Source organism: Scardinius erythrophthalmus (genome assembly GCF_964197995.2).
Source record: "Scardinius erythrophthalmus genome assembly, chromosome: 9".
Lineage (NCBI taxonomy): Eukaryota > Metazoa > Chordata > Actinopteri > Cypriniformes > Leuciscidae > Scardinius > Scardinius erythrophthalmus.
The window spans coordinates 41,826,721-41,898,809 of record NC_138229.1 but is presented as its reverse complement, the minus strand read 5'-3'; the positions used below and the strand labels follow the sequence as shown (position 1 = coordinate 41,898,809).

Sequence of the window (72,089 nt, the reverse complement as noted above, 5' to 3'; positions counted from 1 at the left end):
TTAGATGATCAGTTTATACAAGTTAATATTCTATTATAAAAATAATAGATTGATTTACCTGTATTATTAGTCTATCTTTTGTGGTACTACTTAAACCTTTTTTGCACTATAACACTATAACTATAACCTTGCTACATGCTGCCTCTTTGGCTAGGCTATATGATCAAACTATATGATCAAATCAAAACACATGGTAATTATTCTTGTATCAAAAATGAATGCTCACCCCTCGTGCGTCTCCTCCAGGAAGGATTTCCTGATCCGGGCAGAAGAAAACTGTCCTCAAATGATCCAAGGTCCAGTCAGATGATTATAGTAAATGTTTAACAAACTTTACTAAAATAATCAAATGAAAAGAATACTTGTTACAGATTATAAATGAGTACTAACTGACAGATGTAAAAATAGCTAAAGCTAGTCGGCTTCTTGCGTCTAGTAAAGCTGACGTACTAGATCGTTGGTAGCTTGGAAGAGCAATAAATCTTCCTTTGTTTGCTTCTTATATAGTCTTGAATTGGGCTGAATTCAGGTCCTGCCTTAAAATTGTTTTCCACTCACACTTTTACAGCATAAAAGTATCAGTATTACTACTATCAGTGATCCTGGCCTTCATTCTTAAAAATACATCATTAAACAAGTATTTAATATATACTGTCTTTGTTATTTCTACATTTATTTAGAGATTATTGCATAATAAAATATATTAAAGTATACAACCTTAAATGTTCTTAATTGCAATCAATCAGAAAAAATGTGATTAATCTAGTTATTTTTTTTAAATGTTAAAATTCAGCTTTGATCACAGGAATAAATTAAATTTTAAATAGTCAAATAGAAAAGTTATTTAAATTGTAGTGTAATTTCTCAATATTACTGTTTTTACTGTATTTTTGATCAAATAAATGCAGGCTTGGTGAGCTGAAGAAACTTCTTTCAAAAACAGAAAAAACCCTTCATATTAGCCTAACTATAGGAGGTTTGTGCAAAGGCACAATATGTAACTTTTTTGCTTTAAAAATAGCAAAAATCACAATATCTATGTTATATATATTTTTTTAATTGTGTACTTAGATTATCCCGACTGTTTCCAACAACTTTCAAACCAGGAGAAATTTTAATTTAATTCGAAGACATGTCCCGTTTCTTTATTTACGTTTTATCGCCATCAATGGCGTCATATCCGCGTTCTCCCTGGTTTCCTCTCGTACTGCCATAGCAACCAGAGCCCTCTGATAGTAACCAAGGTGACAGACGTGGACAATGTAGTTCGCAATGTCTATTTTCACGCTGTTGTTATTTCATTCAAACATTATGGACCATGGCAAGCAGACTTTGGATAAAAAATAACTAAAACGAGAGTCAATATCAGCGCGGTGTTTTCGAGATGCCTAGAGCTCCCATAGACAGTATATAAACGAGAGCTCCACGTCCGAGACTTCGACCGCTCCTACATGTACTTTATTAAACAGGTGAGCACATTTACATAAAACTAATCAATGTTTTATAGTTCAACAATGATAAAATATCAGAATATGATCTATGTTATTCTAATGTTGATCTAGCTTACTGCTAGTCTCATACAGACAAACTAACACATACATTTCAACACATTATAATGCAGTTTAGTGTGCTAGTGTAATGTTAGACCAAGTGAAACAGCGCTGCGTTACCTCACAAGTTTAATTTGTCTAATAAACTGACCTGTGAGTAGTAATTCTGCACTCATGTAGTTCGGTAGAATGAAATGTCCATATTCCTTTTATATCCGCGGGACTCGCGTCGCGTGTGGAGCTGATAGCTGTCTCTTAGCAGTCCCGAACTGCTTCATATCACAGTCATGATAAAAGCATCGATGTATTCAGTCATCCATAAACATTATTAGATCGGTCGGCTTGACGTTGACGACAAGATCCATAATTCTTAGCAAATGTTGCATCATCAAACTACGCCTTTGTTATTGTAAGAGGTTAGTTACCCCTAGCGGCGAAAAAAATGACATACTGTACGTTTAATGTATCTTATTATGATGTATCTTGAGATCTTGAAATGCAGCTCATCCATTCAGAATTATGACCATTCAGGAGCTGATTTCTTGTTCTCTGTTTTTTCAGATCCGGAGCCTGAGATTTCTGCCACCGCTGATGCGTCACTTGAGGACACAAGTTTAACTCCTCCCGAATTCCCAGATTTCGACGTGTTTGCAGCAGAAGGTGATGCTATCGATCTGGCAGCCCTGGAGTTAGAGGCTACAGAGTTCCCCGACTCCTCGCCTCCTCCGGCAGAGGAACACACCGGCCCGGATACACAGGCTCTCCCGGTCACATGTTCTCCAGGGGATGCTGGCCCACAGGACACGCCGTCAGGAGACGCTCTCGCTCAGTCCTCAGAGCAAGCCACAAGCGCAGGCATCTTGGCGACCTCTGACCTCAAAATGAACGGATCACACACTGAACACCAGCTTCCATCACAACCAGTGTAAAGGTTTCATTTGTCTCATTATGTGGGATCTTCCTGAAATACGAATTAAAAATGTTAAGTTGCATCATTCCCTCGCGGGTCAAAATGACCCAAAGCCCTTTGGTCCAGAAAGCTTATTTTATTTTATCTTTATATTTTTTTTTAATGCATTTTAGATTTATTTTTTATTTTATTTACCTTTAAATTACTAGATTTGATCAATAAATAATAAATAAATAGTAATTTTAGCACATTTTCAACCTAAATTCAAAATGACTCACAATTTCATGCATAAGCCTTTTGCTTTTTTTTTATAGCATTTTGAGGTTTTTCTATGTGTACTGAAACATTCCTTGCATTCATTTCATTCCTAAGGGGGTCAAGGTGACCCGAGAGGGAAGGATTTGTTACTTACAGAACTCCTCGAATCCATAATTATTATGTTTTTTTTTTGTGTATTCGTGGTTCAAGTGTGACAAAAGTCCTGGGGTCTTGGACTCCTCTGATGAACACTGTTAAAAAATTAAAAAGACTCCGGGTCAGAATGGGAAGGATGAGAGCTGAGGTTTAAACTTGTTTCTTTAATATTGCCGAACAGACTTCATCTCATCAATATGTTCTTTTCCCCTCAGTTTTCCTAAGGAAAGGCATTTGCATGGGACATTTGACAATGTTTATGAGGATGTGGAGACTGTTCACAAATTTTCTTTTGCTCAAAACTCGTTCAAGAGTAAAGGAGCTCCTAAAAGTGAGTATTATGTTAGCAGTGCAGCTCTAGTCAATGAGTGGTGGATAATGACTGATGCGCTTCTCCTTCAGATCCATACGCTGATAACGGCCATGTGGTGAGGGATTCACTCTAATAATTGCCATTTATTAAAGAATTGTTCATTTACATGAAATATTATGTTTGATTATATCATGATAGCACGTGTCTTTGCCTTCTTTGTCAGAAAGAAGAGATTTGGAAGAATATATGGCATGTCTCTCAGTGGTTTGTCAGCACTTATTTCACTCTGCTGCTGTCAGGAAACTGATGATAAATGTGGTTTTCAAATGCTGCAGTTTAAGAAAAGAGCACACTGCAAAAAATGCTTTTCTTACGTAGTATTTTTGTCTTGTTTCCAGTCCAATTATACAAAAAAATATACCAGTCCAAATGTACCACTCATCGAGTAACTGCACCCCATCTAGGTACTTTTACTAGATGAGTGAAATGCCATAAGACATTATTTTCTGGAGAAATAAATCAAAATTAAGTGAGTTGTTGCTTAAAAAAAAAAGCAAAATGATCTGCCAATGGGGTCAGAAAAATAATCTTAATTCAAACAGAAACAAGATAATGTTTCTTGTTTTAAGCAAAAACTCACTTGATTTTGGTTTATTTTCCCAGAAAATAAGGTATAATATCTTATGGCGTTTTACTACTTTAGTAAATGCCTCTTGATTTAAGAAAGTTTTGTAATATTTGGACTGGAAATGAGACAAAAGCATTTTTTGCAGTGCAAACTTTTTGTCTTTTGTTGTTTTTCCCCTCGCGATGTGAAGGTCTAATACAGCTGAAGACCACAATGGCCACAGTCATCACGAAAGGTATTATGAGATTTGTTTTGTTTTGTGACTGAAGATACATGTACTCTACTGTAATCTGTGAAAACTAAATCTCATTACTATAATGTGGGTAAAAAAATGTAATTTAAAGAATCTAATGATAAACTCAAACACATCCCATGTCCTCACCAGATTATTTGAGGGAGGACAAGATTTTGAAGAATTGGAGGTTTAAATTTGAGAACAACGCATTGATGTAAATTATGAGAGAAAACGTTCTTAATGGGTTCAAGTAAAAACTAGTATTCATTTTCTCCACACAGAAATAGATTTTCACAGAAACCTTATAAACCTTTATATTCAGCCCTGCTGTGAGCTACGAGATGTTAATCGATGGTATTTGCTTCTGTTGAGGCCGTCAGCTCACATTATTTCATCTTATTTTTAAGATTAACAGCAGAATTCCTGGTGAAAACATTACCCATGATGCTGTGCAGAAAATTACACCAATCAGAGTCTCGAAACAAGCAAAACGCACCAAAAGATCCGGCCAATCCCATGAAGCATTTTGAGTCCGTCTCCCTACGCTATTAAGATATATGTATATACTATATGTGCATTTTGCAATAAACGTAAACTATATGGTGTGTGAATATTTCTTTCACAATATGTGAAATTAGTTTTAGATTAATTTATTATTAATTCAGTTATGCTGTCTGCAGTGCTTCATGGGATTGTAGTTCTTTCTCTCTAAAGCCATTAAGTTCTCAGTCTCTTACTTTTGTCTTTTTGTCCAATTTTCAAAGGTTTTTTATGTTGTGATTCTCGAAGCTGGTTGGTTTGGTTCGTGGCTTATAATGCTTTAGCGAAGACTTTCTAAAAAACCCCTATGGGAGAAAATACATGGAGAAAATACTTCCATAACCAACGCCGCTAATAAAGCGGGTGCTAATGCACACACTAGCTATGTTTCCATCCACACGTTTTTATCCAAATTAAGTGATATCGAATGAAAAATGCCTTATGGAAACAGTGATTTCTTAATTTTGGGAGTTTTTTCACTTGGACATGAGATTACGCTTATATACGTAACTTGTAACACATGTAAATGTTTCATTGCTAAAAACACAGCCAATCTGGTGATTTACCAACTGAGACTCTGAGCGAAGCTTGTTCCTCATAGACGCTGACCTGCTAAAACATGTGTGACTCTTCCAGAAAGAAGCAGCTGAGCCCTGAACACCAGGAGGATAAAGAGCTGAAGAAGAAAGAGAAGCAGCGTCTGGAGAAGGAGAAGAAAGAGCAGAAAGAGAAGGACAAGAAGAGGAACATGTTGCACAAGAAGTTTAAAGTGAATTCAGACACATAAATTAAAGCCACACTTAATGTAGCGCAGATATAGATTCAAACGCACTGGTGTTCACTGTAAAGATGGATAGCTCAAGCACACTTTTCTAGATGCCGTTTGCTCTGATCTTTAATGGTGACTGACATTAGTGTAACTCCTCCAGGCGTCCTGCAGGTCCTGATATATTTCCCATGTTTCCCCATAGATCACCGGACTGGAAGAGCCCATGTATCGGGCCCGAGTGCTGGCGGCCAGCAAACTCCGCAAATACGACCTGTCCGTCAAAAGTGGGGATCTCATCAGCATCATCCGAACGGTCAACTGCCCCAAGGGCAAATGGCTGGCCAGAGACGCCAACCACAAATGTGAGACGTTCTTACAGATCTTCTAGTCATGGCTTATACTGTAGCAGAAACTACTCCTTACAGGGGTCCTATAATGCCCTTTTCACAAGATGTAAAATAAGTCTGATGGCCCCTGAGTGTGTACGTGAAGTTTTAGCTCAAAATATATATTTTTTTATAGCATGTTAAAATGGTCACTTTTTGAGGGTGAGCGAAAACGTGCCATTTTTTTGTCTGTCCTTTTAAATGCAAATGAGCTGCTGCTCCCGGCACAGAAGGCGGAGCTTCAAGAGCTTGTGTGTGTGCGTGTGTGTGTTAGCAGCTCCGATTACCTCACACAGACACACACTGAAAATTTCAAAAACTTTTAGCCTTTTATGTTTAAACCGCAGTCGGACAAAGATTGAGAGGCTCAAGAAGGACATTTCTGAATGGTTAGTTGCTGATTTGGAGTTAACCATCTTCTAGACATTAATTAGCATATTCTGTCATGATAATCTATAATTTGTGTTCCCGGGGGTGGGGATTGTGTAAACAATAAGGTACGAGAGGCTAGTGCTGTATGGTGAATGAGTCACTGAAGGGTGTTGTTTGGCACAATGAAGTCAGCCGTGACTATTATTGACGATACAGCACTTGCCTCGAGTGCCTTATTGCTTTTATAAAACGGTTGCCACACAATACAAATATTAAAGCCGAAAAATATGCATCTATGTAACTTTCATGAAGTAAAATCATTAAAAGCCTTCCTTCCGCTGGAAAAAAATAGTCCCTGACCGTGAACAGCAACAGAAGTTAAATACATTATTTCGCCATTAGATGGAGACAAAGACTGTGTTTATGAGTGAATCAGTCAGTAGAGAAGACTTTTACATTGAACGGACTCGAACTCGTGAACACGGAGAAGAAAGACACAACTGACAAATGACTATACGTGTCATAGCACGGCAAAACCCCTTAACTGTTAAAAGGACAAGATATCGCAGCGGACATTCAAACAGATTTTTTATTATGAATATAGGACTGAGCTGTAAATGCAGGTACACTCGCTTAACTCAATCTCTCACAATACTCTATAAGCTTCAATGAACAATATTACTGAGAATGTTGACGTTGCTAAGAGTGGTTGCTAGGGGTGTTGTGTAGTGATGCATAGAACCGTTGGGTGAAGCGGTTATAGTCGTGTTTTATCATGAATGAAACACAGCTATTGACCAATCAGAATCAAGGACTGGAACTAACCGTTTTATAGACAAGTTTCCTGAGTGAAATAGGCGGGCCGCCATTAGCCTTTCACTCTGCCAACGACTTCCGGTTGTGTCTGCCAAGCACTTCCGGTTAGCGAGTTGGCGTCTTTTACTGTCTTTGGTTAGCGTGCAGAAAAAGTAAACTATGGATGGTGTTACACGCCGACACGGCTCCGGGACATATTGTGCTGTTCGCGGTTGCAACAACTCGTGGCGATTGCTGAATGTTTGGTCAGAAGGAGAATGTTTCGACCATCAACCATCTACAAGGCGCCAATATGGATGTGCTCCCCCGTATGCGTTGTATGAGAAACCAAAAACAGATGTTGAATCTCGGAAGTGGCTAGCGGCTTTGAAGTTGAAGAATCCGCCCAAAAGACTGTTTGTTTGTTCTTATCACTTCATTGATAAAAAGCCCACAGAGGAAAACCCTTTCCCGGAACTTTGGTTGGGATACGAGCGACCTCCCCAGCAAAAGAGACGTAAACTCGACAGAAACACAAGTGACACGCAATCAGATGGTAAGTGTATCTTGATATTTTTCTGGTTAGCTAAAGTTTGCAGCATAAGTTCGACTGTTGATATATGTGTCTCTGTCCTGTGTTAGTAGGGTATATACATTTATAGTTGATGCTGTTTGTCTTTTAGAAGTGTGCATCGAGCCGAAGTTTAAAGATGCTGCAACACAATGGGAGGACCTAACAAAAACTGACCACAGCTACGCGGCAAAGTTGGACCACGTGAACAAATCGACGCAGACTGGGGGTCAGACTGTGGCTGATGATATGCTCCTGGATGATGATACCTCGCTGCTGTACACAGGACTGCGTCTGGTATATTTTTTTACTTTGGTGAAAACGATGTTGCCATTTAGTAAACCATCATGTAGTATTCCTGTTGTTGACCAAATACTGATGACCCTCATGAAACTGAAACTGAACCTTGTGTTAGGGGATGTGGCAAAGCGCCTTTAAAGTGTCTAAAGGTGAAGTAAGTAAGGTGATTGCTCACTGGATTGATACATTGGGTGAGCAGCTTGAACCCATGGTTGCCTGGCTGCCAAGAAGTGTTATTCGTGCTAACATGCCACCATCCTTTAAAAAGAACCACCCCCAGACCACTTGCATCATCGATTGTGCTGAAACGGCTATTCAGAGAGCTACAAACCTTAACTGTAGGAGTGCCACTTTCAGTCATTACAAGGGAACCAGTACTGCCAAATATCTTGTTACTGTGTCACCTCATGGGCTGATAATGTTTATATCAGAGGCCTATGCTGGTAAAAGCAGTGATAAGTTCATCACTATAAACAGTGGGTTTCTGGAGGCCCTAAGGCCTGGTGATGAGGTAATGGCTGACAGGGTTTCACGATTCGAGATGTACTACATGAAAGGAAGGTGAAATTGAATATTCCTGCCTTTACCCACAAGCGTGGTCAATTGACCAATGAGGAGGTAACTCGCACTAGACGAGTGGCCAATGTCCGTATACATGTGGAGAGGGCAATCCGAAGACTTAAAGTCTTCAAAATTCTGTCCCAAACTGTCCCCATCTCCATGACCCCGAGGTTGGACAAGATTCTTATCATATGCACTGCTTTAGCAAACATGAGGTCCAGACTCATCCGACTGCCACATGAGGTGTAAGTCCCTATGAAAAGTAAAACCTGGGTTACCTGCAGTTGTTTTTGTTTTTTTAAAATTGTACATATTCCTTTTTTTTTCTTTTTTTTATATATATATATATATATATAAATAAAAATTTCAGCTAGAAAAACCTGTGTACATTTATTGTTATTGTTCCCTTTCTGGTGTTGTGATTATTGTTAAGACAAACAGAGTTAAAACTCTAAGAAAAACTTGTGTGAGTGCTATTCTTTTTCTTGTATTGTAAATATTGACACATGACAATAAACAATTTGATTTTTGAGAAGAAATGAATTAATTTTTATTGATCCAATTCCATAACAAATGGACAATTTCATTAACTCCTTAATGGCTGATTTTTTTTATAATGAAATAAAAACAAAGTGAATACAGGAAAAAATCTCAAAATATTACAAAAAGAAAAAGACTGGAATAAAATAAAATATTAAATAAATAAAATTAATAAATAAAGATAAATGATAAGTGACTGACATAAAAATAAATAAGAGTAAGTAAAATAAAATAAATCAGTTTGATAAAAATAAATAAAAGCTAGAAAGGATCTGTCACAAATTTGTGACAACAGGGGACAAGGGGTTAAAAAAGGAATGACTAATCACCCCAGTACACATAAGCAGGTCATGCTGATTTTACAACATTCATGTATCTGGAGCACAACTCCAGCCTTCCATCATCGAAGTCATCGACAACTTTTGGCAACATGTGAGTGAAATAGGAGTGTAGCCTTGAGATATGTCCCTCAACAAAGGTTTGGTCGTAGGACACGTTGAGCTGCAGACATTCAGTGTTACTCCAAATCACCAACAAGGCTTGCCGTAGCCCTGTGCAGTGCATGCCCAGTTGCACCTGCATGTAATATCCCTTTGGCCCATTGAAGGACAGATGGAAGTCCCCTGTGGGCATGCGTTTGATCTCACTGCTTTTAGCAGCAAGTGCTTCAGTAAGGGACTGTTTTTTGACTAAGACAGGGCACTTGATCTCCAGTAGTGTGTCTCTGTTCATGACACCATCCGGACTCGCAGCAAGCCATGCCAAGTTGTGTGTTGTGATCACCATGATGTAGGGGCAGTGGAGCTTCTGATGTCTCGGCAGACTGAGCAGGGAGGCTGGTGTTAAAAGCGAGCTGCATTAGTCCACTGCCAGGTGCAGTAAAAAGTGCTGCTGTTGGTGTGGAGAGACAGTAATTTTGCCATTCTTCCAGTGTCTCATGGACTTTTACCTTGCGACTAGGTGTAGAGACTATGCTGGAGGAGGATGCCTGTGATGCTGGTTGGTATAGATTATTTCTGCTGTGTCTTTGGAAAGACACATCTCTGATTTTTTGCTGCCCAGTATTGCTTTTTGTCCTGGCATTCCTGCAATTCTGCACATCAGTGCAGGCAAGCCCTGTCTTCCCTTGCCTCACAGCATTTTCTACCTGCAGACAGATAGAAACAAAATCAATTCTACCTGCAGACAGATAGAAACAAACTAAATCAAAATAACAAGGGTATGATGAAGGTAGAGCGTTTTTGTTACTTTTCAAAACAATTAATGAGCTGGGCCTGCAGCCATCAACATCAATGTTTAACCCCTTAATGCCTGAATTTATTTAGACTTATATAAAAAAATCTGGAAAAATATGAAAAGAATAATAAAAGAATAAAAGAAAATATAATTAAATATTAAATAAATAAATAACATTTAATAAAGTGATAAATTATACGATATGGTTACACGTTTGCACAATAAACTGCATCCAAGTTTGTATTTTGTCGCTAAATGAACCAGGGTTTTCATCATCCTGCGACTGATCACTTGTACAGCAATCTGGTTTATCAGCCATCCTCCTTGATACCATTAACATTGCTATCAATACTCTTTTGTCACACCAAATTAATTAACCCTTGTGTGGTGTTCATATTTTTGTTACTCAGCCAGTGTTCGTGGGTCTGGTGGACCCGCTGCATTTCTGGGTTTTTAATTCAACATAATCAAACAATTTATGTTAAAATACTCAACAGATGTTTACTTCATCCCAAGTACAAGCAATATAAACAGTTTTTATGGTTAATATTTTCCCTTTACCTTTGTTAGATCACATTTAAGAATTGCAACCTTGTGCGGGAACGGCAGGGGTAGTTCACACTCTCACACTCTCTCACACTTAGACACAATCTCTCTCTCACATGCACACACACACACACACACACACACACACACACACACACACACACACACACACACACACACACACACACTCACTCACACTCATGCACACACACACACACACACACACTTGGATATGTGGTTTGCGGGGACTCTCCATAGGCGTAATGGTTTTTCTAATGTACAAACTGTATAATCTACCCCCCCACACTAACCCTACCCCTAAACCTACCAATCACAGAAAACTTTTGGCCTTTTTTGAATTTCAAAAAACACCATTTAGTATGTTTTTTAGCCGTTTGGTTTATGAGAACACAGATGTCCTCATAAACCATGTTTACGTTGTAATACCCATGTCATAATACACATTTGTGTCCTCATAAACCACACACACACATACCAGGGTTAAAGCACTGTCAAACACCCCCGCATTCTGCGCTCACTGTAAACACCTTGCTGTTGTCTTAAAAGTAACTCTAAAAGTAAAAGTAACTCGCAATGTATGCAAAGTGTCTCTCTTCCTATCGTGTCTCTCTACGCCGATCAACGAGCATTTAAAATGCTAGGCAGGCTAGAGGGGATTACTTTTTATTTTTATTACTCTTCGTGTTCTGTTATAGATTAACACACGGATACATACAAACATCTTAATACAAGCATAAGATGGGCTAACGTACCTTCCAAAGCACGGCGGCTGCATGGCTACAGGAACGTCCGGGTCCGGCGATACAGGTACAGCCTGCAGTCTCCACATCTCCCGTCTTGGTAACCAAAACCCAGGCGTTATGCACTGAATTGTTAACGGATTGGCTTGGTTGAACATCGGCCTTTAGGTAAATTAAACTGCCCATATCGTGTAAAAGTACACAGCCCACTTTGTCGGAATGGAGGTACTGAAACGCCTCTGAGCTTTTCAGGTTATTAATTGCATTCCCATCCACCGCCATGGAATCAATAAAATAAGAAAAGATCTTGGATGTTGTGATGCTGGGCCATATCGACATGTTGTCCGCCCATGATGTTACCTTACTTGGATGCGGAATGGTCAAAACACCATTTTTAACTAGATTTTCGGTCGAATGTTGCCATTCCAAAGCCATTTTTACACCACTACTCAGCTTGCGCCGGAAGTTCTTGGCAGAAACAGGAAATAAACCGGAAGTGCAAGAAAATCCTATTTTTTACTCACATCTTATATGACACATCGGAGTGTGTCACACATGCAAACGCACAAGATCCGATTTTTCCGCATTCATTCTGAGCCACTTCTAAATTTGGTTTTAAATGTGGTTTCCCACAAAGATCGTATCTTTTTAATGTCGTATCATGAAACAGACTCACTTATTTTTTTACTAAGGTGGAAACTTTATAGTAAAGAAATGCAACTTTATAGTTAAGAAGAACAGAAACATTGAGCATAGAAATTGGTGTTTAACCCGTGAATGTTTAAAAATAAAGCTGCTTTGCTACTGAAAGCTTCATTATGGGCTGTTTCTCAGCACTGAGGTGATAACCGCTGTGTTTGTAAATAAATGAGCAACTTCACTATTACACACAGCTGTAATTCACACTTGTTATCTCAGGCCTTGTCCACACTAATACGCCTTCTCCATTTTGGCCTTCCGTCCGCACTGAGACGCCGTTTTTAGCAACAAAAACTAACCTTTCTGAAAACACTCTCCAAAGTGGATTGTATACAGTTTTCAGACCCAGGACCAGATATGATGAAAGAAGACCAGGAGTCGTGAAGTTCAATCAAATAAGTAAAAATTTACTGAAGAATAGTTTGCAGTTAAATTGGTAGAGTCAGCGTCAAAGTCTCACGAGGAGTTCGCCAGCTAACTCTACCTTACACAAAATCTTACACCAATTATACCTTTTCCAAGGACATTCATTACATATTTGCTACTTCTGATTGGCTAAGAGAACATAAAGTCTAAACAATTCTACACTTATAGATAGACAGTAGGGTACGTTGACATTAGTCAAGATAATTGTCTCCCGAGTCCCTGAAGGTTCGACGTTGACCTTGGAGGTCGTTGAGAAGGGTCACGAGACCTGCACAGAACATGCAACGCACACACAAAAGCAGAAGAGAATCACAGCTCTACCATTTTTAGAGCACTTCATGCTTCCTTCATTTTCCAGCAGGATTTGCACTGGCCCACACTGCCAAAATAACCAAAACCTGGTTCAGTGACCATGGGATTACTGTGTAATTACTGTGTGATTTCATGTAATATTCTAATTTTCTGAGATTTTGATTTTGTGGTTTTCACAAGCTGTAAGCCATAATCATCAAAATTATAACAAATAAAGGCTTGAAATATCTCACTTTGCATGTAATGCGTCTATATAATATACAAGTTTCACTTTTTTAATGGAATTACTGAAATAAATCAACTTTTTGATGATATTCTAATTTTATGACCAGCACCTGTATATATATATATATATATATATATATATATATATATATATATATATATATATATATATATATATATATATATATATATGTATATATGTATGTATGCATGTTTTAATTCTTGGCAATAATGTATAATCATTATAGCTACTAAAAAAGTCAACATTCAAAAGTGATTGTGTGTCCATAGATGTTGCGGTCTGAGCGTTCAGCTTCACGTTCATCACTGAACTGAAGGACTATTCTACATCTCATGATAGAAGTATAAAGCTCCAGTGCTGTCCTCTTCATCTGCTGTTCACTCCCATCAGACTCTGCACTGCATTACACATTATAAACACTCTATCTACAGCATATCATAGTCAGACTGTTAACCGCCACAGTGCCATGAGTGCGCCTCATCTGAAACTGTTTGATGTTTGCAGGTCCTCTCATCAGAATCCTGTGTTCACCAGTAGCTGTAAGTGTTCTGCTTTTCTTTTCTTTATTCTTTATATGCAACTGTTTTATGGTCTTTTGGGAAGTGTTGTATTTCTATTCCACTGTAATACCTAGATCCTTCTAAAACATGTTCATAATCCACTGTAATCAAATATCGCCCTTACCTTTAGATTAAAGATGCAAGACATCAATCCAGGGTCGTCAGCGGAGCATCTAACCACTTCAGTTCTAGGTTCGGTTGCTAGGGGCGTTTGCTAATATTACTATTTTATTAATAAAATTCATTTAGTATTAATAGGGAAAAATTACTCATAGTCTTGTTTAAAAAGGTTTATGAATCATCACAACATGATTTTGTTTTCTTTAAAAATATTTAGAATAATACAAAGACAAAAATTTCCAAAGGCAAAAATAACAAACAAGTAAAAGTCTTTATCTGAATTGCGGCTCTTTTTGTCCCTCTGGAGGTGTTCAACTATAAGATCGTCCATAACAATATCAACTTTGTCTGTGACAACAAATTTCTTGTACTATTTTCATCTGAGATGAAGCCAAAATTACAGGGGTGAAAATGACTTTAGTGAAAGTGAAGGCCAAGTACTCAGAATTTGGCCTCTGCACTTAACCCGTAAGTTAGTTTACACATTAGGAGTAGTGAACACACACAGCAAACCTTGGACAGTGGCAGCGCCAGGGCAGAGATCAGGGGTGAAGAGCAATGTGTAGATCTATTAGTAAAATCTTTTGACTTTAGCCATTTTTGTTGCATTGTATTCCAAGAAATATTAAAGACATCTTAATATCCTTTTTAAATTCTGGTTCTTTAACTAAATGTTATTTTGGTATCATCATTTTGAAGGCCCTATACTGTTTAATTCTAAGAATGAATTGTTCAATTTTAATGAATGGTCTGAAAAATACATATCATATATGCTAAATTGGGTTTTTTCATTACACACAGGCAGGCTTGGTTTGGAAACTGCTCTACCATGTCCAATGGGAGGCTCAAGAAGGGAGACATTTGGATGTCCTCAGTCTCCTGACGTCTGGTCACTTCAGCACAATGTGTCATTGGTGCGTACAGTTAGGGCTGGACCCGAATATCCGAATATTCATTCGGTATATTGGTATTCGATGTGAAAATTTGACATTTGAATATTTGACACAAATTATTGTTTTAAAAAGGAGTTTATTGATTTATAAACGATTGTATTGCTTCTGCTAAAACGGGCTGCCCTGCCCCTGCGTTCTCAGATCGGCTTGGACTGGCTCTTCTTGCGGACACTCGTTTAAGCGCTGTTTAGGGAACTATAGGGAACTTCAGCACATTGAAATTAGTGTAACGAGTCCCAGGTTGACGGGAATCCACTCTGCGTTGTGTTGATGGACTGAATAAAGAAACTTCAACCCTCTTGCTGTTCAGCTGTTTTTATTTTCTGCATAAATATGAAATATAAGTTGTAAACATGTATTTTGTGACTCTCTGCATAGAGCACCATTCAAAGGCTTGTTGAGCCACGAGACGACCTCCTCTTTGCTCGGTATGAGGTGAACTGAGGGAGCTATTTTATATATGAATGCATATCGAGTTAACCTGCTCTCTATAAATCTAACACAACACAGAATGGAACAAACATAACATGAAGGACTGTACACAAAATGACAACATCTGCATCAATGAAATATGAATTGTGGCTTTCTCTGCATATACAGTGTGCACAGCACAGCCAAGTGTACATGCCATCAGAATGACGACTTACTGTGGTTGCAATTAGCTAATATTCTGATCTGTTGATTGTTATTTTAAGATAATAATATGAAAAATATATAATAACTGAATGATATATAACCAACACTACGAGTCAGAGGTTTGGACACACTTCATTATCTTTCCTACATTCATGAAGCATTAAACACAGACATGTTTTAGTAAAATTTAACTGATGTCATTTGTGTTCTTTGTATGTTTGAATTTGATCATTATCGAAACTCTGAAATGCAAGATAAAAAAAAAGTAAATTTTAGTGCCTTTTAATGAGAACTGGGGCTGTTAAGTCCCAAAAAGGACATAAAAAACACCATAAATGTACCACAAGTAGTCCATATCATTTCTGTGCTCTTCTCCTAGCTTAGAGTAACATACAGTATAGCTTCAGGAAGTTCAGCTGATATTTTTGGAGAAAACATAATATATCTTGATTTCAAATCTCATAAACACTTCTCACTAACCTTATTACAACTGATCACATAACATTTATTTCATTGGTGATTTGTTTCACCAACAAATTAAACAATTAAAAAACAAATGTGTTCTGCCTTATGTTGATAGGACAGTACAGATAGTGATAAACAATAGAAGAGGAGTAAGAGGAACATGATGAGCCACAAGCCGGCACTCAAAATCATTCATCTGACAAAAAAAAACAAAAAAAAAACATTTTAACTAAATTACAACATTAGCTAGTCAATAGTCATTTAAATTGGTGCTTGTCTTGCAACCAACATGAGCATCAATGGCAGACTCAATATTTTAGCAGACAGAAGTGGTGTTGTTTGTAAAACTGTCAACATGAGAATATGAGATTTTTAACAACTTCTCTTCTGATTACTGCTTCCTTGACAAGGCAGACCTCCGTCTTTTGGCGGGGGATTGTTGCATTCCCGTGTTCGTGTCTTTGCTCCAGACACACATGGGGACCAGGAGCTCCAGCAGCTCCAGCAGCTCCAGACTCCGTGTGTAGGACCTGTCAGAGGGAATATGAGCTCTGTGAACGCCTCGCTTAACATTCATCACCTCGTCTGATCAGGCGGGACAGAGCATATACACCAATAAAACACTTCATAGTAAAATGTGAAAAGCATATAGACATTTGAAGTGTGTAGTGCAGTGGGCCTGTCCCAATACCAACACTTGTGTCGAGAGTGTGTGCAAATGACAGAAAGTGCACAAGACTTTCCCAGGTCGGATAAATTCCCAGAAATCCCATTATGTTGAGGAAAACCTTACAGTGCAAGTCAAATTAATTAGATTACATATAATTGGTTTGTAAAACATAAAGTGTTACAGATTTTATTGGTGCAGAGATGAGTATGTGTATTTTCTAAAACGTTTTCAACTGCTTTTTACCACTTAATTAGGGCACCACAATTAAATTGTGTTGTGTTGCAAAGGAACTACTGAACACACAATCTGTTTTTTTTTTAAGTGCAAAGTCATGAATGTCAAGCTAGTAGACATGTAAGTAGACAAGCAGTCAAGGGCAAAGACCACAAGCGTGGCTATTGGGACAGGCCTCATTTATAAAATGTGGCAAAAGAAACTTGATGGATGCTGGCATATGACGTAGGACGTAGCGTAGGAAGCGTCGTGACGTAGAACAAACGTAGAGTTTTGTTTTGCTCTGCTCTCTGGCTGCGCTGTCACGTTCGTTCTACGTCACGACGCTTCCTACGCTACGTCCTACGTCAGACAAAAGTGACAGCATCACAGAGAATGTAGGTAGCAGATGCGATCGTGGTCCGCTGGCTCCCATTGTTTTCCGCTGGGTTCTAGATGCCTAATTGCAGAAATCCAAAGCTTTCTTCTTGATTCAGGCTGTTCAGGTACGCGGTAGAAGCTCTTGGGGTTACTCTTATCGAACCTGTTAACACAGCTGATCACACAGCACGATACAACCATTTTTCTTCTGTGTTTGCGCTGCGCAGCGAGCGGCCATTACTTTTCTTCTGCCAACCAGAGCGCACGTAACCGCGTCGTGACGTCACGGGCGAAGATCGCTATATCAATGAGATCGCACATGTGTTTATGTTGCTAAGAGTGGTTGCTAGGGGTGTTGTAGTGATACATAGAACCATTGGGTGAAGCGGTTATAGCCGTGTTTTATCGTGAATAAAGCACAGCTATTGACCAATCAGAATCAAGGATGGGAACTAACCGTTTTATAAAAATGCACATGTCACTTTGCACACATAACAAATCTGTAGAAAAACAAATAATGGCAGAAAATTACCATTTTATTTAACCCTAAGGATTACGGACGCTTCATATTAAATCATGCATGATTTAACCAGCGCATATTTGTTGAATGAATTCATTTATTTATTTATTTCAAGCAATATAATGACACATAACAAAAGGCAATCAAGAAGCATTCTGACTAAATCAATACGAAAAGATAAATTCATCAACTTTACAACATAAATCGATCTATTGCTTGAAACGGTGAAGTCAAACTTATTTAAACCCACCCCGGGCTTTCAACATGTTGTTACTGTTAAAAAAAAACCCACACATATATTAAATTGATCTCTATTACTGTACATCAGAACATTTTAGAAATCAACTAGTGCCATAATGTTAGCATTATTACAGTCTCTGAGAGAGAGAGGGAGAGAGAGAGAGAGAGAGAGAGAGAGAGAGAGAGAGAGAGAGAGAGAGAGAGAGAGAGAGAGAGAGAGAGATATGAGACGCGCCTTTCGTGATGACGACCAGAGCCCGTCTATGGAGAGCCTTGGCACTTCCTATTAGCCCCATTGTATCGATCTTGGTTGCAGTTCCATTAGAGTTCCACTGGAGGTGATCGCGGGCGAGTGCAGACTGAATGGGAGTCTATGGGGCTTGACGGCTAAATTTGTCTCTTTCACCCGATTGCCATTGAGAAATCTCAGATTTTATTGTAGGTTTTGCAAGTTCAACATGGGTTATAGGTCGAAAGTTGAATGAACGAGTACTTAAGTCCTTTTGATTTCTTACAGGTTGAGTTGTTGTTGCCCATAAAACGCTAGCATTCTGCTAATGAACGCCGATTGGTCAGTGAAGGACTGCTTACGACCAGAGATACCGCTTGATGGCATCGTGGCATTAGGGTGACCACCTGCTAATAAGCCCAAGGGGGGACAATGGGTATGTTTCTGAGGGACAATGTGGGACACTGCCTGGCGTGGCGGTGCCCCACTGGCAGACTCACTGATAGTGGTTTACCCATTTCTAGCACATACCACCTTGCATAGTATTAATAATGCCCTATTCTCCTAAACGTGTAATTTTTGATGTATGCTCATGAATAGGCCAACCAATGTGTGTTTTTTTTCTAAATAAAGACTCATAATATTTTGAACATTCAATGAATTGACAGATGTACTTCCACTTAAGATTTACTATTTAATTTTATTTATTTTTCATTACAATTTATTTACTTTAAATAAATTAATAAATTATAATATAAATGTATAGGATTAACAGGAATTGTAGTTACTCAACACCACAGGAACAATTAAAAAAAAGTATTTTTTTAAAAAATACGATTGACCTCGTATTCCCCTCCCTCCATGTCCGATTGAGAAGGACGTTTTGCAAAGGTCACAAAAAGCCCTCTCGGTATCCCCCTCAACACCTTTCAGCCACAAATATTAATTTCCCCATTCTTGTTTCTTGTACTCACACCTTCTCTTTTTAATTGATGATGGCGTTGCCTCTCAGACAGTCTCTTTCTCGAATTTTTCGAATTGGAAAGCGCGCATCTAAAAGTTCCTTCCTTCCCAGTGTGTCTGGCATGCGCGTGCGTGCGCTGTCATGACAACAACGAAAAAGTTGACAACAACCTAGTCAGCAGTTCAACTGAGGGGTTTGTGTGGCAACAATAGCGTGCTGAAATGTCAAGTAATGTTCGTTTGTCAGCTTGGGGCTCGAGTATATAGAGCGACCAACTTTTTTTTGAGCAAGCATAGATTATGCGTGACACGGTCTCAATTTGCGTGACGCGTGAATTGGGCTTCAAACGCTGTGCGCGCACGCGCAACGCGGGACGGGTGGTCACCCTACGTGGCATCCGAAGCGGGACCAGAAACAAACAAAACAAAAACTCTTCTAGCACGTGTGTTTACCTGTGTCAGCTGTGTTGTGTATTTCCCTGTGTCAGCTGTGTTGTGTATTTCCCTGTGTCAGCTGTGTTGTGTGTTTACCTGTGTCAGCTGTGTTGTGTATTTCCCTGTGTCAGCTGTGTTGTGTATTTCCCTGTGTCAGCTGTGTTGTGTGTTTCCCTGTGTCAGCTGTGTTGTGTGTTTACCTGTGTCAGCTGTGTTGTGTGTTTACCTGTGTCAGCTGTGTTGTGTGTTTACCTGTGTCAGCTGTGTTGTCGATGCCTCGAGAGAAAAGAAAGTGCAGAGTGCGAAACAGTGGGTAAGGGTTTCATATTACTTTGAAGGTACCCCCGGGAGCCGCCATTGGCTAACAAGCCTTCACCTGCTGTTAGCATCCCATTGACTCCCATTCATTTTGGCGTCACTTTGACAGCGAATAACTTTACATCTGAGGCGTTTAAAGACTCCATTTGTCCATGGTTTATTTCTAAAGAAACACGACAATGTATAAAAGGCTCCATTACCTTGTATCTTACGTTATGCCCCCGTAGAAGCAGTTTTTGTAAAAGTAGGCTAACGATTGCGTCATAACCACGCGACTCTCTGGAAATTACCGTAGAGACAGGAAGAGAAGCTCGCATGCAATCGGGGGGACGTGGAGGCATAAAGTCCGATAAAGTAAAGGGAGAAGCCCATAGAGAGTCATGACGTTGCTCCTGCTCCTAGCTCATGGACAGATCCTACTCACGCTTTCCATCTCTGCAAGATTCGGAAGGGAATGGTTCAGATTTCGTTTGGCACAGCTACTAGAAAACTTACAACTGTCAGGCAGGCTGCTCACGTCACAACCACGTCGTCAAGCTCAGTTTGAGTCTGCGCAGTACGCTTGGCAATCAGGAAATGAGGGCTTCTAATGTGCTTCACTTTCTCTCCGTTGAAACCTATGGGGTCGCTGTGTCCAGTTTATATACTGTCTATGGCGCGAAAGCACCAAAGCGACTGAAGGATTGCCGTAAAGCAGTATCTCTGGTCGTACGATGTGTATGACGTCATTGACATTTTAAAAGACTTTTTAAAGCAAATAAGTGACTCTACCAGTCAATCTACGTTCCTACTCTCACCTATGGTCATGAGCTGTGGTTCATGACTGAAAGGACCCCGGATACAGGCGGCCGAAATGAGCTTTCTCCGCAGGGTGGCTGGGCGATCCCTTAGAGATAGGGTGAGAAGCTCGGTCACTCGTGAGGAGCTCAGAGTAGAGCCGCTGCTCCTCCACATCGAGAGGGGTCAGCTGAGGTGGCTCGGGCATCTGTTTCGGATGCCTCCTGGGCGCCTTCCCGGGAGAGACTATGTCTCCCAGCTGGCCTGGGAACGCCTCGGTGTCTCCCCGGAAGAGCTGGAGGAAGTGTCTAGGGAGAGGGAAGTCTGGGCATCTCTGCTTAGACTGCTGCCCCCGCGACCCGGCCCCGGATGAGCGGAGGAAGATGAATGGATGGATGGATGGATTTGAAAGTGCCCAAGGCAATGGACCAAGTCAGTGATCTCAAACTCAATTCCTGGAGGGCCACAGCTCTGCACAGTTTTGCTCCAACCCTAATCAAACACACCTGATCCAGCTAATCAAGGTATTCAGGATTACTAGAAACTTCCTTGCAGGTGTGAGTTGGAGTTGGTTGGAGCTAAACTGTGCAGAGCTGTGGCCCTCCAGGAATTGAGTTTGAGATCACTGGACCAAGTGGATGAGCCAGGACATCTTTAATGTGAAGTTCTCTACTTTGCGAAGCAATGATCATATGCCCAAAGAGATTTCTGTCAGCTTTCAAGACCACCTCTTTCTTCTGTGCTTGTTTTATTCTTTGTCATGGAACCTGGTTGCAGGTGACTCTTTCTCTAAACGTTCTCTTCTGAACGTCTGATATGCCTGCTCTCCAGTCTGGTGAGCTTGCAGCAGATCACTGGGTATGTCTGGTGACACAGCCATTCCTGTAGATAGACTAATGATATCAGACTGATCTGGACCTAGAGGGTTTACCCAGCTTCTCTCCATAAGTTCTACAAAGACATTTACATCTGCCATATCCTTCTCTATCTTGGGTTTCTGTAAATCTAGATGACTGAAACATTCTGTAGACTCATTAGATTCATCTGTAGACTGTAGACCCTGTCATGTTCCTGAGTTGTCTCAGATACTGACTTCTGTTTTCTGAAATGAGATAGAATCTGGTGACTGCTCCAGTTTTTAGGCTAAAACCCTTGGTTCCAACGGCAGTCTGGGTGTCCTTGTTTACAGTCTCCTCAATTGTCTGGTCTACCGGAATCTTTCCAAAGCGATTGTTCCTGCCCAGCTGGACAGAAAAACCACCCTCTATAAAGTGTGCATGAACACCAGGATGATCCACCTCCAGGCGAGACATTTGAGCATAGTAGTATGTCAGATATCTGGCATAGCTTAGCTTATCATAAGCAAAACACCATGGAATGGTTGCTCTAATTGCTGCAAGATGCATCATCCAATTTCCCTCTCTTGATGCTCGAATAAGACTAAGCAAAATCTCAACCATGTCCACATAAGACATCCAGAAGGCAGACAGGGGACCATTGTTATCCCTAAGGTAGCTGAGGAACTCATTGAATCGTGTCAGAATGCGTTGACATGAATCCTGCTCGAGGGTTCCCTCAAATCTTATTTGAGATATTTCTTGACACAGGTTATTGACTGCTTGCAGAGTTGCTTCCAAAGATCTTCCTGATGATTCTGTTCTAACCATGGATGAAAACCTTTCCATGCTAATCTCAGGAAAGCCTCATAGAGCAGCTTGTGGAGCCTTACTCCTCGATTATACCTGTGACCCTCAATAACCCCTGAGATTGAGCCATCAGCTATCACTACTGCCTCTACACAAAGGTCTCTTAGACCAGCATCTGCAAAACATTTTCCTATTGTTGCCATGAACGTACAGGTGGTATGGAAGACCCCCATTCTAAGGATGATGTTCGTGAATACCTCCTGGTGTTTCCAGGTAATTTTTGCAGCTTTGGCATATAATGCTTGGTCAAAAACAACAACAATGTTGTTGAGCTGCAGAGACTTCATGATGCTTATCGACTGGTTAAGTACCTTTTCAGATGAACATAGTGGCTTATCTGTACAACGAGGTATGGAGGAGTAGTCTGAAACTTTTGAAACTAGCACCAGTCGTTGATGTTGCATAATATTATTTCATATACAGTTCATACATTTTTTTTTTTTTCAAATTGCTAGGTCATGGATTGTCCCACCATCATGGTTCTGATATCACCAGATTACAGACAGCCATGTCTATCCATATCTGAAAAGATACCCCCCTTAACATCAATATCTTTTGAGATAGATTTACAAATATAACAATTTAGTAGATGCAAGTAGATACTGTAGGACGATAATGGCAATAATAATGATTGTCCCAAAATATTAGTAAAGCTACTCATTTGAAAAGGTTATCATGTTTCAAAGTACTTATATGGACTCTACAAACAAACTGGTACCAAAGAGATTTTGCCACCTTAGGTGGTACCAAATTCTGGCTTGGCCCATGGACTATTTGTTTCTCTTGCTACTCAGTATTTTGACTTGATCTTGTGTATTTGAACTTGGACTCTGAACTCGTTTGTGAACCTTTGCTGCCATTGACCATTCTGACCATTGCTTGTTTGACTACGATTCTGGATTGCCCCTGTCATCTTTTGAGTTTGTCATCATCTTTAATAAATATCTGCACATGGATCCGACCGTCTCTGCCTCTCCGTCACAGAAGACTTCACCTCATCAGGATCCAGCAGATTTCAGTCGACTGGCCTCCGAGGTATCTAATCAAGCTAATGTACTCACTGCCCATCAGCAACAGCTGGTAAAATTAACCACTCTCACAGAGAAGCTCGCAAGAACTGTTCAATCCCTATCGCTGCCTAACGTGACTGAGAATCAAACTTCAAATCCAGCTCCACCCGCTTCTGCACCACCTGTCGTGAGTAACAATTCCATTCAACCCAAATTATCTCTTCCTGAAAAATTTGATGGCTCACCGTCTGCTTGTAAGGGATTTCTGTTGCAGTGCAGTCTGTATTTTGACCAGCAGACACAGTCCTACTCCACTGATGAGAGCCACGTGTCCTTCATTTGTTCCCTACTCACTGGTCGAGCTCTGGAATGGGCCACTGCACTCTGGTATGGAGGTCAGCTCTCTTTCCCTTCTTATAACGAATTTCTGACTCAATTTAGAGAGGTGTTCGAACACTCAGCGGGAGGAAAGGATCCAGGTGAACTACTGCTCATGTTACGCCAGGGAAATTCGACCGCAGCGGACTACACGCTCTCTTTCCATACCCTTGCTGCTCAAACTGGATGGAAGGAGGAACCTCTTAAGCTCATTTATCGCAAGGGACTTAACCCGAACCTCCAAGGAGAGCTGGCGTGTCGCGACAACGGTAAAACTTTAATTCAAATTATGGAGCTTGCTATCCGCCTTGACAATTTGTTACGCTCCCGACGCACACCTTTTTAGATCTAGTCCTCTTGAGTATACTCTCCCCAGCGTGGAGTCGGAACCCATGCAGATTGGCTACACACGCCTTTCCACAGCGGAGCGGGAGAGGAGACGCCGTAATCATCTCTGTATGTACTGTGGAGAAGCAGGACATCTGAAGGCCACCTGTCCGGTTAATCCAGCTCTCAAGAATTCTGCTACGGTGAGTTCTAATCGCTCTACTAGACTATTTTCTGTGGAAAGTTCTCTGAAATTTAATGGACTGGATTTAGACATAAAAGCATTGATTGATTCAGGAGCTGCTGGAAACTTTATCGACCTCACTTTTGCCAAAACTCATCGTGTTTCTCTCCTCCCATGTGAGTCCGGTGTTACCGTGGAAGGCCTGGATGGGCGCCCCCTAGGGTCTGGAAAGGTTCAATACATCACTCAATGTTCAACGCTCAGCTTCGGGAAACAGCACTCTGAAACCATCCAGTTCTTCACAATCCACTCACCTGGGCATCCAGTAATTTTAGGACTTCCATGGCTGGAGAGACATAACCCCCAAATTTCCTGGTCTGAGGGGAGAATTTCCCGGTGGTCTGAATTTTGCCAGTTCAATTGCAAGGCAGCTGTCCAAGGTACTGAGCTCCACAACACTTCCCTTGAGGGAGTGGATTTTCAGAAAATTCCCTCTGAGTATCATGATCTCGCTTTGGCTTTCAGCGAAACTGAGGCTTCTCACCTTCCTGCACATCGTGCTGGCGACTGTGCTATAGAGCTTTTACCTGGGGCTGTAATTCCACGCGGAAGAATTTATCCGCTGTCTCAACCTGAAAGCGTACATTGACGAACAGCTGGCAAAAGGTTTTATTACCACTTCTACATCTCCGGCCTCCGCCGGATTCTTTTTCGTCAAGAAGAAGGACGGGGGTCTCCGGCCGTGCATAGATTATCGTGGTCTTAATGAGGTAACAGTCAAGTATCGCTATCCTCTTCCACTAGTCCCAGCAGCCTTGGAGATGCTCCGCACTGCCCGCTACTTTACCAAGCTGGATCTAAGGAACGCATACAACTTGATTCGCATACGGAGTGGAGATGAATGGAAAACTGCATTTTCGACTACATCGGGGCACTATGAATACAGGGTTATGCCTTTTGGCCTGTCCAATAGTCCTTCCGTTTTCCAGGCTTTTGTTAATGAGATTTTTCGGGACATGTTGCATTTGAAAGTTATTGTTTATATTGATGACATTCTGATTTTTTCTGATTCCCTTGAAGAACATGTCCAAGATGTCCGTGCAGTTCTCAAACGCCTGATTGAAAACCAACTCTATGCCAAGCTTTCCAAGTGCGAATTTCATCAGACATGCATCTCCTTCCTGGGCTATGTCATCAGTGCGGACGGAGTCCTTATGGATGACGGTAAGGTCAAAGCTGTGGTTAACTGGCCCCAACCATCTTCTGTTAAAGAGCTGCAGCACTTTCTGGGCTTTGCTAATTTTTACCGCAGATTTATCCGCAACTTCAGTGTGATTGCAGCTCCTCTCACATCTCTGCTTCGAGGAGGAGGTAAATGTTTCAGGTGGACAGCGGATTGTACTGCGGCCTTTGCTCAACTCAAGGAGAAGTTTACCTCTGCTCCTATTCTCCATCTACTCCAAGGAATTCATCGTGGAAGTGGATGCATCTAACACAGGTGTGGGGGCAGTATTATCACAGCGTCATGGTAATCCAGCTAAGATGTTTCCTTGTGCCTTCTATTCTCGCAAACTCAATTCTGCTGAAAGAAATTATGACGTGGGTGATCGCGAGCTTCTGGCCATGAAGACCGCCTTTGAGGAGTGGAGGCACTGGCTGGAGGGAGCCCGTCAACCGTTTACAGTGCTCACTGATCATAGGAATTTGGAGTATATCAGGTCTGCTAAACGTTTGAATTCTCGCCAGGCTCGCTGGTCTCTGTTTTTCTCAAGATTTGATTTCAAGATTACTTACAGACCGGGTTCCCAGAACGGCAAAGCTGACGCCCTTTCCCGCCAGTTCGATGATCCAGCCGAGGGAATCCAAGCCTGAACCCATTATCCCCACTGCTCTCATCGTGGCTCCCGTTCAATGGGACATCATCTCTGAAATCACCACTTCACTGAGTAAACATCCCGCTCCGCCAGAATGCCCCGCTGACCGCCTCTTCGTTCCACCAGATCTCCGCCACCGTGTGCTTCAATAGGTTCACTGCACTCCCAGCGCAGGTCATCCAGGTATTGCAGCCACCATTCAGTTAGTCTCAAACCGCTTTTGGTGGGCTTCTCTTCAGTCTGACGTTATCAAGTTTGTCCATCTATGCTCTGTCTGTAATACTGTGAAATCCTCCCATCTCAAGCCCGCAGGACTGCTGCAACCTCTGCCAGTACCACGTCGTCCGTGGTGGATCGTTTCTCTAAGTCCTGCCGTTTCATTCCTCTGACCGGTCTGCCCACAGCCTTACAAACTGCAGAGGCTTTATTCAACCAGGTTTTCCGTCTGTTTGGCTTGCCCGAGGACATTGTGACTGACCGCGGTCCCCAATTTACCTCCCGTGTCTGGAGAGAATTGTGGGCAAAATTAAACATCAATGTCAGTTTAACTTCTGGTTACCATCCCCAGGCCAACGGACAGGTTGAACGCCTTAACCAGGACTTGATTCGTTTTCTGAGAACTTACTGCCACCAGAATCAACAGGACTGGAGTCGTTTTCTGGCCTGGGCGGAGTATGCCCAAAATTCCCTGCGGAAGCCTGCCACTGGTCTAACGCCCTTTCAATGTGTTCTAGGTTTCCAGCCTCCCCTTTTCCCGTGGTCCGGGGAGCCTTCCGACCTCCCAGCAGTAGATGCCTGGCTCCGACGCAGCGAGGCCACGTGGGACGCTGCTCACGTCCATTTGCAGCGAGCCGTTCGCTGTTATCAGCAGCAGGCGGATCGAAGGAGGCGTGAGGGTCCCAGATACCGACCCGGCCAGTGGGTGTGGCTTTCCACTCGAGATCTTCGTCTCAAGCTCCCATGCAAGAAGCTCTCTCCTCGTTTCATTGGACCATTCAAGATTCTTCGTCAGATAACACCCGTTTCTTTTCGTTTGGCACTCCCTGCTCATTACAAAATCTCACCCACTTTTCATGTGTCCCTTTTCAGACCCGCTGTTGCTCCCAGGAGAGAGAGGAGCCGGGAGGAGGTCGCTGCTGTTCAGACTCCCCCCATTGAAGTGGACGGCGCGGAGGCTTTCCGGGTGCGAGAGATCCTGAACTCCAGACGCCGCGGTGGGGTTTTGCAATATCTCATTGACTGGGAAGGTTACGGTCCCGAAGAACGCTCCTGGGTCAGGTCTCAAGATATCCTGGATCCCACATTAACTGCTGCATTTCACCGGGACCACCCAGACCAACCTGCTCCAAGACCCCGTCGAAGACCCTGTCGTCGGCCAGGTCCTCGCTTCCGGAGCCGCTCGCAGGGGGGGGGGGGGGGGGGCTCTGTCACGGAACGCACGACAGCGCCTCCTCCTGGTTTCACTAGGTCCCTCTCTCCTGCTTACTAGGACTGCAATTCACCTCATTATGATTTCATCCGTTTCACCTGTGCACCCTCAGCTCCCCTTTATCTGGACTGTTCAGTTCTGTTCTCATTTGTGAAGTCTTGTTTTACCAAACCTCTGTCTCAGTTTGTTTCTCTTGCTACTCAGTATTTTGACTTGATCTTGTGTATTTGAACTTGGACTCTGAACTCGTTTGTGAACCTTTGCTGCCTGCCTCTGACCATTGCTTGTTTGACTACGATTCTGGATTGCCCCTGTCATCTTTTGAGTTTGTCATCATCTTTAATAAATATCTGCACATGGATCCGACCGTCTCTGCCTCTCCGTCACATTCACTTTATGCTCACCTTTTTTGGACGTCTCTTTCAGGTCGTCTTAAGCCTCTTGACATCCAAACCATAGTGCAAACACATACATCGGGCCTGCTGAAATGAAGTAATCATTGTGATTTTGACTTAAGACAATAACATTTAAATTATTCTTACAATGCATTGGCTAATATTGCAATAATGTGGCTATTTTGAAGCACGATTGCGCATTCAACAACGCAAAATCGGTATAAACATTGCGATCATTTTGACACAAAACATAATATTGCGATCATTGTGACACGATTGCGTTTTGCATACCGCTCTCCAGACTGTGTGTTCTATATAGACACAGGCCTACACACTTTTACAATCGGACAGCGTTTCAATTCACCTGTCCTTGGACTGAGGAGAAACCGGCGATCTCGACTCCGGAGAATATCGATATGATAAAAAAACAAAATAGCTGCTGATGTATCTTAGCAATTCCGTATCTTTCGGGGTCTATAGTAAACACCACATTATCAAGCAATATCACGCCCGAATTGAGTTTACGGCCCGAACGGAGGCTAATCTATAACACTGTGATTTCAGTTTAAATTTGATTAATTGTGCTGCCTTACCTTACTGATGTCTCATATATCATCATCTCAGATGTTTGTTGTTTCAAATACCTAATAGAGACACGCAAATAGGTCTCTGTTCAAGTTTTTAAACCATTTTCTCTGATTTTCCAGCGTCAGCCAAGTGTTGATTTCAGAACTGTCACGACCATAACGGAAATCCGTCACGTCCGTAACAACGTTTTTTCCTCATAAACGAAAAAATGAAAAACAAAATAAAATAAATAATCTATTTTCTATATAGAGCCAACACTTATCCCTTCGGTTGGTATTATTTCTTTTGGCTTGTGCATTTTAATTCTCAGAATTTCTACAAAGTATGTTCTCCCACAAACTGTCACGTTTCTGTGTTTTGGTTTAGTCCTGTTACTTAGTTTCTCCTATGTTCTAATTAGTCATGTATTTTACCCATGTCCTGTCAATCACCTTGTTAATTATCCTGTTAGCCCCAGTTTATTTAAGCCCTGTGTTTTCCCTCAGTGTTTGTCGGTTCTCGTCTTTGTATGGTTGTGTTTTCCTGAGTTCCTGTATTTTCCTGTAACCTGAGTTTGTGAATAAACCAGCTGCATTGAAATTCTGTTCCCTCGTCTTCAGCAACCTGCACAAACCTGACAGAAGAACCGACCTTAAAAAAAAAAAAAAAACTCCAGTGAAAGCCCCGAAGATGGAGGTCTGTAAGCAGGCCTTTGTGGGAACCCGCCAAGCTGTGTTCCGTGGGATCCGTGGAGGTCATGGGAGGATATGGGCGATTTGGGTCCAGACAGCTTTTCCAGCACCAACATCTCTGCTAGCTAGTGATGGGCACATCGAGACTTCGTGAAGCAATGAAACAGTTGAACCAAATAGGCCATATTGTTTCGAGGCTTCGAATCAATCTGACACCCGTCTCAACGGTGACACCTAGTGGTCACTTGCAGGTGTTAATCTGAAACAACCTTGCAAAATGGCAGGATGAGTGCTCCTCAAATGGCGCATCATGGATGATGTATTGTTGCAGTAGGCTAGCTGCCGATCACAATACACACATCTCACTTTATTTGGGGTTTCTAAATGGAAATGCTCCCACACCACAGATGTACGGCATCTTTTCTGGGGAGCTTCCATTTTATCTATCTATCCAAATCTATCTATGTATCTATATATGTATCTATATATAATCTATCTATGTATTTATATATATAATCTATCTATATATCTATCTATTAATCTAGCTGTCTATATATATTTATATATATGTATCTATTAATGTGTCACTCTATGTATGCTCTGTCTGTCTCTAGCCTATCAGTCAATGTGTTGTGTAAATTTAAATGTAAGCCTAAATAGCCTATAACTAATCAAATCGCATGTCACTATATCAACAAAAATCCGCTATCTCAAAATCAAACTCCTCTCACAAAAACCCACGAGGTCAATATGCGTTGATTTCACTTTTATACAGATGTGCGATTGTGTGGTCTGTTCCCGACCGTGTCAATCAGACGCTGATTCGGCGGACCACACCTGATGAAACACTTAGTGAAACACTTCGAGGCTTCGTTTGGCCATAGTCACGTGACATGGGTGTTTTGAATCACGCTTCGGATCAGTGTTTCGCTGCAGCACCACCTCGCTCTCGTAAACGGAGGAGGAAGAAGACTTCCTGCATTCCCCAAATTCTGGAGGCCACCCCAGAGCAGTCTGCTCTTCATGTCTGTTCTGTAGAGGTTGAAGAGACTACCCTTTCCCTTTATGTTGCTGCTATTATATGTGTCTGGGCCTCACTGTCGGCTACCTCAGCTCCATCCTCTCCTGAGCCCCATGTTTCCACCCTCAGTCCAGCCGAGCCTGAGACTGAGAGCGTCTTGCCCGCCGAGCCTGAGAGCCTCATGTCCCCAGAGCCTGTCATCGGCCCAGATGAGCCAGAACCGGTTCCGAGTAAAGAAGTCGCCTGTCTTGTCGAGCAAGAGCCAGAGCCAGTCTCCTGTCCAGCCCAGAGTTTCCTTCGCCGCTGGTCCCTCTTAGCTCAAAGCCCTCTTCACCGCTGGCCCTGCCCAGTCCAAGACCCTCTTTGCTGCCGGACCCCCCCTTTCCTGTCAATTTCCCCATTAAAATTTTGTTTTTTGGGGGGGGGGGGCAGTATACCTGCTAGCGGAGGTCTCTCTGTCGCGGTTCCCAGTGCCGCCATGGCCACCCGAAGAAACATCTCCGCCATGGCCACCCGAAGGGTCCTCACCGCCCTGGATGCCCGAGGGTCCGACAGCTCCGCCCTGGATGCCCGAGGGTCCGACAGCTCCGCCCTGGATGCCCGAGGGTCCGACAGCTCCGCCCTGGACGCCAGAGGGTCCGACAGCTCCGCCCTGGACGCCAGAGGGTCCGACAGCTCCACCGTGGCCACACCCGCAGCCTGTTCCGCCCTGGTTCCACCAGAAACTCTGCAGAACTTTGGTCTGGACACCAGTGTTGTAAGTTCAGAACATAATGCAGGAGATCTCAACATTGTCTCTCAAGGTCCACTTACATGCAGAGGTTTACTCCAACCTAGTCCAGCACACCTGAACAAGCTAATCAAGGTGCTAAACTCAGGGTGCATATCACTCAGGTCTCTAGCTCAGTAGTCAGTGGTTAAGGGCCGTCTTTATCACAAAATCCTTACAGTGCACTGAAACATTCGCTCCCTAAAAACTCACTGTTATCGGAAGTTCTGAAGCTCAAAACGTTTATCACACGAGACAGTTCGCTACAAAATGACATGTGATAGCTGATTTTAAAACACAAAACAATATTATATTTCAGCATAAACATACGTCGCTAGACAGGTAATGTCTAATCAAGCAATCATTTACAATTTATGATTGAAATCTTGCACAAATATGTAGAGGGAAAACTCAAGTGTATACTTCACATTTTGGACAACCATTGTTTTTTTACATTTACATTTTGGTTATTGTTTTCTTTATCACTTTAGATGCTGGAGAAAACACAGCCAGGCTAAAGCATTCAAAGTGGAAACTTCGGTCATGGCTCAATAATCCAGGATTGGGACGGTGGAAGGAGCAGAAGATCAGAGATCAGGCAGAGATCTACTGGTGCCCAGTTTCATCCAGGTTTCGTTCATCTTTGAAACACAAATGTAGATCTTTTTAATGAAATCTGAGAGCTTTCTGTCCCTCCATTTCACAGTTTATGCAACTACAACTTTCAAGGTAGTAAAGACATTATAACAATAATCAATATGACTCCAGTGGTTTAAACTCATCTTTATGAAGTGAAGTGAATGCTTTGTGTGTGCAAAAAAACACATTGCATCTTTATTCACAAAATATACATCTCTGACACATGTTCACGGAGCACCACGATTCATCAGGGTTGTGTTGGCGAGAGCCGGCCATCTCATGCGTCAGAGATAAATCATTTGTGAATAAAGACGTAATTTTTTGCGCACACAAGGCATCTGTTAAAAATATCTTCATTTGTGTTCTCCACAAAAGTCTTACGGGTTTGGAGCGACATGAGGGTCAGTAATTAATGACAGAATTTACATTTTTGTGTGAACTATCCCTTTACTGTTTTCTAATGTGGTTATAATTGGTCATTGTTCTGTTTTATAAACATTTTCAATATTATTAAGATTTATTGTTTTGAAAAAATGTTTATACAGAAAAGAAAAATTTTATAAGTCACAGTAAAAACTTTAAAATTGTTTAAAAAAAAATTATGTTTCAAATAAATGCTGCTCTTTTGAAAGTTCTATTCAAAGAATACTGAAAACTGTATCGTAGTTTCCACAAAAATATGAAGCCGTACAACTGATAATAATCAATTTTTTGGAGAATCAAATCATAATGATTTCTGAAGGATCATGTGACACTGAAGACTGAAGTAATGATGCTGAAAATTCAGCTCCTTTGCATCACATGAATAAATTACACAGTACTGTATATTTACAAGTATATTTATGAAAAGTTATTTTTATTGTAGTAATATTTCACAAATAACTGTTTTTAGGGTATGCTTGATCAAATGCAGGCTTAAGATGTGATCAGGAAAGTGTTTTTTTGGGGGGGGGGGGGGGGTAATATGTGAGATATGTGGTATAATATCCCGCTCCAGTGCAGTAGGTGTCGGTGTGCAACTGTTCAGCTGCTTCAAACCCTCCTGTAAAACACACGAAGAAGAGGAAAACGAAAGTAACAACACCTGTTGACACCTAAACCTCTTGACACTCATAACACTCGCGGCCATTTATGAGTTTAATTCACAATCCATCGAGACCAGGAAGAGATTCTGAGAACGACGCGCGCGGACTGACAACAAGCGCTACTGAGTTTAAAATACTGATAAATTCACTTCTTAGTGGACAAGACTGCAAGTAAGTTTAATACATTATCCATTACAGTCATTTGCAATTATTACAAGCTTCATATTTTATATTAAGCGTGATTTGAATGTGAAGTTACAGAAGGCTGTTCTTCTGCTACTCCGAACAGACGAAGAATCTGCCAGAAATTACAATCTTTTGAAGTAAAAACACAAAAGGTTTTATTGATTAAGGGTTATTGAAAACAAATGTGTTTTTGAAAGTTTTCTCCTATTTCCTCTTATGTTTTAGGCTGTTGTTTTTGTGATGTGAAATCGAAAGTATTTTTGAAGCAGACATTTACAGTAGACAGAGATGAAGCCTAACGTCAATGAACAACAATCTGATATTATTAAACTGAATATTTCAGTTCATATCAATTATGAATAGTAGTTATACAGTATGTCTATTATAATTCTGCTTTCTTTTACGTAATTAGTTATTTTGGGATCATTTGAAAGTAATGAAATCAACCACCATTGTGAACTTGAAGTAATGATTAAATGACAAACAATTCAACAATTAATAGAGATTGGGTAAATATGATTGTAAAATGATATTATACTGTAATAGAGAATACAACAAATTGGGTTCAGTTTTCCCAGCACTGTACATTTCTGTTCCCCAATGAATTCATATTTAGAGTCAGTTAAACTCATTAAACAATCAGAAATGATTAAGACCATTCGGTTATTTTACATGGCAATATATTTGTCTGTAACTCACTTTATTTTATACATTGTTTTTGCTGTTGCTGTTGTTGATAATAACTCAGCATTCTTCATTATTGTCTTAAATAAGATGTTCTTCATCTGTGTAAAATGGTGTCATTTCCAGGTGATGCTGAAGGATTGAGTGTTTTCAGAAAGCAGTGCTGATCAGTTTTCAGTGTCAGTTTAGCTGCAGTATGTCAGAGGAAAGAGGAAAGGACTCTCTCTCTCAGACGAGTCTCTCAGAGAAACACAGGTAAGACTGCGTCTGTTTTCATCACTTTAAACTCGACTGGACTTTGTGTTTCCCTGTCAATAACAAAACTTTAAGCATTGTTCTATGTTTGCAAATGCTTTGAACAACTTCAAATTTTTGACTTCTTAAATGAACTCTATAAAGCCCTGTTTGCTCTATAGAAAATATCACAGTTAATAATTTGTTAATAACCTTCTAGACGCTGAATTAATCCAAATAAATGACTTTAGTTTTTAGATCATAAAATTATTGATAGACATTAGAAAACAACTATACACTTAATTTAATTCAAGTATGCTAACAAAACTTTGTCGCACAGACATTTCTGCTCTCTATTCTGTCAATAAACAAAAACTTGACATGTTGTCTAAATTTATAATTCTCAACATATATTAAAGAAATTGGTAAACTAATGTGAGCCAGTAAACAAAATGATTGTTAACTATAAAACTGTAAATTGTGTGAGTGTGTATTTCTGTAGAGGATTAGATAGAGACAAAGATGTGTTTCACACACAGTTGATCCTCCTTTACTGAAGTGTTTTCTCTCTCTCTCTGTTCTTTGTGTCATCAGTGTAAGATCAGGCTCACATGTGTCCAGCTCTGTGTCTCTGAAGAGTGATCGGTCTAAAGATGGAGGAGAGAAAACACCATCATCTAATAAAAGGTATTTTGTGTGTTTACATTACATTATAGTGTTGTATTATTTGTCCACAGTGGTGTATGTGATTGAACTTGACTGTGTAAGAGGATTTATGAAACTCATTCCAGTAACACAGTTACACAGGCAGCCACAAGGAGGCATAAATTCACTATGGAAAATAGATCATGCAACTAAACATATCCATCCATCCAACCATGGTCATAAATTAACAAATACACAGTTATACTGCATTTAATTACTATTTGCAACATTAAACCTTTTCAAATGAGACTAAGTTTCTCCTGTAGTAAAGTGTTTTCTCTCTCTCTCTGTTCTTTGTGTCATCAGTGTAAGATCAGGCTCACATGTGTCCAGCTCTGTGTCTCTGAAGAGTGATCAGTCTAAAGGTAGACCACCAGCCTTCAGTGAGAAAACACCATCATCTAATAAAAGGTATTTTGTGTGTTTACATTACATTATAGTGTTGTATTATTTGTCCACAGTGGTGTATGTGATTGAACTTGACTGTGTAAGAGGATTTATGAAACTCATTCCAGTAACACAGTTACACAGGCAGCCACAAGGAGGCATAAATTCACTATGGAAAATAGATCATGCAACTAAACATATCCATCCATCCAACCATGGTCATAAATGAACAAATACACAGTTATACTGCATTTAATTACTATTTGCAACATTAAACCTTTTCAAATGAGACTAAGTTTCTCCTGTAGTAAAGTGTTTTCTCTCTCTCTCTGTTCTTTGTGTCATCAGTGTAAGATCAGGCTCACGTGTGTCCAGCTATGTGTCTCTGAAGAGTGATCAGTCTAAAGGTAGACCACCAGCCTTCAGTGAGAAAACACCATCATCTAATAAAAGGTATTTTGTGTGTTTACATTACATTATAGTGTTGTATTATTTGTCCACAGTGGTGTATGTGATTGAACTTGACTGTGTAAGAGGATTTATGAAACTCATTCCAGTAACACAGTTACACAGGCAGCCACAAGGAGGCATAAATTCACTATGGAAAATAGATCATGCAACTAAACATATCCATCCATCCAACCATGGTCATAAATGAACAAATACACAGTTATACTGCATTTAATTACTATTTGCAACATTAAACCTTTTCAAATGAGACTAAGTTTCTCCTGTAGTAAAGTGTTTTCTCTCTCTCTCTGTTCTTTGTGTCATCAGTGTAAGATCAGGCTCACGTGTGTCCAGCTATGTGTCTCTGAAGAGTGATCAGTCTAAAGGTAGACCACCAGCCTTCAGTGAGAAAACACCATCATCTAATAAAAGGTATTTTGTGTGTTTACATTACATTATAGTGTTGTATTATTTGTCCACAGTGGTGTATGTGATTGAACTTGACTGTGTAAGAGGATTTATGAAACTCATTCCAGTAACACAGTTACACAGGCAGCCACAAGGAGGCATAAATTCACTATGGAAAATAGATCATGCAACTAAACATATCCATCCATCCAACCATGGTCATAAATGAACAAATACACAGTTATACTGCATTTAATTACTATTTGCAACATTAAACCTTTTCAAATGAGACTAAGTTTCTCCTGTAGTAAAGTGTTTTCTCTCTCTCTCTGTTCTTTGTGTCATCAGTGTAAGATCAGGCTCACATGTGTCCAGCTCTGTGTCTCTGAAGAGTGATCAGTCTAAAGGTAGACCACCAGCCTTCAGTGAGAAAACACCATCATCTAATAAAAGGTATTTTGTGTCACATTTGTTTCACATTGACTGTGTTTAAAAGTTGTATCAGTGAATACCAATCATGAGACTTGTTTCGATTAAATATTTGTCAGAGTATTCACAGCTAATGCTTATTTCTCTTTCTGTAAAATATCAGTTAGTATTTTATTTGACTAATTTGATTACAGGCTTCAATATGAGACATTAGACTCATTAGACAATCTTCTAGGGATCTTCCAGGTAGGAAAACACATTTTTATATATTTTTTATATTTGTAACAAACAAATATGTTATTGAACAAAAAAATGTAATTCAATTTTTCTTGATTACTTATTTTTCTTTTTAAAGACATTTTAGCTCAACATTGGTTATTAGAATGTTAGTCTTTTAACTGGATTTTTAATGTAAATGTGTTATAATTACTGAATAAATAGTGTTGACCAAATGTAGATGTACAATTTGGCTTAAATTGTGTTACTCTGTCTTTTCTCTTACTTTTGTTTGTAGGATCTTGAGAGAAAAATAATCACATTTCTGAAGAATGAGCTGGAGAAGTTAAAGAAAATATTACAAAAAGAGAACACACAACACTTTGTGAAGGACTTTAATGAGAACAGATCCAGTATCAAATCAGCAGCTCTTGATATCACACTACATTACCTGAGAGAGATGAAGCAAGATGAAGCCGCTGATGCTCTAGAAGGTAAGAGACTCATGATCATCTGTCTGATTGTCTTATAAATGTAGGAGAGAAAATGAAGACTAAAACTATCTATTGTCTGTTCCTGTGTTTAGATGAGCTGTTCTTCATTCCTCAGCTGAAATGTGGCCTAAAGAAGAAGTATCATTGTGTGTTTGAAGGAATTGCCAAGCAAGGTGACTCCACACTTCTGAATAACATCTACACAGATATCTATATCACTCAGGGCGGCAGTGAACAGGTCAATACTGAACATGAGGTGAGACAGATTGAAGTTGCTTCCAGGCGTCATGAAGCACAAGAGATACAGGTTGATTGCAAAAAATTGTTTGAAGCACCTAAACAAGACGAGGAGATCCGAACTGTTCTGACAAAAGGAGTTGCTGGCATCGGGAAATCAGTCTATGTGCAAAAGTTTGTTCTGGACTGGGCTGAAGGAAAAGAAAATCAAGATATCAGCTTCATATTTCCTCTTCCATTCAGAGAGATGAACTTAAAGGAGAAAGAAAAACTAAGTTTGATGGACCTTATAACTCAATTTTTCCCAGAGACAAAAGGACTGAATCTTACAAGAAGGAATCAGTTCAAAGTTCTGTTCATCCTTGATGGACTGGACGAATGTCGCCTTCCTCTGAAGTTTGACTGTAATGAGACGTGGCGTGATGTATCGTCACCAGCCTCTCTGGATGTTCTCCTAACGAACCTCATGAAGGGAAATCTGCTTCCTTCTGCTCTCATCTGGATCACCACCAGACCAGCAGCTGCCAGTAAGTTTCCTCCTGACTGTATCGACCGGCTGACAGAGATACGAGGATTCAGCGACGAACAGAAGGAAGAGTACTTCAAAAAAAGATTCAAGGATGAGAATCAGGCCAACACAATCATAGATCATGTTAAACAATCAAAGAGTCTCTTTATCATGTGCCACATCCCAGTCTTCTGCTGGATTTCAGCCACTGTTCTCCAGAACATTCTGGAGGAGAAAAGAAATAATGATGTGAAAAGCACTCAGGCTGATGAGATCTCTAAAACACTGCAGGAATCAAACACTGAAGACACTCCCAAGACTCTGACACAAATGTACACACACTTTCTCCGCTTTCAGATCCAGCAGAGCCGCCGAAAATATGATGGAGAATACACACCAGATGTTTCCTGGGATAAAGACGCCATCCTTTCACTGGGGAAACTGGCATTTCATCAGCTGGAAAGAAACAACCTGATCTTCTATGACACAGACCTGGAAGCCTGTGGTATTGACGTCTATAAGGCATCAGTGTACTCAGGCATGTGTACTCAGATCTTTAAGGAGGAAACAGGGATCGTTCTTGGTACCATGTACTGCTTTGTTCACTTGAGCATTCAAGAGTTTATTGCAGCCCTTTATGCACATCTGTTTCTAGACATCAACAAGACAAGTGTGTTTGAGCATGAGTCTACAGAACAGGAAAACAGAAATGAAACCATTATTGATTTACTCAAGACTACAGTGGACAAGGCGCTCGAGAGTGACAATGGACACCTGGACCTTTTCCTTCGCTTCCTCCTCGGTCTGTCACTCCAGTCCAATCGACGACTCTTACGAGGTCTGTTGACACAGCAAGATGGCAATGACCAGAGCAACAAGGTAATAATTCAGTACATCAAGCAGAAATTAGAAGATGATCTTCCTGCAGAGAGATCCATCAATCTGTTCTACTGTCTGAATGAACTGAACGACCAAACTCTGGTGAAAGAGATTCAGACCCACCTTAGCAAAGGAAGTCTCTCATCTGGTGACCTTTCACCTGCCCAGTGGTCTGCTTTAGCCTTTGTGTTGTTGACATCAGAGGAAGAGCTGGAGGAGTTTGAGCTTCAGAAATTCAAGAAATCAGACGAGTGTCTCATTAGATTATCGGCAGTCATCAAAACCTCCAGAAGAGCCCTGTAAGTCTTTTAATATATTTTGTCATGTTTAGCTCTCCTCTGAAAAATGCATTTATCTACATTACTCTATAGTGATTCCCCTTCATAAACATGAACCTATACCTGTAAAGCTTTGTGTGTGTGTGTGTGTGTGTGTGTGTGTGTGTGTGTGTGTGTGTGTGTGTGTGTGTGTGTGTGTGTGTGTGTGGAGACAGTTTATCAAACCTTAAGACAAAATATAAAATACCATGTAAAAATGTTTGCATGTTTTTTTTGTATCATATGATACTCCAGACTTGATAACTAATTTGGTACAGATGTTATTTCTATTGCCAAAAAGTAAGATGAAATTCTGAAAGGTTATAGCATAAAACATTGCAATTTTTATAATACAACTTACTTAAAGTACATATACATTACCACATCATATATTAGTTATCCCTCTGTTTCTTCCAGTAATTAGATATTTTAAATGCTTATTTCTATGAGTAATTCTGTAGTTTAATGTATTAATAATGTAATGCAATATGTAGATCGAGAGATTTAGCCTGTTGTATCATATTTGATGTACACATTTTAAGATGGGTTTTCTACAAAAAATTTGTTTACATTTTTTATCGTTCAAAATCTCTTTTTTTAATATAATTTTTTAAAATATATTTTTCTAATTTAGTAATTAAGTAAAATAACTATAAATTTCATTTCAGCAATTGTTATGGATGCTTTTTTATTACTATCTTTAAATTAATGGTATATCACCTGTTGGCCACCCTGCTCTCTAAGATATTGGCATCAGCCATCGGTTGACCTTAATCTTGAAATATTAAAAACAAATAAAATTTCTTAGGTTCTTAGTTTTAAGTAATCTTAGCTTTACTTAAATCATTAAAGATTTTATGTCAAGTAGACATGTACATGAGAATGGAGGCATTTTTAGAATTACAGTGAAAGGCCTTTAACCCTCAGGGGACCACAAACGCGCCCGCGCGTTTTGCTCGTTTTTTTTTTTTTAGCAATGAAAATAAACACCAAATGCTCTGTTAATTTTGATCTTTCATTTTCGTGTAATACATCAATCGATCCTGTTCAGTTTCTATTTTTTTTCTGTATACTCACAATAAAAATAAAGTGTTTTGCTTTTTGACAAATAAAGAAAAATTAACATGATGCGATTTCTGCCTTCCCTCTGTCCGTGAACTCCCATTTGAAACGCGTTCGAAAATGATCAATAACTCCGCGAAAATTTAGTCAAACAGGCAAACAGACCCACGGGCATAAAGCTTGAGATCGCATCTGTTAAAAGAAGTAACTTATATAAAAAACAAATATTCTCAGTTTCTGTAATCTGTATAAAAAGAGAGCGACTCCTGTCGAGCTCATTAGGAGTTCATTCACAGTAATGTGACCACTCCCCGGAGAGCGCGTGCTATTCAAACGCAAATTCTGAGGGGTGTGAAACGCCCATCAGCTGTAAACACAGCGCGTCGCGATCGAGTGAGGCATAATATAGCCTACCTTATGGAGAAACGATTCCTCAGAACAGTGCTGATGAGGAGCAATATCTCCTGATATGAGGAGCAGATCCCGCTGCGCTGAGGAGTGAGGTAGGCTGTTTTCTTTTCTCACGTGTGGAATAACGTTATGGAATAACGTTAGTGTAGGCCTATGCAAACCGCAAAAAGATGAATCGCATTTCTATAATATGACTCGCCTTTCTGTGAGATGAATGAAGGGTACATATTTGTAAAGACTGTTTAGCCTGAATATGAATCGCGTGTCTGTGTGTGAAAGAATAAACTGCTTTGCTATAGCCTACTGAGATGAGTAAAAATCCACTGGAATATGTTGAAAAAAATGTATTTGTATAAGCAACGTATTAAACTGCAAAAAAAAAAAAAAATACTATTTTTGTCAAAAATAAAGTCATAGACTAAGATGTTAGATGTTCCAATGTTGGCTATATTCAAACTAATGAATACATATGATAAAATTTAGGCCTATAATCTTTTTTCTTTTTTTTTTTTTACAAAGAAAGAGTACACTTGAAATATTGTTGAAATTGTAATTATTGTTGTAATTGTAACATTTTTAATAAAATAGCAAAACATATTTACAAGAGAAATGTAAGCGAAATCTTAAATGGTCAATATAAGTCTTCTTCTAAATACATCTTTTGTCGTTGCATTGTGGCTCAGTCAGTGTCACACCTGAATGAATGGCTCATTAGGCAGTCATTATGCAGAATGGGTGGGGAGATTATGCAGAGATTATGCAATCTAAGGTGTAAACTACTCCTCCCCCTTGCATATTGGCTTTCCAAGCAAAACCTGTTTTACACCATTTAAATCAATGTATTTTTTTTTTGTGAACGATAAAGCAAAACTATTTTCACATAATTTTGAAGCTAGAACACAAAGGGACAACATCCATTAGTCAAAAGTCTTGTGGACACATACAGTGAGGAAAATAAGTATTTGAACACCCTGCTATTTTGCAAGTTCTCCCACTTGGAAATCATGGAGGGGTCTGAAATTGTCATCGTAGGTGCATGTCCACTGTGAGAGACATAATCTAAAAAAAAAAATCCAGAAATCACAATATATGATTTTTTAACTATTTATTTGTATGATACAGCTGCAAATAAGTATTTGAACACCTGTCTATCAGCTAGAATTCTGACCCTCAAAGACCTGTTAGTCTGCCTTTAAAATGTCCACCTCCACTCCATTTATTATCCTAAATTAGATGCACCTGTTTGAGGTCGTTAGCTGCATAAAGACACCTGTCCACCCCATACAATCAGTAAGAATCCAACTACTAACATGGCCAAGACCAAAGAGCTGTCCAAAGACACTAGAGACAAAATTGTACACCTCCACAAGGCTGGAAAGGGCTACGGGGAAATTGCCAAGCAGCTTGGTGAAAAAAGGTCCACTGTTGGAGCAATCATTAGAAAATGGAAGAAGCTAAACATGACTGTCAATCTCCCTCGGAGTGGGGCTCCATGCAAGATCTCACCTCGTGGGGTCTCAATGATCCTAAGAAAGGTGAGAAATCAGCCCAGAACTACACGGGAGGAGCTGGTCAATGACCTGAAAAGAGCTGGGACCACCGTTTCCAAGGTTACTGTTGGTAATACACTAAGACGTCATGGTTTGAAATCATGCATGGCACGGAAAGTTCCCCTGCTTAAACCAGCACATGTCAAGGCCCATCTTAAGTTTGCCAATGACCATTTGGATGATCCAGAGGAGTCATGGGAGAAAGTCATGTGGTCAGATGAGACCAAAATAGAACTTTTTGGTCATAATTCCACTAAACGTGTTTGGAGGAAGAAGAATGATGAGTACCATCCCAAGAACACCATCCCTACTGTGAAGCATGGGGGTGGTAGCATCATGCTTTGGGGGTGTTTTTCTGCACATGGGACAGGGCGACTGCACTGTATTAAGGAGAGGATGACCGGGGCCATGTATTGCGAGATTTTAGGGAACAACCTCCTTCCCTCAGTTAGAGCATTGAAGATGGGTCGAGGCTGGGTCTTCCAACATGACAATGACCCGAAGCACACAGCCAGGATAACCAAGGAGTGGCTCCCTCTGTAAGAAGCATATCAAGGTTCTGGCGTGGCCTAGCCAGTCTCCAGACCTAAACCCAATAGAGAATCTTTGGAGGGAGCTCCAACTCTGTGTTTCTCAGCGACAGCCCAGAAACCTGACTGATCTAGAGAAGATCTGTGTGGAGGAGTGGGCCAAAATCCCTCCTGCAGTGTGTGCAAACCTGGTGAAAAACTACAGAAAACGTTTGACCTCTGTAATTGCAAACAAAGGCTACTGTACCAAATATTAACATTGATTTTCTCAGGTGTTCAAATACTTATTTGCAGCTGTATCATACAAATAAATAGTTAAAAAATCATACATTGTGATTTCTGGATTTTTTTTTTAGATTATGTCTCTCACAGTGGACATGCACCTACGATGACAATTTCAGACCCCTCCATGATTTCTAAGTGGGAGAACTTGCAAAATAGCAGGGTGTTCAAATACTTATTTTCCTCACTGTATTTAATATGTGTTTTGTGGTCTTAATTCAGCAACTTTCATTTTAATTTTTTCCAATAACCACGCATAAACATTATTCTCTTAAAAATACAAACATCTACATACACGTTGCTCGCATATTATGGTAGCCCTGTTTGTGCTATATAGAGTGAATTTACACCTTTGCCATTAACATGTTTATAAATAACTGAAAAAAGCACAAATGTCAAGGCATGTCAGAACATCTCAAAGGCCCCCAAAACACTGTGGTCCCCTGAGGGTTAACTTGCCATAAAAGTGTGAACTGTCTCATATAATGGTGTCGGTGCAGTCAAGTCAATAATATTGTTGAATATTAAGTGTCCCCAACTAAGCAAGACAGAGGCAACAGTGGCAAGAACCTAAACTCCATCAGGTGACATAAATAGAGAAAAAATCCTATAGCTATAAAAGCTTTACACAAATATATTTTCAAACACACTTCATTTTATCTACATTTTGATGTTATTTGTCACTGAATAAAAAACACTAATGTACTGGAAATAGTAATTTTTGAAGATGAATGTTAGTTTAACTCAGCCACTTTGCTGTATGTGCTGTTTATGTAAAAAATAAATGAAAAATGTGTTTAATATTTGTATATAGAAAATGTATTGTATGTGTTCCATCTAATTCTGTGTTGTGACTTATTGTAGGTTAAATGATTGTAACTTAACAGACAAAAGCTGTTCAGCTCTGGCTGCAGTTCTTGGATCAGAGACCAATCTGAAAGAGCTGAACATGAACAATAATAATCTGCAGGATCCAGGAGTGAAGCTGCTCTGCACTGGACTAAAGAATATAAAGTGTAAATTGGAGATACTGAGGTAAGTTGAGCCACAGGAGTCACATGACTAGAGTGAGGTGCAATGATTGACAGGACGATGCGAGAGACCTTTTGTGAAAAATTCAAAGATCTTTTATTTATTTGTTACAATGTGGGTATACCATATCAATCCTGTCATTGTGCTGTTTTATTGTTGTTGTGTTTTTTCATCGAGTTTTTCATACTTTGATGGACTTGAAAAATATACAGCCATTCACTGCTATTATAAAGCTTGGAAGAGCCAGTGCCCGGTTGTATAAAGCACCTTAAGTGTAATTTTCCCTTAAGTTCTCCCTTATGTTTCCCTTAAACCTAAGGGTGTTGCAGAAAAAAACCTTAAGTGTTACTTAAGGGTTTCTTTAAGTGAAACGTCATAAACACTTAGAATTTCCCTTAAACGCTGTTTTTTCACTTAAGTAATCCCTTAAAAAGCATTACGTGTTGCATAAAACCCCTTAACGGTCATTTCCCTAAGTATAACTTAAGGTTTGTAAATCGTAACCTTAAGAGTAACGCGGACTAAAATAAGACGACATGGCTGAATTTATGGAACCAGCTGAAGATCATTATGTGCCAAGAATAATTTTTAGGGATAGGGAGAACCCTTTGGACCATCTTATCGATGAAAAATTGTTGCAGGAATACCGATTTGATCGACGTGCAATATTTGACATCGCTAACAAACTAGACGGCGACCTTGCATGTCACACATCGCAACCACTCTTTACCTGCGGTGTTACAACTGCTTATAGCATTGCGTTTTTTTGCAACTGGGAGTTTTCAGACGGTAGTGGGAGATGTTTTCCCCGTGCATAAATTGTCTGTCAGCAGAGTGGTTCATCGGGTTGCGGGGGCTCTTTCTATGGCAACAACAGACTTTTATAACGTGAATCCAGGATCGCTGTCATGAAACACTTAAATGTTTCCCTTACCTAAGAGAACCGTTTAAGAGATTATATGCAACACCTTTAAGTTATTCTCTTAGGTAAGGGGAAATCGCCCCTTAAGTATCATACTTAAGGGAAAAACTTAAGGTGCTTTATGCAACCGGGCACAGGACTTTTTGTTTTATATTATTCAGATTGTATTTGTCTGAAAGTAGAATGTCATATACACCTAGGATGACTTAAGGGTGAGTAAATCATGGGCTAATTTTCAAGGGATTATAATATTTAGTGGATAAAGTATTTTTTTTTATATGTATAGTCTACTTCTTATAAGTTCACACTTAAATTGTGCTGTTTTTGTTTATAGTAATTTATACTTTAGTGATGTAATCATTACTTGCATAGTGTTGAGTCAGAATTCAGATGATTATGTTAGAGCTGGTAAATCTGCCACAGAATGGAGGGCGAGATCTGGTAGAAATCACTTCTCTTAATATTTTATTTGACAGGATTAATGTATTTTAGTACTTTTGAGGGAGATGTGTATCTTTGATTCTGCTTTCAGCTTTGCAGCTAGTCTCGACTAAACACTTTCTATAGTTTATGAGTGTTTTACACCACTGTGAAGGTATTTTGGTTCATTTGTCCCACTCCTCCTTACATAGCTGCTTCAGCTCAGTGACATTTGTAGACTTTCCAGCATGAGCTGTGTTTCACGTACTTCCACAGAATTTCAATGGTGTTGTAGTCTGGACTTTAATTAGGCCATTCCCAAACTTAAATTTTCTCATTTTCCGACCATTTTCAGGTTACTTGTTGTGGATCATTCAGATCAAAGACTTTCAGACCTGGGGCTCGTTCTTTGTACATTGCTTAAAACATCCGAGATCAAATTACACATCCAAGATGATATCATCGTGCGAATCATGATCTGGCTAATTAGGTTCTTCGAACACACCTGCTGGATATGATTAGTATAGCTGGATTGAGCTAGTGAGATAATTGCGCGTTCATGTGCTGGTTTAAAAGGGGATATGTATCGATAGTAGAAACATTGATCAGCAACGCTGCTATTGGCTGTTCAGCGTGGCCAAAGAGCGCGCTCAGTTTTTCTCCTCAGCAGAGCAAGAACTAATAGTCGAAGTTTATTCGGAATTTTAATGTTTAATCAAAACGCCAGGGAACACCTCAAAGTCTGCAAAAGCCAGGAGAGAGGGCTGGCAAAAAGTAGCACACAATTTAAATCCGTTAGAAGTGGCCATGTTAGATGTTTTTATCACTTATTAGCCTATATATTTGTATTTTAATAATTGCATAATTACTTTGTTCATTGTAATGTCAGAGTCGCCACACTAGAACACGGGAACAAATAAAAGTGAAGTACAAAAATATTCTACATAATGGTAATTTTTAGTTATAGTCTCTTTTATAAAAGGCACTGTTAAATAAATGGTTATTGTCTGTTTATAAAAACAACCAAGAAAAAGGCTGAGGAAAAAAAGAAAGAAAAGATCTTAGTAGCCTACACTGTAAAATAATTTTTGCTGCATTAAATTAAGGCCGTATAGTCATTTCAACTGTTGTAAGACTGGATAAACTGGAAGAACTGGAAGAGAGGGCAACTCTCTGAGAAAACAAAGGAAATTAACATTTTAACTCTTGTTATATTACCATCTTCATTCGAGACACGATCACACTTGAGTTGATCACCTCCCAATTTACACATCATTCCCTCAACTTCTGTCCCCAGTAAGTCTGGGACGGTGATTAATGCAAATTCCCACTGTTAACTCATGTTTAAATTTGAAAAGAGGTTTCTGCCTTGGTCTGAGTGTTTAGGGAGATGCTGAAGAAGGCTTGTGGCGATTTGTAGCTCAAATTAGCCTGTGATATAGTGTGTATGCAGGCACTCCACATCATGTATTTTATAATGTCAGGTTTGCATCTTCTCTCTTTATTCCAGAGCATTTGATGTTTTGTATTTTTTATCTTTGAACTGATTATGTAATTGGCATGATACATTTACCTGACATAATAAATTGTTACATTTGATTTTATTCCGACTGACTCTGAAATTGTTTTCCCAAGTAGATTAAACGGATTCGTATGTTACAGCAAGTTTTGCGTCAGATTAGTGACGAAAAATATTTTGGCGCTAATTCAAATGAACGTGTTTTGCAAAGACAAGAAGTGAATTTGCATTTAGGGCAGCAAAAGTGCTGCTTGACCAACCTAAATCTGAGTGTGTCTGACCTCTGTTTTAATTTAATGTCACTTTAGATAAGTGTACGGGGGAAACCATGGCATGGCCAATCCAAAGCTATTATAAGACAAGTAAAGTTGGTTGACTTATATCTGTAGTAGTGGCCATACCTCTACTGAAGTAAATGTTACTTTAATTTCAAGTGTATGCAATCATGGGGGCTATACCAAAGTATCTTTGATTGTGTAAGCGTGAATGCGACCGATCTCAGGTATATAGCAATAACCTCTGTTTAGTGACCGAAGCTGGCGAGATTGTGATCGTGAGACCCACGTTAAACAAGGCGTGAGGACGTCTGAGCGACATAGCTTCCTAATATGAGCGGGTAAAATATAAGTAAAGAGTTAAGTAGAACAATCAAATGTATTGCTAAACTATTATATAATTGACCAAAAACCAATTGGCAATCTGACTTAACTTCGAGGTTGTGATAAAATGTGATAAACACGCAGAGACCTTCACCCGTTCTGGCGGAAACCCTCATTTGGACCGATAAACGGGCTTACACAGTTTTAGATAATTGTAATCTCGAAAGTGATGTTGATGTCTAACATATTAGAGATTTCTGTGCCTTTTGTTTGCCTCCATATTCCGTCATCAGTTTTTGCAACTAACTTTCAATGCATTTGTACAAAGATCAAAATAAAATTCAAGTTTAAGGATTTATATTGTTCGTGGTTAAACTGATTAATCAGCTGAATGCTTTCATTCCTGTTCTAGACTCTCTAACTGCAGTGTGACAGAAGAAGGTTATAAAGCTCTGGCTTCAGCTCTGAGATCAAACCCTTCACACCTGATAGAGCTGGATCTCACAGGAAATGATCCTGGACAATCAGGAGTGAAGAAGCTCAATGATTTACTGCAGGATCCAGACTGTCAACTGAAGACACTGAGGTGAGACGGGATCAAATAATTAACTAAATTAGTTATATGGAGGCTAAATATTCATAACTGATATATTATTTTAGCTGTACAATTAGCTTGACAATTTGTTGCATCAAAATGATCAAGATCAGATCAGATGCTGCAGGTTCTGTCATGATGATGATAAACGTCAACACAGTTTAGTTGTGATATGAGCTAAAGGTCAAATAGACATTATGGGTCAGTATATGGGCTGCTATTCTGGAGTATACCTTAATAATTGAAATGCACAATTTTATTTTTGTGCACACTTCTCATCAAAATTCTAGATAACCTTTTGGTGAAATAGTTTTCTGAACACAATAGTTTTCCATCAAGCCCAGATTCACTGCATCTCTCTACAGCAGGTCTATGAGTCTCCAGATGTTCACAAACATGCAGTTTCACAAGCCAGTTTTCTCTGTGCTGACGTTTCTCACTTCTCCTGCTTAAAAGCCAGAAAGATCTTAATTTCACACTCTGTATTCATACTAAAAACCATGATCTAGTGAGCTTTTGCCCTTCTGCTCTGTGAGACGTTTCTGTTCTTATGAGTTTGCTTTAGGACTGAGTGTCGCTCTAGTTTCTTTTAAACTTATTTGTGTATTTAAATGTTCAAAGAATTTTCTTTATCATACCAATTGTTTTTGTAATGCAACAGACATTTAGTTGAGAACTGAATTGACTCTTCTGCAGGTTTTTGAGTCCTGCTGCAGAGGAAGCCTGTCAGTATGTGAATAGAGTTGTGGGTAAAAACCCGTTACTCCAGAAAGAGCTGAATCTGAGTGAACATGAACTAGGAGACACACGAGTGAATCAGATCGCTGCTCTACTGCAGGATAAACACTGTCAACTCATCACACTGACGTGAGTATTGCTCATTTATTTATAATATTACTTTACTTTGAGTTTTAATGTTAGCTGATGATAATATTTCCTCACTTGTTTGAGTCAGAGCAGTTTTTTCCTCAGAGTCACACAGAGCCACAACAATTTAAAGTAATAAAATTAAACAGCAAATAAAAACACAATTAAAACGTAATTTCAAGCTTTAAATATTTGGTTAAGACAGACCGTTTGATCATGGGTCAATAATTATTTCAGTTTCTGTAGAGGCAGAACAATGTTTTTTGTGACATCGAAGTCAGAAATCTTCATAACTGCTTTCAATTCAATGTTTGTATTTCCCAAAATGTAAAATGTCTCATTTTAGTGCAGCATATACTGTAACTTGTAAAAATTGAACAAGTGCATTTTAAAAGTCTGTGATCAGTATCTGCCTGTAATAAGATCCACTGAACGCTAGTGATGGGCGCTTTCAAAACACGCTTCATGAAGCTACGAAACCTTTACGAATCTTTTGTTTTGAATCAGTGGTTCGGAGTGTGTATCAAACTACCAAAGTCACATGATTTCAGTAAACGAGGCTTAGTTACGCCATAACTTTCGAAACGTTTGGAAATGTCAATGGTTCTGAATGTCAATGGAAATAAAATTTCTTAGGTTCTTAGTTTTAAGTAATCTTAGCTTTACTTAAATCATTAAAGATTTTATGTCAAGTAGACATGTACATGAGAATGGAGGCATTTTTAGAATTACAGTGAAAGGCCTTTAACTTGCCATAAAAGTGTGAACTGTCTCATATAATGGTGTCGGTGCAGTCAAGTCAATAATATTGTTGAATATTAAGTGTCCCCAACTAAGCAAGACAGAGGAAACAGTGGCAAGAACCTAAACTCCATCAGGTGACATAAATAGAGAAAAAATCCTATAGCTATAAAAGCTTTACACAAATATATTTTCAAACACACTTCATTTTATCTACATTTTGATGTTATTTGTCACTGAATAAAAAACACTAATGTACTGGAAATAGTAATTTTTGAAGATGAATGTTAGTTTAACTCAGCCACTTTGCTGTATGTGCTGTTTATGTAAAAAATAAATGAAAAATGTGTTTAATATTTGTATATAGAAAATGTATTGTATGTGTTCCATCTAATTCTGTGTTGTGACTTATTGTAGGTTAAATGATTGTAACTTAACAGACAAAAGCTGTTCAGCTCTGGCTGCAGTTCTTGGATCAGAGACCAATCTGAAAGAGCTGAACATGAACAATAATAATCTGCAGGATCCAGGAGTGAAGCTGCTCTGCACTGGACTAAAGAATATAAAGTGTAAATTGGAGATACTGAGGTAAGTTGAGCCACAGGAGTCACATGACTAGAGTGAGGTGCAATGATTGACAGGACGATGCAAGAGACCTTTTGTGAAAAATTCAAAGATCTTTTATTTATTTGTTACAATGTGGGTATACCATATCAATCCTGTCATTGTGCTGTTTTATTGTTGTTGTGTTTTTTCATCGAGTTTTTCATACTTTGATGGACTTGAAAAATATACAGCCATTCACTGCTATTATAAAGCTTGGAAGAGCCAGTGCCCGGTTGTATAAAGCACCTTAAGTGTAATTTTCCCTTAAGTTCTCCCTTATGTTTCCCTTAAACCTAAGGGTGTTGCAGAAAAAAACCTTAAGTGTTACTTAAGGGTTTCTTTAAGTGAAACGTCATAAACACTTAGAATTTCCCTTAAACGCTGTTTTTTCACTTAAGTAATCCCTTAAAAAGCATTACGTGTTGCATAAAACCCCTTAACGGTCATTTCCCTAAGTATAACTTAAGGTTTGTAAATCGTAACCTTAAGAGTAACGCGGACTAAAATAAGACGACATGGCTGAATTTATGGAACCAGCTGAAGATCATTATGTGCCAAGAATAATTTTTAGGGATAGGGAGAACCCTTTGGACCATCTTATCGATGAAAAATTGTTGCAGGAATACCGATTTGATCGACGTGCAATATTTGACATCGCTAACAAACTAGACGGCGACCTTGCATGTCACACATCGCAACCACTCTTTACCTGCGGTGTTACAACTGCTTATAGCATTGCGTTTTTTTGCAACTGGGAGTTTTCAGACGGTAGTGGGAGATGTTTTCCCCGTGCATAAATTGTCTGTCAGCAGAGTGGTTCATCGGGTTGCGGGGGCTCTTTCTATGGCAACAACAGACTTTTATAACGTGAATCCAGGATCGCTGTCATGAAACACTTAAATGTTTCCCTTACCTAAGAGAACCGTTTAAGAGATTATATGCAACACCTTTAAGTTATTCTCTTAGGTAAGGGGAAATCGCCCCTTAAGTATCATACTTAAGGGAAAAACTTAAGGTGCTTTATGCAACCGGGCACAGGACTTTTTGTTTTATATTATTCAGATTGTATTTGTCTGAAAGTAGAATGTCATATACACCTAGGATGACTTAAGGGTGAGTAAATCATGGGCTAATTTTCAAGGGATTATAATATTTAGTGGATAAAGTATTTTTTTTTTATATGTATAGTCTACTTCTTATAAGTTCACACTTAAATTTTGCTGTTTTTGTTTATAGTAATTTATACTTTAGTGATGTAATCATTACTTGCATACCTAGTGTTGAGTCAGAATTCAGATGATTATGTTAGAGCTGGTAAATCTGCCACAGAATGGAGGGCGAGATCTGGTAGAAATCACTTCTCTTAATATTTTATTTGACAGGATTAATGTATTTTAGTACTTTTGAGGGAGATGTGTATCTTTGATTCTGCTTTCAGCTTTGCAGCTAGTCTCGACTAAACACTTCCTATAGTTTATGAGTGTTTTACACCACTGTGAAGGTATTTTGGTTCATTTGTCCCACTCCTCCTTACAAAGCTGCTTCAGCTCAGTGACATTTGTAGACTTTCCAGCATGAGCTGTGTTTCACGTACTTCCACAGAATTTCAATGGTGTTGTAGTCTGGACTTTAATTAGGCCATTCCCAAACTTAAATTTTCTCATTTTCCGACCATTTTCAGGTTACTTGTTGTGGATCATTCAGATCAAAGACTTTCAGACCTGGGGCTCGTTCTTTGTACATTGCTTAAAACATCCGAGATCAAATTACACATCCAAGATGATATCATCGTGCGAATCATGATCTGGCTAATTAGGTTCTTCGAACACACCTGCTGGATATGATTAGTATAGCTGGATTGAGCTAGTGAGATAATTGCGCGTTCATGCGCTGGTTTAAAAGGGGATATGTATCGATAGTAGAAACATTGATCAGCAACGCTGCTATTAGCTGTTCAGCGTGGCCAAAGAGCGCGCTCAGTTTTTCTCCTCAGCAGAGCAAGAACTAATAGTCGAAGTTTATTCGGAATTTTAATGTTTAATCAAAACGCCAGGGAACACCTCAAAGTCTGCAAAAGCCAGGAGAGAGGGCTGGCAAAAAGTAGCACACAATTTAAATCCGTTAGAAGTGGCCATGTTAGATGTTTTTATCACTTATTAGCCTATATATTTGTATTTTAATAATTGCATAATTACTTTGTTCATTGTAATGTCAGAGTCGCCACACTAGAACACGGGAACAAATAAAAGTGAAGTACAAAAATATTCTACATAATGGTAATTTTTAGTTATAGTCTCTTTTATAAAAGGCACTGTTAAATAAATGGTTATTGTCTGTTTATAAAAACAACCAAGAAAAAGGCTGAGGAAAAAAAGAAAGAAAAGATCTTAGTAGCCTACACTGTAAAATAATTTTTGCTGCATTAAATTAAGGCCGTATAGTCATTTCAACTGTTGTAAGACTGGATAAACTGGAAGAACTGGAAGAGAGGGCAACTCTCTGAGAAAACAAAGGAAATTAACATTTTAACTCTTGTTATATTACCATCTTCATTCGAGACACGATCACACTTGAGTTGATCACCTCCCAATTTACACATCATTCCCTCAACTTCTGTCCCCAGTAAGTCTGGGACGGTGATTAATGCAAATTCCCACTGTGAACTCATGTTTACATTTGAAAAGAGGTTTCTGCTTTGGTCTGAGTGTTTAGGGAGATGCTGAAGAAGGCTTGTGGCGATTTGTAGCTCAAATTAGCCTGTGATATAGAGTGTATGCAGGCACTCCACATCATGTATTTTATAATGTCAGGTTTGCATCTTCTCTCTTTATTCCAGAGCATTTGATGTTTTGTATTTTTTATCTTTGAACTGATTATGTAATTGGCATGATACATTTACCTGACATAATAAATTGTTACATTTGATTTTATTCCGACTGACTCTGAAATTGTTTTCCCAAGTAGATTAAACGGATTCGTATGTTACAGCAAGTTTTGCGTCAGATTAGTGACGAAAAATATTTTGGCGCTAATTCAAATGAACGTGTTTTGCAAAGACAAGAAGTGAATTTGCATTTAGGGCAGCAAAAGTGCTGCTTGACCAACCTAAATCTGAGTGTGTCTGACCTCTGTTTTAATTTAATGTCACTTTAGATAAGTGTACGGGGGAAACCATGGCATGGCCAATCCAAAGCTATTATAAGACAAGTAAAGTTGGTTGACTTATATCTGTAGTAGTGGCCATACCTCTACTGAAGTAAATGTTACTTTAATTTCAAGTGTATGCAATCATGGGGGCTATACCAAAGTATCTTTGATTGTGTAAGCGTGAATGCGACCGATCTCAGGTATATAGCAATAACCTCTGTTTAGTGACCGAAGCTGGCGAGATTGTGATCGTGAGACCCACGTTAAACAAGGCGTGAGGACGTCTGAGCGACATAGCTTCCTAATATGAGCGGGTAAAATATAAGTAAAGAGTTAAGTAGAACAATCAAATGTATTGCTAAACTATTATATAATTGACCAAAAACCAATTGGCAATCTGACTTAACTTCGAGGTTGTGATAAAATGTGATAAACACGCAGAGACCTTCACCCGTTCTGGCGGAAACCCTCATTTGGACCGATAAACGGGCTTACACAGTTTTAGATAATTGTAATCTCGAAAGTGATGTTGATGTCTAACATATTAGAGATTTCTGTGCCTTTTGTTTGCCTCCATATTCCGTCATCAGTTTTTGCAACTAACTTTCAATGCATTTGTACAAAGATCAAAATAAAATTCAAGTTTAAGGATTTATATTGTTCGTGGTTAAACTGATTAATCAGCTGAATGCTTTCATTCCTGTTCTAGACTCTCTAACTGCAGTGTGACAGAAGAAGGTTATAAAGCTCTGGCTTCAGCTCTGAGATCAAACCCTTCACACCTGATAGAGCTGGATCTCACAGGAAATGATCCTGGACAATCAGGAGTGAAGCAGCTCATTGATTTACTGCAGGATCCAGACTGTCAACTGAAGACACTGAGGTGAGACGGGATCAAATAATTAACTAAATTAGTTATATGGAGGCTAAATATTCATAACTGATATATTATTTTAGCTATACAATTAGCTTGACAATTTGTTGCATCAAAATGATCAAGATCAGATCAGATGCTGCAGGTTCTGTCATGATGATGATAAACGTCAACACAGTTTAGTTGTGATATGAGCTAAAGGTCAAATAGACATTATGGGTCAGTATATGGGCTGCTATTCTGGAGTATACCTTGATAATTGAAATGCACAATTTTATTTTTGTGCACACTTCTCATCAAAATTCTAGATAACCTTTTGGTGAAATAGTTTTCTGAACACAATAATTTTCCATCAAGCCCAGATTCACTGCATCTCTCTACAGCAGGTCTATGAGTCTCCAGATGTTCACAAACATGCAGTTTCACAAGCCAGTTTTCTCTGTGCTGACGTTTCTCACTTCTCCTGCTTAAAAGCCAGAAAGATCTTAATTTCACACTCTGTATTCATACTAAAAACCATGATCTAGTGAGCTTTTGCCCTTCTGCTCTGTGAGACGTTTCTGTTCTTATGAGTTTGCTTTAGGACTGAGTGTCGCTCTAGTTTCTTTTAAACTTATTTGTGTATTTAAATGTTCAAAGAATTTTCTTTATCATACCAATTGTTTTTGTAATGCAACAGACATTTAGTTGAGAACTGAATTGACTCTTCTGCAGGTTTTTGAGTCGTGCTGCAGAGGAAGCCTGTCAGTATGTGAATAGAGTTGTGGGTAAAAACCCGTTTCTCCAGAAAGAGCTGAATCTGAGTGAACGTGAACTAGGAGACACACGAGTGAATCAGATCGCTGCTCTACTGCAGGATAAACACTGTCAACTCATCACACTGACGTGAGTATTGCTCATTTATTTATAATATTACGTTACTTTGAGTTTTAATGTTTGCTGATGATAATATTTCCTCACTTGTTTGAGTCAGAGCAGTTTTTTCCTCTGAGTCACACAGAGCCACAACAATTTAAAGTAATAAAATTAAACAGCAAATAAAAACACAATTAAAACGTAATTTCAAGCTTTAAATATTTGGTTAAGACAGACCGTTTGATCATGGGTCAATAATTATTTCAGTTTCTGTAGAGGCAGAACAATGTTTTTTTGTGACATCGGAGTCAGAAATCTTCATAACTGCTTTCAATTCAATGTTTGTATTTCCCAAAATGTAAAATGTCTAATTTTGGTGCAGCATATACTGTAACTTGTAAAAATTTAACAAGTGCATTTTAAAAGTCTGTGATCAGCATCTGCCAGTAATAAGATCCACTGAACGCTAGTAATGGGCGCTTTCGAAACACGCTTCATGAAGCTACGAAATCTTTACAAATCTTTTGTTTTGAATCAGTGGTTCGGAGTGTGTATCAAACTACCCAAAGTCACATGATTTCAGTAAATGAGGCTTAGTTACATCATAACTTTCGAAATGTTTGGAAATGTCAATGGTTCTCCACTGGGGGGCGATGATCTCTGTGAACCCATGAATCATGCAGATTTACTGAGATTGAACAAGTGTCTGTGGGTTTAACCTGATCTCTGATCAGTTTTATACATTTGTAGAGGTTTTAATTATACTAATGTCTAATTAAAACGTCTGTATAAAAGGAATAATAGTAGTTAATAGTTTCTTATTGGCCTGTTTAGCTGAGCCATCCATAAAATAAACAAAACAAGCACTGAAAATTGATAAAAGAGCACATATTATACAGACTTGATATTTAATCATATTAGATGATTAGTTAATTGCATTTGGTAGGTATTGCACAGTGTGCAAAACCTGCTCTTCCTCTCTCATCTCCATCACATTCTCTCTTTCTTCTTCTCTCAGTCTCCTTATCTTCACCTGTATATCTTCCCTTCCCAAAGCTGAGCTTTGATTGACATAGTCTTTGCAAACTGATTATTTCTGTGGGTTGTTTAAAACTTCTATTGTAAAACAGATGTTTAGTTTCACTGCTTACATCATATCTCACACTTTATGAGCGTTAACTGAAGCGTGTCGTGAAGCGTCGCGCTGGAATTCGCGCTCCACTCGGAGCTTCTGTGAACATAAAGCCCGCCTACTTTGATTTGATTGATCATCTCAAACATTTTGACATTGACGAGTGTTGTTAGTCCGCTGAAGCAGCTCAGATGAGGTCGTTTATCGTGGTGATGTGCAATATCATTACAGCACCAAAGTAGAGTTAATATTAGGCAATTATTTCACCACGTTCATTATATAGACCATATATAGCCCCTTTTCAGCTGCGCTCGTTGTCTTTTGACTTCCGGTCTGCATTTTCACAGCGATCTTGCCTATTTATGAATGAACGGCTCGTTTTAAAATCTTCCCGGTATACTGACATTTGTTAAGACATCTGCTTAAAACATTACCATGCTCATGATAACTTTCATCAACTCTACAATAAGTAAATCCACTTCACCAGCTAATTACTCCTCGACAGCGATGCCATAGAAATATACAGAGCGACCGCAAAAACAGAAGTTCAAAGACAATATTCTAAAGATGCTGTGCGCTTGTTTCTCTGGCGCATAAGGTCTATACACGCCGAAAAATGACCAAGGTCTGGACCTCAATGGTGTGTACGGCTCTGCATGATGGCTAAATATACACACAGACACTATTAAGCACACAAGAAACTCCTGTTTCTTGACAACCAATAAAACACACTCATTATACAGACACATGAATATTAAAATATGACTGAAGAGGGGAATAAATAAATATGAGGCGCCACGTAGGATTTAAATCGAACTTCGCTTATCAATACATACATAACACACGTGCATATACACCTATAAATTACTCGCATATACATGTATACTATTGGATGTTCAAAATACATATATGAAATACACGTGCACACTAATATGAAATCCATACCAATACATATTATGTTAGTCATGAATGCATATACACTTGTGAATAACTTGCATATACATATAAACTTGACGCACGCATACACCTATAAATACTCGCATATACATATAAACTTCCATGCATATAAACCTATAAACACTCGCATATACATATAAACTTCCATGCATATACACCTATAAACACTCGCACATGCATATAAACTTTCATGCATATACACCTATAAACACTCGCATATACATATAAACTTCCATGCATATAAACCTATAAACACTCGCATATACATATAAACTTCCATGCATATACACCTATAAACACTTGCATATACCTATAAACTTCCATGCATATACACCTATAAACACTCGCATATACATATAAACTCGATGCGCGCATACACATCCATAAAACACTCGCGCATACATAACGTGGATGATGTGTGCTTTGTGTATATATGTATATGCGAGTGATTTCATATGTGTATGTGCGTGAACTTTTCAGTGCAAACGGAAGGCATTTCAGTGTAACCGGAAGGCATTTCAGTGTAAAAGTCATTTGTGTCATTTTGATAGTTTGTTTTCCAATTTGAAATGAAATAAGCATAAACGAGAAAACGGCCCCTTTATTCGTTTTTTTTTCGTAAAAAATAAAATAAAAAAGCCTAAAGCCTCTTACGTTGTTGATTTAATATTTCAAACAAGAATTCGACATTTGCTCGCAATGTTTTTCTTACAAAAAACCTCATCATTTTGCAGGACAATTGTCTATTACAGTATACAACACAGAAGGGTAACAATAAATCTGTGGTGATATACAACACGCTTTAAGAAAAGTTTATTTCCATCACACTGTAAAGTGTTTTTAGATATTAGCCTACATACACTGCAAAAAATGCTTTTCTTACTTAGTATTTTTGTGTTGTTTCCAGTCCAAAAATCTAAAAATTCTTAAATCAAGAAGCATTTACTAGAGAAGTAAAACTACATAAGAAATTCTATTTTGTTTTCAGATAAACAGAAAGTATCTTAAGTGATTTTTGCTTAAAACAAGCTAAATTATCTGCCAGTGCAGTAAGGAAAATAATCTTGTTTTAAGATTATGTTTTTATTAAGTTTTTTTGAATTAAGTTTTTTTTTCTTACTGCACTGGCAGATAATTTAGCTTGTTTTAAGCAAAAATTACTTAAGATACTTACTGTTTATCTGAAAACAAAAAAGAATTTCTTATGTAGTTTTACTTCTCTAGTAAATGCTTCTTGATTTAAGAATTTTTAGATTTTTGGACTGGAAACAACACAAAAATACTAAGTAAGAACAGCATTTTTTGCAGTGTATAGATTACATATACCAAAGATTTTACATATAAACTGGGTCAGCAAACTGGTAATTACAGTTAGTACCATGGGAAGTATAGGGGTGCTGAGCGTGACCCCTGGCGTGGAGCCCATGAAATATGAAATATGGTTGGGGATAAAAGTTCACACAAACAAAACAAAAAACGGTGGTGTTTAGCCTATAGGCATACATATTAAGTGTGTTTGTTTTTATTTATTCAGTATTATAAAGTACCCATATTATAACAAATAAATAAAATATATTTGGAAATAGCCCTTTAAAACGAAGGCTCAGTTTGTGGTTCACAATTATTTGATTAAAAACAACAAAAACAATAAAACAAAGACAAAGTCACTTATATTAAACACTTTTTTATTGATTTTTTTGTTAACAGAAGTTATCTTGCACCTTTAATTGCCTTCGCTATCGTCCTGTCAATCATCTGTCTCATTCTCGCGGGTCGCAAATATGATTACAGTTTCAGTAAAAATGTATTTCACCATCATCGGTACCCACCCTCAGCCGATTGGCATTACAGTATTTGCAATCACCATCCCGTGGCGAGAGTGTCTAAAAGAAAAGTTCTGACTGCTGATCTGAACATTGGTCAGTGAGCCTCTCCCGCTCGGCGCTGTCAAGCGCAGCTTCACCACACAGATTTAACTCCGCACAGCTAAATAAAACAGGCTGGTGGCAGACTAGTAATTAATATCTCTGATGTAAAGATTTCTGTGAAACGCGTAAAGTTGCACAGAAGAAAGCCCAATAGGACCTGCCCTGTACAGCTGAAGAATCTGTAGCCATAGTAGAGGACTATTATTTTGTAGAACAGACCCGAGCGACAACTGATGACGTCACATGCTCAGACTTGCTAGACCAATCGGTGGAAGTGGGCGTGTCAGGCCGCCCACATGTGGAAAACGAATTTTGAAGTCATTTATTTGTATTTTGCCTGTGAACTAAAAATCAAGCCGAAATCTCTTTTTTTTTTTTTTTTTACGAAAAAAATGTATAAAGGGGCCGTTTTCTCGTTTATGCTTATTTCATTTCAAATTGGAAAACAAACTATCAAAATGACACAAATGACTTTTACACTGAAATGCCTTCCGGTTACACTGAAATGCCTTCCTTTTACACTGAAATGCCTTCCGGTTACACTGAAATGCCTTCCGTTTGCACTGAAATGCCTTCCGTTTGCACTGAAAAGTTCACGCACATACACATATGAAATCACTCGCATATACATATATACACAAAGCACACATCATCCACGTTATGTATGCGCAAGTGTTTTATGGATGTGTATGCGCGCATCGAGTTTGTATGTGCGAGTGTTTATAGGTGTATATGCATGGAAGTTTATATGTATATGCAAGTGTTTATAGGTTTATATGCATGAACGTTTATATGTATATGCGAGTATTTATAGGTGTATGCGTGCGTCAAGTTTATATGTAACGTTATATGCAAGTTATTCACAAGTGTATATGCATTCATGACTAACATTATATGTATTGGTATGGATTTCATATTAGTGTGCACGTGTATTTCATATATGTATTTTGAACATCCAATAGTATACATGTATATGCGAGTAATTTATAGGTGTATATGCACGTGTGTTATGTATGTATTGATAAGCGAAGTTTGATTTAAATCCTACGTGGCGCCTCATAAATAAATGGATCTGAAGACACCTTGATGCATTTTAAAAATATAACCCTATATAACACACTCACAAGAACGAGGGAGAATGTTTAAAAGATCTAATAATATTTTCATTACATTTATGAGCACTATAGTCTCTGAGTCTGAACAAACGACACGCGTCAGTTTAGCACATAAATAATAAAGACATAGTTAATTTTTTGTCCATTGTTATTTTAATTGTTGTCTACATCATTGTGTTCTGTGTATCAGAATAATCCATTGTATCATCGCATTCATGATCAGATGTACGGCTGTATCAGTGTCTTTATTTGCACATATATTTAATATGAAGAAGAGCGGTGCTGGTTCATGTTTAGAGCACTAGACTATATGAAATATGTCCATAAAAACTTGAAAAGCACTTGCTCTGGTCCATATATGAACTATATGATCCACCTCACGTTCAGCCAATCACACGCTCCGAAAGCACGCTTCCACCTCACATTCAGCCAATCACACGCTCCGAATGCACGCTTCCACCTCACATTCAGCCAATCACACGCTCCGAATGCACGCTTCCACCTCGCATTCAGCCAATCACAAGCTCCGAAGGCACGCTTCCACCTCACATTCAGCCAATCACATGCTCCGAATGCATGCTTCCACCTCACATTCAGCCAATCACACGCTCCGAAAGCACGCTTCCACCTCACATTCAGCCAATCACACGCTCCGAATGCACGCTTCCACCTCACATTCAGCCAATCACATGCTCCGAAAAACACGCTTCTACCTCACATTCAGCCAATCACACGCTCCGGAAACATGCTTCCACCTCACATTCAGCCAATCACATGCTACCAAAAACACGCTTCTACCTCACATTCAGCCAATCACACGCTCCGAAAACACGCTTCCACCTCACATTCAGCCAATCACACGCTCCGAATGCACGCTTCCACCTAACATTCAGCCAATCACACCCTCCGAATGCACGCTTCCACCTCACATTCAGCCAATCACACGCTCCGAATGCACGCTTCTACCTAAAATTCAGCCAATCACACGCTCCGAATGCACGCTTCCACCTCACATTCAGCCAATCACACACTCCGAATGCATGCTTCTACCTCACATTCAGCCAATCACATGCTCCGAAAAACACGCTTCTACCTCACATTCAGCCAATCACACGCTCCGAAAACACGCTTCCACCTCACATTCAGCCAATCACACGCTCCGAAAACACGCTTCCGCCTCACATTCAGCCAATCACATGCTCCGAATGCACGCTTCCACCTCACATTCAGCCAATCACACGCTCCGAATGCACGCTTCCACCTCACATTCAGCCAATCACACGCTCCGAATGCACGCTTCTACCTAAAATTCAGCCAATCACACACTCCGAATGCACGCTTCCACCTCACATTCAGCCAATCACACACTCCGAATGCACGCTTCCTCCTCACATTCAGCCAATCACATGCTCCGAAAAACACGCTTCTACCTCACATTTAGCCAATCACATGCTCCAAAAGCATGCTTCCACCTCACATTCAGCCAATCACACGCTCCGAATGCACGCTTCCACCTCACATTCAGCCAATCACATGCTCCGAAAGCACGCTTCCACCTCACATTCAGCCAATCACACGCTCCGAAAACACGCTTCCATCTCACATTCAGCCAATCACATGCTCCGAAAGCACGCTTCTACCTCACATTCAGCCAATCACACGCTCCGAAAGCACGCTTCTACCTCACATTCAGCCAATCACATGCTCCGAAAGCACGCTTCCATCTCATATTCAGCCAATCACACACTCCGAAAGCACGCTTCTACCTCACATTCAGCCAATCACATGCTCCAAAAGCACGCTTCCACCTCACATTCAGCCAATCACATGCTCCGAAAACACGCTTCCATCTCACATTCAGCCAATGTGATGCTCCGAAAGCACACTTCCATCTCACATTCAGCCAATCACATGCTCCGAAAGCACGCTTCCATCTCACATTCAGCCAATCACACGCTCCGAAAGCACGCTTCCACCTCACATTCGGCCAATCACACGCTCCGAAAGCACGCTTCTACCTCAGATACCGTCACGTTGCTTCCACTTTTATTTTCAGCCTGGAAGAACCAAATTTCTCAGAAAAACACAAAAATAACCAATTTCAACTTATTTTTAATTCTTATGAGTGCTTTTATTATTTTCAGTGATGTGCAGCCTGTACATATCTGTTCACATTAGGGGTGTAACGATACATCGATATGGATCGATGCATCGATATAACGTCTAACGATACGATGCATCAATTCCACACGTAAAATATCGATATACACCTTTATTTTGACACTCTCTACATTCTCATGTAACATCCTTCCGCCAAAGCACACATTTTCGTTTACTCACCAACCATACTGTCTGCCGGTGTGTCTTTATAACGTTAATCTCCTCATCTGAAATAGACGACTGACAAGACTGACTGAACCATAAACAAGTTTTTTTCACAAAAGCCGGTATTGTCTGCTGTCAAGGCATCACGAGTTCATGTTTTACAGCAGAAACAGACAAGCAGTCGCACCCTTGTTGGTGAACACAACATAAGTCTGTTTTAGTGACTCAGCGCTAGGGTTGTGTACCGAGACCCGGTATTAAACGGGCCCCGGTGCTGAATTATGAAAGACCGCTGGATCGATAAGCTCGGACGTTATCGGTTCTGCTGTCGGTACTGGAGAAATTAAGAAAGTGCTCTTTATTATTGCTAAATTATTATCTTGCAAATTTAATCTCGCCAGCCACTTCTATATATAATGATACTGAACCATTTGTCTGTGATGCATTTTTTCTAAAGAGAGAGAGAGTATGTGTGTGTGAGATAGAGAGATCGATCTTTCACGTGGAGCCACGGCGCGCACAACACAACAGCCCTGCTTAATGAGTGACGATGAGGACAGAACTAAACATTCAAACGGTTACACTTTAGATCTTTGATATTAAACTAATTTTATTTTAGATTTAGATTTTGGCTTCCAATGATTATAAAAAAGAAGATATTTGAGGTATAACCATTAAAAACTAAAGCCACATTCTCTCCAGCGCAACTTCCTTCCCTTCACGGCGGTGCGCTGTCATTTCTTTCTAAACCCCAAACGTAACATCAGAATCTGCACGATCGGTGATTGTTGTAAAATGTAGTCTATACTGTTGCTAAACTGCGGGACGCGTTTGATAATAAAAGGCTATTAAAAGTACCAAAATTGACGCAATAGGCGCTGTTCCAAATGCGGCACGCGCTCCGAAACACACCGCAAAGAGACAAGCAACGTATATTTTGGGCTTCGTTTGCGCATCTAAACGATCAAATATACACAAAAATATGTCAAAATGGAGATTGGAGTCTTGGAGATTCACTTAAAGAGTTTATTCACTTAAATACAGTTTATGTCTTAAATGGGCGTAAATAGTAAGGAGAACATATGATGCGTAGTAATGATTAGATCCGCATTTGGTCTTAAAGAGGCAGCAGTCTAATAAACCTGCTGACGATTGCTCCATTAATGTGAATCAAACAACAAAAGGCAAAGAGAAAATCAGTCGCAGCTCTTGAATGAATAATTTTGGCTTTAATCTATCTATGATAAACTATGCAGTGTTATTTTACATCTGACTTTATTAGATGTCTTTTTAGCCCATATTACTCCTGAACAGTAATGTCAGTCGACATTAGCACTGGGTATTTAATTTGTATATTTGTTTTATTGTATACGTTTTTTTGTTTGTCCATGTGTTTGTACTTTGTTTTTGGTGTCCTATGTCTTCTGTATATAAAACACAAAAGCCTGCACCCTTCTGCATAACATACTTGTTTTATTTGTTTTGTTAAAGCATTGCTTTTTCTTTTGCTATATGTATTTTACATTTCAAAATATAAAGAAATATTAATTATGTTCTAAATTATTTTTATTTAATGAAAAGAACCGATAAGAATACCGTTAAAGTACCGGATCGATAAGGAGTATCGGTAAGAGTAGTAATACCGTTAAAACCTTAACGATACCCATCCCTACTCAGCGCGCAGTATTCAGGTCAGATGTCACTTTGAAAAGACGCCCTAGCTAAGAGGAGTTTCGTCAAAGCTGACTAAAAGTGATAGAGGATGGATAATTTCAATGAACTTGATGAACCCGTGATATCTTCTTCAGGGGGTGAAAGGAAAATAAAAGCATTTTCACGGAACCTTACTAAAGCAGTTTAGTGGTGAGGGAAAAGCTCCCTGTATTGCGTGTTAATCACAACAATAACGTTTGTAAGGCATCTATGTCAGCTGAGGAGATTAACGTTACAAAGATTAACTGAGTGTTGTATTGTATATCATAGCAATTACTTGGTTTTGTTTGACTCAGAAAGATGTTGTGCGCTTGTTTCTCTGGTGCATATACAGGTCTATACACGTCGAAAAATGACCAAGGTCTGGACCTCAATGGTGTGTACGGCCCTGCATCAGGGCTAAATATACACACACACACTATTAAGCACACAATAAACTCCTGAACACAATGAACCACATTTGTCCCAGTGAGCAAACCAAAGGTGACATTGACACAAAAGAACCTTAAAGTGTCATGAAACCCTGTTTTAGCTGGTCGTTCACATCTCAGAGCTGGAAAAGTCTGAGGAAATGTGTGTGTAAAGCTGTGGAAAAGTGGGAGTGTAGAGGGCGGGAAAAGGGGAGACGACAACCAATAAAACACATACCTGCAACACATTCATTATACAGACACGTGAATATTAAAATATGACTGCAGAGGGGTAATAAATAAATGGATCTGAAGGCACTTTAAAAAATATAACCCTATATAACACACTCACAAGAACGAGGGAGAATTGCAGAAGAATGTTTAAGGCGAGACACTACAGGTGAATAGGGTAAATTTTTTAAATAATAGATATCACCATGAAACTTCCTCAGTGGATTACTTACACAAGTATATAAAAAAAATGTATTACAAGTTTTAGAAATTTGTATGTTTAATTATGCAAATTAATTAGGCATTATCTCATTACATATGCACGATTTTGCATATATTTTCGGTAGATAGATCTGAACATATGATAAAGCCAGGTGCAAAATTCTTTTTTCATTTTGTTTACACAAGAAAAAAAGATGAATTTCAGGATATATGCTTTCATTACCTAGGAAATCAAAATATCTACGATTTTCGTCATATTTTTTTATTATTAAAATCAGGCCAGGAATGATTTATTAACAAATCCCTCTGAAAATATCTTCAGAATACCGCTAAGTGTATAGCTGGAGAGTTTGGTGTACACAGGCGCTACACAGGCTGAGATGTTTCTACTGGAGAATGACAAAAAAGTCATTTTGAGAAAACGGCAGTTAAAGAGTTAAATAGCTCTGAATGAGATTTCATCGTTAGCTTTAAATCCCCCTTTGGACATTCACGATTGGTTACTGATAAAAAAGGAAATGCCCATATTTGGGTTACATAGCGTTGTGCAGGAGACTCAGAGCTTTACAACGATACCGGTCATGACAGACTTCAGTGAACAGACGGATCTCGGCGTGTCACGTTGTAATGCTGACTTCCTGGTAAATTCGGGAGAAAATTACTGCCGCAAGTAAAAAAAATTAATAAAATAAACATCTTAATGTATATTTTCAACATTTTCTTTATAGCAGCTTGAAAGAACACATATTGAAGGAGTAAACTAGCCCAACATCTCAAAACTGACCACTGCATGAAGAATCTGTGTTTTTGCCTGCCGTGTCTCGCCTTAAAAGATCTAATAATATTTTCATTACATTTATGAGCACTTTAGTCTCTGAGTCTGAACAAACGACACGAGTCAGTTTAACACAGAAATAATAAAGAAATAATACTTTTCAGCCCGGAAGAACCAAATTGCTCAGAAAAACACAAAAATAACAATAAATAACAAAAATAGAGTGCTTTTATTATTTTCAGTGATGTGCAGCCTGTACATATCTGTTCAAAAAATGTGGGAAAAAAAATGTATCTCAAAAAATGTGTTTTAGGGGGTTTCATGACCCTTAAAAAATTATATGAAATGAATGTGTAAACTAACATACATAGATCAAGACAACCTTTGTCTTGTTACAATGTTGGTAGTATATTTAAATGAACAATGTGTAGTATTTCTCTGTGTTCCCTGAACCTGGATATCCCTGTTTATTTGTCAGCAAAATCTGCTGGATGAAGCTAAACACGTTAGTTGATCATCATAAACTTTTCTCTTTCTGTCTTCAGTCTGAGTGATTGCAGTATTACAGAGAAACAGAGTCTCATCCTGACTTCAGCTCTTAAATCAAACCCATCACACCTGAGAGAGCTGGACCTGAGCTGGAATAAACTAGGAGACTCTGGAGTGGAAAACCTCAGTGATCTACTGATGAACCCACAATTCAAGCTGGAGAAACTACAGTTAGTATCATTATACTGTACAGCAATTACAGTGTGACTGAAGTTTATTTATTTGAAGACCGCAGGGCTTATGTTTCATTGTTTATAGCAGTGCACTTTCTGGGTTTCCCTATTGCTCACATTTTTATGTTTTTTTATCTAGTTAGTAATTGTTTAATTTCCAGCATTTGATACAATGCACTGATTGTGTACATGCAGAAATCTGCCTTTTCAACAGAGAATAGTCAAGTCAAGTCATCTTCATTTATATAGCGCTTTTAACAATGTAGATTGCTTCAAAGCAGCTTTACAGAGATAAGCGTATAATTTAAGGCAACAGAGATTGTTTTGGCTTTATAGCAGAGTTAAGTTATTTCCATCTAAAGTTAGTTTTGATTGATTTGCTTCCGTCACAACGATCATTTGTTATTAAATTAGGGGCCGCTAAGACGACACCATTCCCTCTACACAGACTTTAACCCCCAGAGGTCGGCGGTATCGCCGGCGATACCAGCTCGCTTTTTTTTTAGCAGTGTAAAAGAAACTCAAAAATACTCGGTTGACTTTGATTTTCCATTGGAGTTTCATACATCAATCGATTCTGTTAAATGTGTATTATTTTTGTGTATACTCACAATAAAAACAAAGTGTTGTGCTTTTTGCCAAATAAAGAAAAATAAACACGAAGCGAGTTCTGCCTCCTCTCTGTCAGTGTAGTCCATTCTGAAACGCGTCCGAAAATGAACCATAACTCAGCGAATACTCAGTCAAACAGGCATTCAGACATACAGGCATGAAGCTTGAATTCTCTTCTTTTAAACAAAGTAATTTTTATAAAAAACAAATATTCACAGTTTATGTAATATGTATGCAAAGAGAGAGATGTCAGTCGTTCTCATCTCAGCTAATTAAGTTTTAATGTGCTCCGCCCACGGAGAGCACGCGCTATTCAAATGCAAATGTGAGATGATCCAAACAATCCTGTAAAACGCCCATCAGCTGGATAACACACACCGCGAGTTCACTTTCAGACTTACCGGTATGTACTTTACGATGCTGTGAGGAATAATACTGTCTTGATAATAATCCTGCAAAAATCTACCTCAGAAGTTCTGGAAGTATCATTTCGAGGAGCAAACGGATCCCGCTGAGGAATTAGGTCAGTTCTGTTTGCTTTGTTCTAATCGGAATGATTGAACGCAAAGATGCGTGCTGTTGTGGAGCTACTACAGCTGGCAAAAATACTGTTTTAATATGAATCGCGAATACAAAGAAAGATTACACTGGAAATATTGTTACAATTTTAAATGTTGTTGTAATTGTATAACCTTAAAAAAAAAATATATATATATATATATATATATATATATATATATATATATATATATATATATATATATATATATGGATAGATGTAAACAAAATCTTAAAAGGTCATTATAAGCCTTATCTTTAAATAATTTTATTATGCTTTATTAGTGACACATTTGGGAAGAGAATATATTCCAAATCTGAAAATACAGTATGAGAACAATTAACTGCACAATTACTAGAAATGTTTACCTTGGATATTGTACAATTTGCAAGCAAAATTTGTGGAAAAAACAACAAACCAGTTATATATTGTCCTTGCATTCTTGTGGCTCAGTCACACATCTGAATGAAAGGCTCATTACGTATGCAGCCTCATTATGCGGGCCCCATTGACTCCTCAGGTGTGAATCACGCCCACCCGCATATGGCCTTTCCAAACAAAAAGTGTTTTACAAGATTTAAATCAATGTATTGTGTTATGTGAATGATTAGGCAGGATGATTTTCACATAATTTTGAAGAAAAAATTTTAGGCAACGACATCCATTAGTCAAAAGTCTTATTTACGTTATATTTAGAATGTGTTTTATGGCCTTATTTCAGAAACTTTAGTTTTTTGTTTTTTAAAAAAACATGCATAAACATTATTCTATCAAAAATACAAACATGTACATGCAAGTTGTTCACATATTATGGTAGCCCTGTTTGTGCTAAATAGAGTGAATTTACACCTTTGCCATTAATATGTTTATAAGCAACTGAAAAAAGCACAAATGTCAGGGCATGTCAGAACATCTCAAGGACCCCAAAAACCCCTCAGACTCCAGAGGGTTAAACGCGAACCTGTGAGAAACGCTGATGGCGTTCACATGCGCATTTAGAATGGGTTCTATAGTTTTGTGCGTTTGAATATACGCAGGTTTGGAATTCCCTACAAGCCAAGCCTAAACAAAGTACTTGTCTTTCCTTATAAATTTTGATAAAGAATTTTATTTTATTTTGTTGCTTTGGGGTAGGAACGCGAAACGAATTTCCCGACAACGCCTTATCTGTATAGTGGTAGTGGGATCCTCCATAGGGAGAGACTAGTTGGCACTTCAGCACTGCGTTGTCATCGGGCCCAGGCGAAGGTCCTTCGTCAGATCTGGATATGGCCTGGATCCGGCAGGCTGCAGGAAAACCTCGGGATAAACACAGACACTAAAATTAGCGTAGATGCCATTCTTCTCATGATGTAACGAGTACATCAGGATTTTTGGGAAGTGTTCCCGGTTCCGGCTGACCTAATATATGCAGCCTAACATTAAATTATAGAAGTCTATAATGTATTATGTGAAAGCTAGGTCAAAGAGATGTGTCTTTAATCTGGCTTTGAACTGACAGAGTGTGTCTGCTTCCCGGACAATGGTAGGAAGACTGTTCCAGAGTTTTGGTGCTAAATAGGAAAAGGATCTACCGCCAGCAGTCGATTTTGATATTCTAGGTATTAGTAACTGGCCGGAATTTTGAGATCGCAATAGACGTGACGGACTATAATGCGTTAAGAGCTCGCTCAAGTACTGCAGGGCTAAACCATTTAGTGCTTTGTAAGTGATCAGCAATATTTTAAAATTTATGCGATGTTTAATAGGGAGCCAATGCAGTTTTGACAGAACTGGGCTAATATGGTCATACTTCCTGGTTCTGGTAAGAACTCGAGCTGCTGCGTTTTGGACCAGCTTTAGTTTGTTTATTAAGCGTGCAGGGCAACCACCCAGTAGGGCATTACAATAATCTAGCCTTGAGGTCATGAACGCATGAACTAATTGTTCCGCATTTGTCAATGAGAGCATATGGCGTAATTTAGATATATTTTTAAGATGGAAAAATGCAGTTTTACAGATACTAGACACGTGACTTTCAAATGAAAGATTGGTATCAAAGAGCACACCCAGGTTCCTAACCGACGACGAAGACTTAACAGAGCAGCCATCAAGTGTTAGACAGTATTCTAGGTTATTACGTGAGGAAGTTTTTTGTCCAATAATTAGAATCTCTGTTTTTTCAGAATTTAGAAGTAGGAAATTACGAGTCATCCAATTTTTTATATCAGCTATGCATTCCGTTAATTTTGTGAATTGATAAGTTTCGTTAGGTTTTGAAGAAATATAGAGCTGAGTATCATCGGCATAACAGTGAAAGCTAATGCCATGTTTCCTAATGATATCTCCTAATGGTAGCATGTACAGAGTGAACAGCAGCGGTCCTAGTACTGAGCCTTGTGGTACGCCATACTGAACTTGTGATCGATGAGACATCTCATCATTTACTGCTACAAACTGATAACGGTCAGATAAGTATGATTTAAACCATGCTAGTGCATTTCCCGTAATGCCAACATAATGTTCTAATCTATTTAAAAGAACGTTGTGGTCAATGGTGTCAAATGCAGCACTAAGATCGAGTAACACTAATAGCGAGACACAACCACGATCGGATGATAAGAGCAAATCATTTGTCACTCTAACGAGAGCTGTCTCGGTACTATGGTACGGTCTAAATCCGGACTGAAAATCCTCGCAGATATCATTTCTTTCAAGAAAGGAACACAGTTGTGAGGATACCGCCTTTTCTAATATCTTTGACAGAAAAGGTAGATTCGAGATCGGCCTGTAATTGACTAATTCTGTAGGATCAAGTTGCGTTTTTTTAACAAGCGGTTTAATCATAGCCAGCTTAAAGTTTTTTGGTACGTATCCTAGAGACAAAGACAAATTAATGATATTAAGAAGAGGATCTATGACCTCTGGAAGTATTTCTTTCAGTAGCTTAGTCGGTATAGGGTCTAACATACATGTTGTAGATTTAGATGATTTAATGAGTTTAGTAAATTCTTCCTCTCCTATAGCAACGAATGAATAAAATTTTTCCTCAGGGAGACTACAATGCACTCCCTGATGCGATACTGTAGTAGACGGTTGCATAGTTATAATTTTGTCCCTGATATTATCAATCTTATAAGTGAAGAAGTTCATAAAATCATTACTGCTGTGTTGCTTGGAAACTTCAGTGCTTAAAGCTTTATTTTTCGTTAGTTTAGCCACCGTTTCAAATAAATACCTAGGATTATGTTTATTTTCTTCTAATAGGGTTGAAAAATAAGCAGATCTAGCAGCTTTTAAAGCCACTCTGTAAGTAATTGAGCTCTCCTTCCATGAAATGCGAAATACCTCTAGTTTTGTTTTCTTCCAGTTGCTCTCCATTTTTCTGGCTGCTCTCTTAACCTGTTAAGCTGCACCCCCACTTTTAAAAAATCCCCAGAAATGACATACCCAAACTGAAACAGATACAGTTCATGAACCCTTTGCACTAAAAGCACAAGTATGATCTCATTTGAAAGCTGACACCTGGCAGTTTATTGTAAATGTAGAATTAATTATTGTCATAATGAAAAATATTGTTATAAATAGCTTCAAAGTTTTGTAAAGTTATTAGAAATTATTTTTTATGAAACATCCTTATGAAAATAAAATTGAAGTTGGCACTGTAGCAATCTAGAAATGCACTACAGCTAAAGCCACATGTCTAAACAGTTTATGTTTAAAATCTGAAGATAATAAGTCCAAAACTCTGTATTTAGTTAAATGTTTTTCAAGACCATGTCAATGACTTTATTTTGATTTGACGCTAAAATGCAACTGATGTTTATTGCTATCTTCTAACCATCTATCCAGTATATTGTCTCTATTGTTTTGTGGTGCAGACGAGCCCCATTCAGTCTCAGTCTCCCCCTGCACTCATTCACACCTCTCCAGACTGGTTATGGCTCTAAATATGCATTTCTTTTGTCTGCATTATAGTTACTAATGACTGGCTATTCACAGGCTATTCATAGGGTTTCAGTCCCTAATTTCTTTTCTCAAAGTTCACCTAACATTTTAAACTGTATCAAATGCATTTCTTGAATAAAGAAACTTTCAGTAAGCATTCAAAAAATCATAAAAGTATAAATTTCTAGGTTGCAGGTGCACCTAGGGCTAGCTAGCATGTTAGCTTAGCACACCATCAATACACAACAATTTATGAGATTAAAACCATGTTTATGCTCCAAACTTACTTCATAACGCAAGACGAGTGTTTTAAATAATCTTCTGTGATCTAATTTGGCTTCAGATAAAAAAATCAGACAGAAAATATACCATTGTATGGTATTCTGCACAATGACAGTCTATAGATTAGCATTACATTATAAATATAATCTATTATTATGGAAATACCTGGCATGGCTTGAAAAACACAGGTAACTCAAATATCATTGCAAACATGTTTATTGTCTTCAAAACGTCTGTATCTGCATGTTATAGCGCGATCTCTTGTTAGCTTTGTGTGTATCAGTGACGTCCTGGAATGTCACATGATCATGGCTTTTCTTCATGTTCCATATATGGACTATTATTGTGCATATAGCGCCCTCAGGC

General features: G+C 39.0%; 1 protein-coding gene across 1 annotated transcript; it reads left to right on the top strand.

The window, feature by feature from the left end:
- The first annotated feature begins 32,643 nt into the window (after positions 1-32,643).
- LOC308695874 (NACHT, LRR and PYD domains-containing protein 3-like) lies at positions 32,644-66,983 on the top strand. Its single transcript, XM_081374134.1, has 17 exons — positions 32,644-32,838; positions 33,664-33,792; positions 34,366-34,458; positions 34,783-34,887; positions 35,212-35,316; positions 35,641-35,745; positions 36,070-36,174; positions 36,345-36,396; positions 36,665-36,860; positions 36,953-38,783; positions 43,501-43,671; positions 47,541-47,714; positions 48,420-48,590; positions 49,749-49,919; positions 53,794-53,967; positions 54,673-54,843; positions 66,167-66,983. The coding sequence occupies exons 2-17, from the start codon at positions 33,734-33,736 to the stop codon at positions 66,375-66,377; spliced, it is 3,894 nt and encodes a 1,297-aa protein (XP_081230260.1). The 5' UTR covers positions 32,644-32,838; positions 33,664-33,733; the 3' UTR covers positions 66,378-66,983.
- The last annotated feature ends 5,106 nt before the right edge of the window (positions 66,984-72,089 follow it).

Coding starts and splice junctions, on each gene's coding strand:
- LOC308695874 (XM_081374134.1), top strand. CDS start 33,734: ATGTCAGAGGAAAGAGGAAAGGACTCTCTCTCTCAGACGAGTCTCTCA. Junction 33,793..34,365: donor AGTCTCTCAGAGAAACACAG/GTAAGACTGCGT, acceptor TTGTGTCATCAG/TGTAAGATCAGGCTCACATG. Junction 47,715..48,419: donor TGTCAACTGAAGACACTGAG/GTGAGACGGGAT, acceptor ACTCTTCTGCAG/GTTTTTGAGTCCTGCTGCAG.